The sequence below is a fragment of the Chiloscyllium plagiosum genome, unplaced genomic scaffold, assembly GCF_037043375.1.
Source record: "Chiloscyllium plagiosum isolate Xiang-an unplaced genomic scaffold, Cpla_swu_hap1 HiC_scaffold_19, whole genome shotgun sequence".
Lineage (NCBI taxonomy): Eukaryota > Metazoa > Chordata > Chondrichthyes > Orectolobiformes > Hemiscylliidae > Chiloscyllium > Chiloscyllium plagiosum.
In genome coordinates this window covers 13,260,570-13,332,399 of record NW_028270157.1, presented here as the reverse complement: position 1 = coordinate 13,332,399, position 71,830 = coordinate 13,260,570, and the positions used below count along the sequence as shown (strand labels likewise).

The following is a 71,830-nucleotide window of genomic DNA, read 5'->3' as shown; positions in this document are numbered from 1 at the left end:
TTGCTTTCAGAGTGGCTTCATCTGGTTGTAAGGAATAGGTCAAACTTACCAGAGTTCTATCAAGCCAAGAGACTTCTTATTTTGTGACAAACCAAGCCTTTTATTTTCTCTCACAATGTAATTTGCCAATATGTACACAACTGCAAAAACATGTTCAACTACTCCAGTCCTCTTGTTCCTTTTACAGCTGTTCCTCCAGGTGTCAATCCAAGATGAACCCATCTTGCCTCATCAAATATAAGCAGAGATTTTCAACAATCTTCACAGTTCTCATAATTTTGAATTCATAGTATTCCTACAGTGCAGAAAGAGGACATTCAGCTCATTGAGTTTGCACTGACCCTCTGAAGGGCATCCTGCCCTATCCTTCGCCACCCCATATTTCCCAGGTTAACCCACCTAGCTGCTCATCTCTGGACACGAAGGGCAATTTACAATGGGCAATCCACCTAATCTCCACTTCTTTGGGAGGAAACTGGAAGAAACTCATGCAAACACACGAGAACATGCAAACTCCACACAGACAGTGGGTGGAATGGAACCCAGTTCCCTAGTGCTATGAGACAGCAGCGTTAACAACGGAGCCACCATGCTACCCCAGCAGTCTAATGATAACCATAAAACTTTGTCAGAAAAACCCATCTGGTTCATTAATGTCCTTTAGGGAAGGAAACTGCTGTCCTTACCTGGTCTGACCTACTTGTGATTCCAGACCCACTGCAATGCAGTTGACTCTTAACTAACCGCTGGGCAATTAAGGATGGACAATAAAAGACTGGTCTAGCCAGTGGTGCCCACATCCCATGAATGAATAAAATAAATGACATAAGTTGAGGAGAAATTCATGTGGGAGGATAGCTCAATGAAGACTTACTCATGAACAAACACTCATATGTATCATCATGGTCCTTGAGTTCTTCTCTGTATGCCACTCTGTGAAAAGGCTATACATCAGCAAATAATAAGATCATGTATAAAGAATAGGGCAATAATTTTGTGTGATGTTTATCTTCATGTTGACTGGGTCAATCAAGTAGGGAAGGATAGCTATGACAACAAATTCATAGAGCTTCAGAGATAGTTTCCTTGAGCAATATGTCATTAACCCAACCAGGGAGTAGGCTATCTTGAATCTTTTATGAGGTAATGAGGCAAGTTTAATTAATTACCTCAGTGTAAAAGATTCCATAGAACTTAGTGATTGTAATGTAATAGAATTTAACACACCATTTGAGACTGAGAAACTTGGGTCAGAGACACCTGTGTTTAACTTAAATGAAGAGAATCACAATAAAATGAGGATAGAAGTAGCTAAAGTGTAACAGATTAGCAGGAATGACAGTAAGAAAACAGTGGTAAACATTTAATGAGGTCATTCATGGCCCTCAGCAAAAATACATCCCAGTAAGGAGGAAAGATTCTAATAGAGGGATAAATCATCAGTGGCTAACCAAGGAGGTTGAGGAGATATTACATTGAAAGAAAACACAGATAAGGAGGCCCAAGCACAGAGCTCTGTGGGACACCACTCAACACTGACCTCCAGGCAGAATACTTTCCATCTACAACCACTCTCTGCCTTCTGTCAGTCAACTAATGCTGAATCCAGATAGCCAAATCTCCCTGTATCCCATACTTCCTGACTTTATGAATGAGCCTACCACGGGGAACCTTATCAAATGCCTTGTTGAAGTCCATATACACCACATCCACTGCTCGACCTTCATCGACCTGTCTTGTCACCTCCTCAAAGAACTCAATAAGATTTGTGAGGCATGATCTGCACCTTACAAAGCTATGCTGACTGCCTTTAAACACACTATGCTTTGCCAAATAGTAATAAATCCCATCCCTCAGAATTCTTTCCAAAACTTTGCTGACCACAGACATAAGACTGACTGGTCTGTAATTGCCAGGGATTTCCCTATTATCCTTCTTGAAAAGAGGAACAACATTTGTCTTCTTCCAATCCTCTGGTATGACTCCCGTGGAGAGTGAGGAGGCAAATATCCTCGCCAGCGGCTTAGCAACCTCCTTTCTCGCTTCCCGGAGCAGCCTAGGATAAATCTGGTCTTTCACTGGGGACTTAACAATCTTAATGTTTTCCAAAGTTTCTAGCACATCAACTTCATCAATCTTGATCTGGTCAAGACTGTATCCCAGCTCCTCTAAGTTTTCATTTATAACAAGGTCCCTTTCCTTGGTGAAAACCAAAGCAAAAAACTCAGTCAGGGCTTCCCCTATCTGCTCAGACTCCACACACAAGGTCCCTCTGCTATCCCTGATCGGCCCTACCTTCTCCCTGATCATTCTCTTATTCCTCATGTATGAGTAAAACGCCTTTGGGTTCTCCCTAATCCTTCTTGCCAAGCCTTTTTCTGGCTTTCCTCAGTCAATTTCTGAGCTCCTTTCTAGCAAGCCTGTAATCCTCTAAAGCTGTGCTAGATCCTTGCTTCCTCCACCTTAAGTAAGCTGTCCTCTTCCTTTTGACGAGAACCTCATCATTCAAGGTTCCTTAATCTGACCCCTTCTTAACTGTCTCAGAGGAACAAATTCGTGCATCACTTGCAACAACTGCTCCTTAAATAGTCTCCACATGTCTGCTGTGCCCTTTCTCTGGAACAATTGCTCCCAGTCTGTACTTCCCAACTCCTGTCTGATAGCGTCATAATTTCCTTTTCCCCAATTAAATATCTTCCCTCTGTAACTGCTCTGTTCCCAATCCAAGGCTATGGTAAATGTGAGGCAGTTGTGATCACTGTCACCAAAGTGTTCTCCCACCGCGAGATCTGACACAGATCTGTAGGCTCAAAGGGCTGAATGGCCTACTCCTGCTCCTCTGTTCCTATCATCCCAGTTAGCTAAGGATGCCATACTTTATAAAAATCATATTAAGTGCCAGCATTCTACTTAAGAAGTTGTAGAATGTCAAATTGTTTACTATTTCATAACGTAATTCCCCTTGTACCGAAATTGGCAATGTAGGTTTGTCACTCCATTGCTGACTAAATGAAGATGAAAAAATGATTATCATACCAGTTGAAGAGAAGGTGTTTATTATACCAAACCATTGCAAATATCTTGAAGTAGAGTCTGAGAGGAATCATAACACTCATGACTAAGAGATTGTGGCAGAGTGGAGAAATTAGTTTGTATAAACAGAGAGCTGAGAAAACTAAGGGTGTCATGGTACATATGGACCATAGTATTTGATTGAAAGTGATGAGGCAATCTCCCAAGAAGTGTGGTTTAATATCAGTTCAAAATGGAATTGCTTCGAAGAAGCCTATTATAAGGAAAAGGCAATGTACAGTTACAGGCTTACTAGGTGGAGAAAATAGCTGAAACAAATTAATTAGAAAACAAAACTATTGACAGATGTGAAAGAAGTCATTTACTTTGGGCACAAAAAGAGGAAAAACAAATTGCTGATAGGTTGAGGAATTTACAAAAATTCATCAAGCTGTGCAGCAAGTGTCTGTTATCACCTGTGGATTTCCTTTGTGAAGGGCAAATGATGGCTATATCAGGTGGCATCTATACTTCAGTGGGTAGTACTACCTTCTTTGTGTCAGAAAATTGTAGGTTTGAGGCTCAATTATAGAATCCCTGCGGGGCAGAAATAGACCATTCGGCCCACCAAGTCTGCACCGACCCTCCAAAAAGCGTCCCTCCCAGACTTGGCACTCCCATCCTGTCCCTGTAACCCTGCATTAACCATGGCTGATCCACCTAAGCTGTGGACTTTGAGAGCAAACCAGAGCATCCAATGCAAACCCATGCAGACACAAGAAGAATGTGAAAACTCCACACAGACAGTCACCCAAGGCTGGACTTGAACTCTGAGCCCTGGCACTGTGGGTGATTGTATTTTTCCAGCCCCTAGGACACAGCTTTGGAGGATGGGTACAAGGGACTAACTTCTCAGATGATAAAGGACACTATGACACTATTTTGGAGAAGAGCAAGGGAGTCATCTCTGGCTGTAGTTTCTCCCTCGACCAACAACACAAAAGCAGATCATCTGATTATTATTGTATTGGCCTTGGTGAAAGCTTCATGCGTGCACATTCACTGTCATGTGCCTACTTTACAACAATGCCTACTGTACAAACGTACCTTACTTACTGTGCAGTATTTTAGGACATCCTGGGTTTATGAAAGTTGCCATATAAATCCAAGTCTTTGTTCCATTTAGAAACAGAAGTCCATGCGTGTAAAAATGTTGCAGTAAAATGGAAGTAAGCATTTTTAATCAGCCAGTTCAGGCATGTTATCTCTGGGCAGATCGGTTTGAACCAAGGCCTCCTGGCTCAGGGGCACTACTACTATTTCACATGAACTCTTAAAGGTCCATGAGTCTGATGAGATTGGAACACATGACCTTTGGATCTGGAGTCTGGCATGCTCATGTTGTGCCACAATGTAAGCAGGAAATAAATACCAAAGCAATTAAGTCATTAGATAGAAAATGTACAATTATGAGGAGGCTTACATTTCAAAAGTTTTAGATTTCCGATGATTGGTGGAACCTTAGTTCTTTGTTCTCAGGTTGTTACGGTCTTGAACAGACCATCAAATTTATATTACAGTCTGGCTTGGGACCTGAAATTTTAATTTTAAAAGTAAACAAATTGTGAGGTTCAGGCATTAAAAATTTAGCCACGATATTTGATAGTTTTGAATGAACAGTAATATACCTCACAATATAAAATTAGGACATAAAACACTTTAATATATATGTATATATACAAATGCACATACATACACACAACTTATTCTGTATGTTAGAATATGAGGTAACTATGGCTACAAAGCCTGACTGAATACTCCAATGTATACAGCATTAATACAGCACTTTCCTGGGGCATATAACTGGGAGATGTTCCAGCAATTTTAAATAGGGGTTATTTTTGCCATAGTTTATAGAGCTTGTTTAATCATACCCCTTAGATTAACTATCTCAAATTCAGTCAGTGGTCAGCGACAGGACAGTATGACCATGTTTGAGGGAGATAGAGGGATCCAGGAGGTAATGATGAAGGAGTCTGAGCCATTGAGCTTGTCTGACAGGTTTGAGATGCTTGTTCCCTGTGTCTTCATTGGTCAGTACCTTGTGTATAGGAGTTTGGATATCATGTTGCAGTTGTACAGGACATTGGTGAGGCCGCATTTGGTTTACTACATTCATTTCTGGTCTCCCTATTATAGGGAAGATGTTAAACTTGAAAGGGTTAAGCAAAGATTAACAAGGATGTTGCTGGAGTTGGAGGATTTGAGCTATAGGGAGAGGCAGAATAGGCTGGGGCTGTTTACCCTGGAGCACTGGAGGTTGAGGGGTGACCTTCTAGAAGTTTATAAAATCATGGGGGGCATGATAAGGTGAATAGCCAAGGCCTTTCAGAACTAGAGGGCATAGGTTTAAGATAAGAGGGGAAAGATTTAAAAAGGACCTGAGAGGTAACATTTTCGCCCACAGAGATGCCAGAGGAAGTGGTGATGGCTGGTACAATTACAACATTTAACAGGCGTCTGGATGGGTATATGAACAGGAAGAGTTTAGAGGGATATGGGTCAAATGCTGGCAAATGGGACGAGACCAGTTTAGGATATTTGGTCGGCTAAGACAAGTTGGACCGAAGGGTCTGTTTCCATGCTATATAATTGTACGACTTTATAAAAGTGGGGGCTGTAGGGAGAATAAACAAACTGAACATAGCACAAGGAGCCATTCAAGAGGAGGTAGAAAAGAGAAATGGATTTGTAATTGGCAATAGTATAGTTAGGGAATGGACACTATTCTCTGTGGCCAGGATCGAGAATCCCAAAGGCTGTGTTGACTGCCTAGTGCCTGGGTTCAAGATTTCTCATCTGGGCGGCAGATTAACTTGGAGTGGGGGAGGGGAATATCCCGTTGTTGTGGTTCACGAAGGTCCCAATGATGTAGGTAGAAAGAGGAAAGAGGTTCTGCTGAGGGAATATGAGCATCTAGGGGCTAAGTTAAAAAGTGGACTCAACAAGATAAGAATCTCTGGATTACTAGCTGAGCCATGAGCAAATTGGCACATGGTCAACTAGACTAAAGAGGTTAAAGGTGGGTCAAAGGTTGATGTGGGAGAAATGGATTCAGATTCATGGGACATTGGCACCAGTATTGGGGAAGGAGGGAGCTGTTCCAATGCAATGGGCTCCACCTGAAGCATGCTGGGACCAGAGTCCTGATGAATTGTATAATTTGGGCTGTGAATGGGGCTTTAAACTAAATATTGGAGATGTGGGTTCAGTTGTATGGAAAATTTTGGAAAAAAGTTGAAGGGGGAGGGGGTGAGGACTCAGCAGAGGTTATTAAAGTTTCCAGAACAAGTAATAGGACAGAGAGTGTTGAAAAGCTCAGGAATCAAATTTCAGACACAGCAGATAAACAGAAAACTATGAGAAGGGGAAGTCAATGCAAGACTGAGGGTATTGTACTTAACTGCATGCAGTATATGAACACAGATTGAAATTGTGGGCACAATGTTGTGGGAAGCACAGAGACATGACTGCAAGGGGATCAGGGCTCAGAACTGAATATTTAAGTATCAAAAGGACAGGTCGATGGGCAGAGGGGGCAGAGTTGCTTTGTTAGGAAGGAATGATCCGCCTGTATTGCTCACAAACAAAACTTTTCACTGTACTTAGGTACAGGTGACAATGAATCAAATCAAATTGAAATGCCCAACAATTTTGATTGAAGTTTTCAAGGCAGTGACTAAGTGTGAAGATGAGGGGAGTGCAGTTGATATAGGTTATATGGATAACAGCAAAGCCTTTGACAAGATCTCACGTAGCAATTTAATAATGAAGGTAAAAGCAAATGGGTTCAAAGTAACTTGGCAAAGTTGAATCCAAAATTGGCTTAGTGGCAGGAGGCAGAGGATGGTGGTAGCAGGCTGTTTGTGTGACTGAAGGCTGGTGTCGAGTGATGTACCACAGGGATCAATGCTGGGTTCATTATTGTTCATGATAAATATACAAGAAATTGTGGAGGGGGCTGATAGGAAGTTTGAAGGTGATACAGAGATTGGCCAGGTAGTTGACAGCAAAGAAGAAGCGTTAAGTTACACGAGGCTATGGATAGATTGGTCATTTGGGAAGATCAGTGGCAGATGGAATTTATAAATGTAGGGTGATGCTCTTTGGAAGAAGGAACAAGACAAGGGGGTACTCAATGAATAGCAGGGTACTAGGAAGCTCAGAGAAACAGGCATTTTGAGGTGTTTGTCCACAGATCCCTGAAGGCATCAGGACAGGTTACTAGGGCAGTTGAGAAGACATATAGGATACTTAGCTTTATCAGTCATAGTATAGATTATAAGAAATCAGACTTCTACAAAACTTTGGTTAGGCCAAAGTGTGTAGTTCTGGTCATCAGACTATAAGAAGCATGTGATTGCACTGGAGGGAGGGGAAACAAGTTTCATCAGGATTTTGCTTGGGATGGAGCAGTTTAGCTCTGAAGAGAGGCTGGATAATCTCAGGTTGCTTCCTTTGGACCAGATAAAATTGATGAGAGACCTGTAGAGGTGTACAAGGTTATGAGAATCACAGATAGGGTGAATGAAAAGCTGACATTCCCCTCAGTTGAAGGGTCAATAATACGGAGACATAAAGTTAAGGTGGAAGGCAGGAGGTTAGATGGGATTTGAAGAAAAATATTTTCACCCAGTATGTGGTGGCATCTAGAAGCACTGACTGGGTGAGTAGTTGAGCCAGGAAACTTCACAACCTTTAAAAAGTCCTTGGATGGACACTTGAAATTTCATAACATCAAAGAAAGGTTACTGTAGACTAGGGGTAACTTTTGTTGGTGTAGACTTGATGGGCTGAAGGACCTTTTCTGTACTGTATAATTCCATGATTCTCACTTCTGGGCCAGAAAGTCCAGGTTCATACCCATTAACTCTGCAGGTGTCTCATAACCTTCAAACTTCCTATCAGCCCCCTCCACAATTTCTGGTATATAATTTCATTGTAACTCCATCTACAAGTTCACTGACAATAGGAGCATTATTGGACAGATCTCAAACAATGACAAGACAGAATGCAGAAAAGAGATGGAGTGCTTGGTGGCGTGGTGTAAAGGTAATGATCTCTCCCTCAATGTCAGCAAAACAAAAGAGCTGGTCATTGACTTCAGGATGCAAGGTGGAGGACATGCCCTTGCCTACATCAATAGTTGGAGATGGTCAATAGTGTCACATTCCTAGGAGTGATGATCACCAACAATCTGTCCTGGTCCACCCATATTGATGCAACAGTCAAGAAAACACAACAATACTCCACTTCCTCAGGAAGCTAAGGAAATTCGGCATGTCCGTAAAAACTCTTCCAAAATTTTATAGATGCACCATAGATAGAATTCTATCCGGATGCATCATGGTTTGCTATGGCAATTGCTGTGCCCAGGACCATATGAAATTACAGAGAGTTGTGAAAACATAGCGCAATCCATTGCATAAGCCAGCCTTCCATCCATTGACTTCATCTATACTTCTCACTGCCTTGGGAAAGCGGCTAACATCATCAAAGACCTTTCCAACACAGTTATAATCTCTTCTAAACTCTTCTGTCGGGCAGAAAATACAAAAGCTTAAACATACATACCAACAGATTCAAGATCAGTTTCTTCCCTGCTGTTATTAGATTTCTGAATGAAACTCTCAAATTTTAAATTTAGTATTGATTTTGCCCTTTGTGTACTTTCTTTTAGCCGTGACACTATTCTTTGCTCTGTTGTTATTACCCTTAATGCACTTGGTATGGTATGATCTGCCTGTACTGCACACAAAGCAAAACTTTCACTCTACTGAGTTAGATGAGACAATAAGTCAAATTAAATCAATAACTATAAATAGAGGAGATACATTGATGGTTGATAACTAATGCAAAATAATATGTTGAATGATGCCATGTACATGAATTAAATAAACTCATGTTCCATATTATGTCCACGCAATTGTAAAATGGGGTGTTTTATACATGTCAAGGTTAACTCATCTATATCAATGTTTAATAATGTGTTTCTGAGATTTCCCAATGCAGATGATTAGTAACTGCATTATTAAAAATATCATGATATTGAGCTTATTTCTGTAGCTCTCGCCCTGTTACTTTGAGATTGAGATTAGAAAATCAAGGTTTTACAGTCTGCTAGTAACTCCAATTCATATTTAATGTTAAGGTTGTGTGTCATTTAACATCAAAATATCAAATAAAGCAGGAAAATGCAACATTTAGAGATCGTGGTTCAATCAGTTTGCTTCACCATCCTTGAAGTAAAAGGGGCAGATGACACGGGAAGTGTGATAAAACTCTGCTCATGGTGAATTTACCTTCCATGATTTTTGTCACAAATTATCGTGTTTAGGAAATCTGATAACACTGTGACATGATAATTGGGCAGGAGTGATGCTTGAAAAGCTCATTAAGAATCAAATGTGACATTATCATCAGAATTTACTGGTAGTTACAGCATTAATTTCATTTAGCAATGTTATTTAACACATCGTTTCATAGGTGTAGAACTGGAGGATTAATCATGAGTGGTCATTAATAGCTTAATGACTTTAATTTGTGAAATACTGAGAAATTGCAACTATCTTCACATCGCAGTGAAATATGGTTGTGAATTTAAGATGCTGAGTGTCCTTGCATGGTGCCATTGGCCTTATGTGAATCATAGAATTATACAGTATAGACAAGATATCTTTTTGGCTCTTCAAACTGTCAAATTAGCTTTTCCTATAAATGTTATGTGTGAGAAATGATGTGCCTCAGAACAGACCCAACATGTCAGGCAATTCCAATTGTTACTTCACTGAAGAAAACCAGTGCAAAATAGTTGGCCTTAAGCAATTTTAATGTATTTGCCATTGGGTGTGTGTTTGCTGCACTAAATTGCCCACTGTTTGTTTTGAGAAATCATGAAACTCTTGTGTGGGCATTGGCAAGGAGTGGAAAGTGGGATCCTCTCTCAAATAGATGCTGGGGATCTGAAGTAAAACCAGAAGTGCTGAAGAAACTTATTAGCTGTGGCAGCAGTGAATTAACGTGTGAAGTCCAATATCACTTTTTTGTGGCTCCAGCACTGATAGGACTCCACTAATTACAGATTGCCTTCCTGAAAATGCTTCCCTTATCCACATTCTGTCTTCTATTAGTTAGTCATCCTTTGTCTATATGAACCTACTACTTTCAACATCATGGGCTCTGATTAAGTAACCTGATGTGTGGGACCTTCTCAAATGCCTTCTGAAAACCCAAATATAATACATATTCTGCTTCCCCTTTAGCTATCCTGCTTGTTATGTCCTCAAAGAATTTTAGTAAGTTTGTCAGGCATGATGTTTGCTTCATGAGTCATGCTGACACTCCTTGATACTAATATGTATTTCTAAATGCTCTACTGTTTATAATAGACTCCAACATTTTCCCAATAACAGACATTAAGCTCACTGGCCTATAGTTAGATGTTTTTGTCTCCTTGCTTTTTTAAATAAAGGCATTTTTCCAATCCTCTGGGACATTTCTAGAATTTAAGAATTCTTGGAAGAATGCTACCTGTGCATCCACAATTTCTGTAGCTATTTCATTTAAGATCCCAGAATGTATCCCATCAGATCCTGGAGACCTTCAGCCCATTAGTTTCCCCAGTACATTTTTCCTCCAATGATAGTTATTGTGTTTATTTTCTGTCCTCCTTTTGCCCTTGAATATTTAATCAGTTATTAGTGTATTCTACTGTGAAGACAGATGCAAAATATTATACTCAAATCCCTGCCATTTCCTGGTTCCCCATGATTATTCCTCCAGACTTATTTTCCATTCACTTTGGCCTCTGTCTTCCTTTTTATACATTTAAAGAAGCTCTTGCTCCACATATTGATTTTACTTGCAGGTTTACCTTCAAAGTTTATCTTCTCTCTCTTTATTTTTAGTCATCTTTTGTTGTTTTTTCACAACTTTCCCAATCCTCTGGCTTACCCCTAATCTTTGTCACATTTTATGTTTTTCCTTTCAATTTGATGCTGTTCTTAATTTCCCGAGTTATCAATAGTCAACTTATTCCCTTCTGAGTAACCTACTTCCTCATCAGAATATGGCTTTGCTATGAACCATGAGCTATTTTCTTAAATGTCTGCCATACATTAAATTGACATGAAACAAACATGAGTAAGAAATTTATTTTGAAAAATCTCCCAGTTTTGAAACTTTATGAATCTTGATTTGCTTCAAAATACATTAGATTCTTTTTTTGGCAGGTGATATGGACAAGACACACCACATAAAAAGATATCGGGACAGCTGACTAAAAAGTTGGTTCAAGAGAGGAAAAGGATGTAAAGGGGCAGAGAAATATAGAGAAGAAGTTCTAGAATTTTTATAAACAAGGCAGCTGAAAAAGTGGAATGATGAAAATCAGAGATGCACAAGAGACTAGAACTGGAGAGTAGAGGATTAGCAGGATGGAAAAGTTTGTGAAGATAGGGAGAGGTGATGGTGTTTGTAGACTGGGTGGACAATAACACATTTTAGAATGGAAATAAAATTGAGGCGTTAACAGACTGGGTACTAGTGAAGGCCAGCAAGCGTTGAAGCCCACCTCTTTTTCGAAGATTTTTGTCACCACCCCCCATTTAACATCTCCACCTTTAGCATGAAATAAACTTTATTATCTGACTATACACCTGTGAACATCTTTGAGAGACACCTTATCAATAGCAAGGAGGACCTGTCACAGGAGGACCCAGTAAACGGTTTTGAAAAGAAAATTACTTCTGGACCAGGAGTAGGAATATTCCATGTTTAAGTTCCGTTGGACTTCCAATACCTTGTCTCACCTGCTGGACAGTGGGCAGGAGACTCTTTTTCTCTGACCACCAGCCATAGGCATATTTAAAGGACTTCGACTTTGATAATCAGCCCTTTTGGCCACGTTATGAACATAACTTCAATGTCCATCAAATCCCAGGTTTGGATTTGAACATGGACGATTGGTCTCAGAGGAACACTAAACACTGCACCATTAAAAGCTCCTATTAAAAATAATAGAAACAATAAAATTATAAATGTTAAAAATCATGAGGGGCATGGATAGGATAAATAGACAAAGTCTTTTCCCTGAGGTTGGGGCATCTAGAACTAGAGGACATAGGTTTAGGGTGAGAGGGGAAAGATTTAATGAAAGAGACCTAAGGGGCAACATTTTCATGCAGAGGGTGGTACGTGTATGGAATGAGCTGCCAGAGGAAGTGGCAGAGGCTGGTACAATTGCAACATTTAAAAGGCATCTGGATGGGTATATGAATAGGAAGGGTTTGGAGGGATATGGGCCGGGTACTGGCAGGTGGGACTAGATTGGGTTGGGCTATCTGGTTGGCATGGATGGGTTGGACCGAAGGGACTGTTTCCATGCTCTACACCTCTATAAGACTATGGCTGTAAGTACACTGTTTGTATTATTTTATTCATAACAAGACAAAACATATTTTGCAGCACATTTAGTAGTCTGTTATGGTATTACTTTATGAGCTATCACAGAATTGTTATGGTGTGGTAGGAGGCCATTCAGCCTCTTGGGTCTGCACTGTCTCACTGAACATTTTAATTTAATGCCAATATTCTGTCTTTCTCAGCAATTCTACACATTGTGTCTATTTAAGTAATCTTCTAATGCCCTTTTGCGCGCCTCAATTGAACTTGCCTCCAACACTTCCGGGCAGAGCATTCCAGACCCTAACTATTTTTGGTGCGGAAACAATTTTTCTCATTTTGCATTTGCTTCTTCTGCAAAGCATTTTGAACACTTAATTGGAGTAAATCCATAACATTTAAAAAAAACATAAAAATTCAGGCTTTGAGAGCACAGTTCTGAATACATTGCTAATTAAATCATGTTGAATCAACAAAGTACGTTGCCACAGCCAGGAACCTGATGGCAATTGGAAAATCTAATTGCCTAGAACTATAAAACCTCTGAATCCCAGATTGCTGAAGGTTCACAGTTGGAATGACCCCAGTCGTCTTGACAATGTTTCGCATTGCCAGTTTTTAAAATCGGCGCTGTTTAAGGCTAACAATGAGAGTTCAATGGTTGGGACGTGCTCCAAGGGAATGACTGAAATTTGCGGGTAGGTATTCTACATCGTTTCCCACAGCGAAGTCCCTTGTCTGGCTGTGGCAATCACAAAACCATGGCCACACTGCTGAGATTGTTTACGTATGACAAATACCTCACTGCAGCTGAGGACTTGTGTAACACAATGTGGATAAGACCGTTGCTTAATCTGCAAGAATTTCAACTAAATGTTCTATCCTCTCTGAAACCAGTTCAAGGAAACAATATAGCCCAATCAACTCTTTCAAGGAAACACTCACTTTTCCTTCAACCATCCCAGTTCCTCATTTTGTAATCTGGAAAACAAGGTTTGTGGACTGACATATCAACAGTACTTCACAGAGAAACAAGAAGACAAAATCAAATTGTAAGTTATGTTTGTTAACCTGTAAGTGGAGATACAGGAAGTTTTGGGGGTCGAATGGAGTACTCCTGCTCTTATGTTCTTATTTGATGCAAGTAATATTTCCATCAAATTTAGCTAGACTGTAATGTTTGGAAATATGTCGTCAGTGAAACCAACAATGTGCATTGATATAGCAGAAATAGGTCTATAAAACATCCAGGCACTTAGTGTTAATAAAATTTGTTAGCAAGATATATAAAAAGATTTTAGGGGAAGTGATTAAAGGTTTAGTCAAAGAGCTAGGCTTTTATGAGCATTTAAATGAAGTGAAAATGCTGGTGTTGGATAGGGGTAGAAAAAGTCAGGAGTCACACAACACCAGGTTATAGTCCAACAGGTGTTTTTGAAACCACAAGCTTTCGGAGGGCCGCTCCTTCATCAGTTGAAGTGGAGGGAGGCACGTGCTTCCCACAACTTCGCCTGACGAAGGGGCAGCACTCCGAAAGTTCATTTGCATTAAGAAAGTGAAGTGGACAGACACAGGGAAAGATTTTCAATGTTAAGGGCAGAAGGAGCTGATGTTCTGTGGCTGATAGTGGAGCAAACTGGCATGTGAAAGTGGCCAGATTTGGAACAGGCAGAGATCTTGGCAGGGTTACTGAGGTGGAAAAGATTTACAGAGAGTGGGGGTGGGGGGGAGTGAGCGAGAGAGAAAGCGAGAGAGAGTGAGTGGGTGTGTGTGTGTAGGGGAGGGGGGAGGGAGGACATGTCAGGATTTAAAAACAGAGGCAAATTTTAAAACCAACGAAAATGAACATTTCACAGTGCAAGCCAATGTTGGTCAGCAAACGCAAGGGTGAATGGGATTTATGGCAATTAAGAATGCAGGCAGCAGAGATATCGATGAATTGTTTTGTTTTCCTCAGATCGATTGGTTTGCCATATTTCTTCTTTAGATTAATATATTCATAACCTCATTGAGTCATACAGCACGGAAACGGAGCCTTCTGTCCAACCAGTCCACGCCTACCGTGATATCATACTAAACTTGTCCTACCTGCCTGTGCTTGGCCTATAATCCCTCCAAACGTTTCTTATTCATGTACTTATCTGAATGTCTTTTAAATATTGTAACTGTACCCACTTCCTCTGGAAGTTCATTCCACACACAAACCACTCTGTGTAAAAATAATTTGCCACCATATCTTTTTTTGAAAAATCTTTCTCCTCTCACCTTAAAAATATGCCCCTTAGACTTGAAATTGCCCAATTTAAGGAGAGGCCGCCTGCCATTTACCTTATGTAAACACCTCGTTATTTTATCAACATCCATAAGGTCCTACCTCAACCTCCTACACTCCAGTTAAAAAAAGTCCCAGCCTATCCAGCCTCTCCTTATAACTCAAACCCTCCATTCCCAGCAACATCCTGATAAATCTTTTCTGAACCCTCCTCAGCTTAATAATATCTTTCCTATAGCACGGCAACTCTGAGAGAAGAAAAGGAAACAAAAAATAATAGCTTTTCTTTAATTCTGGGAACTTTTATAAATAACACAAAACTTCTCAGGAGAGTTTTCTGCTTTTATAATTAACTTTCCTCTCACACTGTTGAAGCATAACACACAATAATTTAGTCATAAGGGCATTCTGGGGAGATCTTTTGATCTTGTACGGCAAGTTTTCAATAAGATACTTGAAGTAATGGGTGTTGATCAGCTCTTGTATTGTGTGAGCTGAGACCATGGTGATATTGTATGATTGTGTCAAATGTGTACCCTTTTGGTAATATCATTTTGCCTGCTTGTCTACTCCCAGGATCAAGATATAATTGGAGGTCAGCTCTTGTTCATACGTTGCATCAGGGCTCTCATCAAGTAGTGAACTTTAAGGTTGATGTAATTATACCCAGGCAGTTCTGGAGATAAAAATAATAAAAGGTGATAAAATTAATCACAGTCAATGGCAGATTTATGTGAACTTTTGTCTCCTTCAGTGAGCTGGTTTTGTGTATTTTTGCTAACACAACATCATAGGTAAGAGAAGAAGGAGACTATTTGGCCCGTCAACCCTGCTGCACCATTCGACAGAATATGGCTGGCCGCACTCGCTATCAACTCCACATCCCTGACTGTCCCCTATGATGCGTGGATCATCTGTAGTTCAATAATCTGTCCATTTCAATCTTGAATTACGTTTTAATTCATTCAAAGGACATGGGCATCACTGGCTATGCCCATATGTCAGTTGAGAGTCAGCCACTAAGTCTGGAATCACATCTAGGCCAGAATTGTGTAAGGGTGGCAGATTTCCTCCCCTGAAGGACATTAGTAGGTTTTTGCAACAATAGTCAGCATTAGGCCAGCTCTGTGATTTTAGTGAACTCAAGTTTCACTATGGTGGGATTTGAACCCACATCCCTAGAATTTATGCTTGGGGTTCTGGATTACCAGTCCACTGATATTACCACTACATCACTGCCCCCCATTCAATGTATTTGATGACTTAGTCTCCATAGCTGGTTGGAGATTCCTGAATCGGTGAAAAGATATTTCCCCACTCTGTCTAAATTGGGTTATACCTATTCTGAAACTATAACACTTAGGCCAGGATTTTCCTCCTCCAAGAATTGGCAGGGAAGTTGCTTGGGAAGGGCAAGTAATTGGACAGGTTGGCACTGACAAGACACTCACCACCTTCCTGCCACATCAGTGATTAAGCTCTGGCTGGGAAGGTCTATGGGCAAGTTTCCTGCCCTGTCACCAATTAAAGCCCTGGTCAATTAGTGACCACCCAGCTGGCTAATGGCCTGATTAAGTTTGTACCCCATCAGTGAAATGTGGTAACTGTAAGGTAGCCTCCTTGCTAATTTCCTCCAGTTTGGTAAATGTAACAGAAAAAAAATAAACTTAGTAAACAAAATGAATGTGGCAGCTAGATTAAATAGCCCCCCCAAAACTGGGGAAGGGTTGCAATTAAAATCTTTTCAAATCAACTTGTTCAGAAATGTTATTACACACCTGTGGAGACGGTGGGACTTGAACCTGCACCTCCATTGTTTAAAGGCAGGTGCGGATGCTGGAAATCTGAAACAAACACAGACAGTGCTGGAGAAGCTCAGCAGGTATGGCAGCATCTGTAGAAAGAGAAACCGAGTTAATGTTTTGAGTCCAGGATTAGTTTTCAGAACTGGGAGTTCAGTTTTGAAGAACACCAATGCTCACAAACCTCCAGTCAGAAAAGTAACCCTCCACCACAACCCTCTGTCTTCTACCTTTGAGCCAGTTCTGTATCCAGATGACTAGTTCTCCCTGTATTCCATGACATCTAATCTTGCTAACCAGTCGACAATGAGGAACCTGCCGAAAGCCCTAGTGAAGTCCATGGTAGTGTCCTGGCGAGTGTTGATGGACAAAGAGACCTTGGAGTGCAAGTTCATAGTTTCGTGAAAGTGGAATCACAGTTAGGTGGGATACGAAGTAGATGTTTGGTATGCTTTCCTTTATTGGTCAGAGCATTGAGTATAGTAATTGGGAGGTCATGTTGCAGCTGTACAGGACATTGGATAGGCCACTTTTGGAATATTGTGTGCAATTCTGGTCTCCCTCCTATCAGAAGGATGTTGTAAAACTTGAAAGGGTTCAGAAAAGATTTACGAGGATGTTGCCAGGGTTGGAGGGTTTGAGCTATAAGGAGAGGCTGAATAGGCTGGGGCTGTTTCTCTGGAGTGTCGGAGGCTGAGGAGTGACTTTATAGAGGTTTATAAAATCATGAGGGACATGGATACGGTTAATAGACAAGGCCTTTTCCCTGGGGTGGGAGAGTCCAGAACTAGAGAGAGTAGGTTTAGGGTGAGAGGGGTAAGATTTTAAAAAGACCTGTGCATGGAATGAGCTGCCAGAGGAGATGCTGGAGGCTGGTAAATTACACCATTTAAAAGGCATCTGGATGGGTATAGGAATGGGAAGGATTTAGAGGGATATGGGCCAAGTGCTGGTAAATGGGACTAGATTAATTTAGGATACCTGGTCGGCATGGACGAGTTGGGTTGAATGGTCTGTTTCTGTGCTGTGCATCTCCATGACTTTAAGAGTCATACTGAACTTGAAACATGATGCTACCAGATCCGCTGAATTTCTTTAGCATTCTCTGTGTTTGTCATTCAGTTGAATGATTGCCATGTACATATATCACTAATCATGCTGTTAATAGACTGCGCACACAGCAGGGAATTCAATATTATCACTTTAGAAATTAACGTCACTGCAGTGCATCCGAGCTGGAGTCTGGCAGTCCAGCAGGAAGCAAATCTGATTATTTCCTTCGTGAAGAATCCTGTGTCTAAGATTGCCTGAGGACAAGATATTTTCCTAATCAAGCTGTTTAAAGATGCTAGTTATTACACACCTCCGGAGTTGAACCCAGACCTCCTGGTCCAGAGGTAGGGATGCTACCACTTCACCACAAGAGCCCATTGACGAATGATTTCTTTTGTATATTTCGTAATCAACCTGCTCAGACATGTTACAATACATGCCTGGGGCCTGTGGACTTGAACCTGGGTTTCCCAGCTCAGAGATAGGGGCACTACCATGGTGCCATAAACGCCCTACAATCTTTTCAAATATGTCATGACAAACCCCTGGGGTAAGTGGGATTTGAACCTGAAATTTCCCTGGTGCACAGGTATGGACGGTACCATTGTGTCACAGGAGCCCCTGTATGCCTGAGGACAGTTGGAACTCAGGAAGAGCTGATGGTTGTAAGTTATTTAAACGTCCTTGGGTGCGAAGTGAATCTTGTGGCACAGTGGTAGTGTCCTTACCTGGAGGTCTGGGTTCAAGTTCTATCTGTTCCAGTAATGTGCAATAATATCACTGAATGGATTGATGAAAAACAAATCATTGGGAGAGAACTGAGTTTTTATATATTCTATATCTATCTGTCTGTCTGTCTGTCTGTCTGTCTATCTATCTATCTATCTATCTATCTATCTATCTATCTATCTATCTATCTATCTATCTATCTATCTATCTATCTATCTATCTATCTATCTATCTATATCTTGTGTTCATATAGGAAACAAATACGCAGCTTGTGGAAACTTTGTGACTCGCAAGTTGAAATAAAACACTGACCAGAAAATGTTTATGACTGGAACCTGTCTAACCAACCTTTTAACTTTGCTGTATAATATTGACCTGGCAGTCTGAAAGGAATGACACAATAGGGGAGAGAAAGAGTTTGTAAACATTATACTCAACACCTTGGTGGAAGGGATGGAAAGAAGGAGAGGTAGTCCCGTATCTGATCATGGAAGCCCTTTTAGGCATTCAAAACACAGTGGAGTTAGATAGACGTATAGGTCCAAGCAAGGAATCGAACTCTGAGGACGTGGATGCAGAGCTGCAAAAATTCAATAACCTCAAATCAATGATCAAGGTCAGTGAGAGTGTTAAGTGTTAAGCCTTTCACTACTGTCCTCCACCATATCTCAAGTCAATTATATCCCCGATCACTGACCTGTTAACAATCTCTCTCAGACAGTACATTGATTTAACATTCATATCCCTCATCCCTTAAGTACATTTAAGTCATCATTGAACAAGCATATGGGCGAACATGGAATAGTGTAGGTTGGATGGGCTTCAGATTGGTATGACAGGTTGGCGCAACATCGAGGGCCGAAGGGTCTGTACTGCGCTGTAATGTTCTATGTTCTATATGTTCTATGTTCTATATCTCACCCCTCACACGCTTCATGCTACTCTAAGCCTCGACCCCATACCTTTCAGCTTGCATGCCCGGCCAGCTATTCAACTATGATAGGCACATCATCACAACAGATTGCCCAACACTCACTGCCACTCTTACCCACCTCCTACAGGACAAGGTGGAGCTCAGTTAGAGCTTTGTGGTCAAATGGACTGCATTACAGTCAACAATGGAGGGGAAGTATGCAGTGGGGCTGTTGGTGAATGGGAAATTGGGGTTGCATTCAACTGGATCTTCCTCAGATGAATTGCCTGGGGAGATAGAAAACAGGCTTGTTTACCTCATCCTTTTTTCTATCTCCTCCTTCCCTCCCTGCATCCAAAACAATAGGCTCCCACTCAACTCAGATTCCCTCCATTATCCTTCTGTGCCTTGCTCCTTCCTCTACCTTCTTCCTTTGATCCCATTAGATGATGCTGTAATAACATAAAGGTATAAACTCACAGAAAAGGCCAGAAAGTTCGGGCATGATTGGGTTATCATAGGATGATACACCTCAGAGAAGGTAATCTGGCACATCACGTCCCTGATAGGCCTTTGAAAGAATTATGTCTCAACTTTTTCATATCACCTCTGAAGTGTTTCCCCTTTAAGAATTTTTCCAATTCCATTTTTAAATAAAATGTTGAATCTGCATACATCACCCATACAGTTTGGGCATTCCAACATTCTGCAACAAAAACTCGAAAGAAATCTGACCCCTCCCTAAAAAACAAAATGTCTCCTCACTCCACCTCTGGATCAAAGGCTCAGGCATTGAAAGTAGGGCTGAAGGTAATTTTATATATGTTTTTTAAATTCATTTGTAGGATATAGGTATCACTGGCAAGATCAGCATTTATTGTCCACCCTTAATTGCCCAGAGGTAGTTAATAGTCATATGTAGGCTGAACCGGGTAACAATAGCAGTTTCCTTCTCCAAAGGACATCAGTGAACCAACTGGGTGTTTTCCCCAATAATAGTTTCATAGTCATTATTAGATTCTTAATTCCAGATTTTAACTGAGTTCAGATTTCACCACCTGCCATGGCAGGATTTGAACTTGGGTCCTGGGAACCTGAGTTACTGGACTGGTCTGGCAATGATGCCACTAGACTATCCCCTCCCCATGATTATGTGATTGTGATGACTCCTAAATATTGTATGCTCAGGATAATCTTTCGACAAAGGCTCATGTTCGGTGATTTTCCGCAAACATTAAGTTACTAGAATATTGAATACCTTACTACAAAGTACTACAGGTATGGATATGGTAAAAGAATTAATAAAATGAGTTGAACAAATGCTTATAAAGGAACAATAAGAAATGGATGCCAGAACGGGCAGTTTCTCATACCCAATTATTTTGTCTTTATAAATATCAAGTTCCTCTTAACTTGTTATTTTCCCTGTCTCGGTTGCTAGGGTAGAATTGAGCTATGGCACTGGCACAAGTGGGTTTCTTTATTAACATAAATTCTATGTCTCTAACTGAGATCATATGACATAGCAAAGATCCCATGACCTCCTCAACCCTGAAATCCTAACCCCTCGATTTTGAGGTCAGCTTGCCTTGGGCTAGGCGCTGCTTTTGCGAAATGAATCATCTCAGGAGTCGTATTTTTATCTCAGCTGATCCAATTCTCTCAGAGTCCTCCGAAATGTCCCGGAGGCTAGAAATTGAAACATTTTCACTCCCCAGTTAAACAAATATTGAATATTCATCAAATCTACCGACTTGAAATTACAAAATGAAAATAGGATAAATAAATATATGAGACAAGAGGCGATTCAATTTAGTTACACAGAGATACACGCTTACAAGCAAAGATGCCTCCTCAAGAATAAGATATTGATTGCTGACATGTTCCAATACAGCTAAGCTAGTCACTACTAAAAACAATTGCTGTTTAATTTTGTTAATTATTAAAATTGTTCATCCCTAAAAATGTCTCAGAAGAGTGAAAGGTTTGGGATCTAGAACCTGCAACATAGAACAGTACAGCACAGGAACAGGCCCTTCAGCTCTCAACGTTGTGCCAAGCATGACATCAGATTAAACTAATCCCTTCTGCCTGCCCTTGGTCCATATCTCTCCATCCTTGCATATTCATGTGCTTACTTAAACAGCCCTTAAACACTCCCTTCATGTCTGCCTCCATCACCACATTTGAATCATGTTATAAACACTTAGCACTCTCTGTGTAAAAATCTTGCCCTCACATCTCCTTTGAACTTGCCCCCTCTCATCTTAAATGCATGCCCCCTAGTTTTAGACATTTCAACTCTGGGAAAAATATTCTGACTGTCAACCCTATCTATGCATCTCATAATTTTATAGACTTCTATCAAGTCTCTCCTCAGCTTCCACCACTCCAGAGAAAACAGTTTTTCTAGCTTCTCCTTATAGTCCATATCCTCTAATCCAGGCAGCATCCTGGTAAATGATTTCTGCACTCTTTCCAAAGTCTCCACATCCTTCCTGTAATGTGGTAAACAGAATTGAACACAATCTGTTTACTCTTTAATCGAATGTGGATATCACTGGTGAGGCCAGCGTTTATTGCCCATCCCTAATTGCTCTTGAGTGGGTTTCCAGGTTATTTCAAATGGAAGTTAGGTGACAGGTGGATTGTTGTGTCTTTGGAGTCATACATAGTTCAGTCCAGGTAATGACAGCAGATTTCCTTCCTAAAAGGACATTAGGAAATCAGATTGGATTTTGCAACAATCAGTGATAGTTGTCATGTGGTCTCCAACTCACTCTGTATTCCAGATTTACTCAGTGAATATAAATTCCACCAACTGCTGTGGTGAGATTAATCCCCCCAGAGCATTAATGTAGGCCTCTGACATTCCCACTTTCCCACTATCGCTCTGCAAACTGTAGTGGCATAAAAGGGAAACAGAATCCCTTTGTTGTCAAAGAGGTATGTTTGGACAATTTTTTTAAAGGAAAATCATGAATCATGATGCATCATGGGTGGCACAGTGGTTAGCACTGCTGCCTCACAGCGCTAGAGACCCAGGTTCAATTCCTACCTCAGGTCTGTGTGGCGTTTGCACATTCTTCCCTGTGTCTGCGTGGGTTTCCTCCCACAGTCCAAAGATGTGCAGGTCAGGTGAATTGGCCATACTAAATTGCCCGTAGTGTTATGTAAGGGGTAAATGTAGGGGTATGGGTGGGTTGCGCTTTGGCGGGGTGGTGTGGACTTGTTGGGCCGAAGGGCCTGTTTCCACAATGTAAGTAATCTAATCTAAAAAAAAAGATCAAAAGGACAGAGCTTTCTTAATGTAGAATCCCAGAACAGCATATACCAGTTAGTACAGTCTGTTGATGTAACATCTATGTACATTGATAAATGGGTTAACAACTCAACCGAAACACAACACCTCTGGCAGTGTACAGTTCCTTTGCACAGAATCAATGGATGAGCTTTCAGCTGTCCAAGACTCAAGCTCCATAATTCACTTTCCTTTAAAAAAATTGTCCAAACATACCTCTTTGACAAAACGTTTGGTGATCTAGCTCCAATATCTCCTTATGTGACTTAGTATTGCACTCTGTTTTATAATGTTCCTGTGAGGCCTCTTGGATGTATTCAAGGCGCTATGTAAATGTGTAAGTTGTTGCTGTCTCCATCAACAACTAGGGAGATGAATGCTGGTGTGAGCAATGAAAACGTGTCATGTTTCCAAAACAAGGGCACTCTTTCAAGCTTGGAGTTGATGTGCATTAATGGTGCCAGGGCAGAGAGACCATTACTCTGCACTGAACCATGCTCTAACTGACGTGGAAATGATTCAATGCTGTTACTGTATGACCATAAGAAATAGGAACAGGAATAGGTCGTTCAAACCCTCAAGCTTACTCCACCATTCAATAGGATCATGGCTGATCTAACGTTCTTCACATCCACTTTTCTGTCCTTTCCTTGATTCCCCAACTGATCAAGCATTTAAGGCATGGGCCCTTTAATATATTCATTCTCCAACAATCGCAGCAATCCTTCATCTCAAGGATGACAAAAATTCATTAAACAAACAGAAAAAGCACAGACTGTAACCTCTGCCATTCAAAATGGAAATATTGGTTTAGGTAAACATAGCTGTCAGACCTCTATTATATACTACTGCACCAATCTATGAAAAGAAATGTAAATGATCAAACACAATTTGGAAACCAGAGCATGGATAGGCTTCAGACCTCACGCTGATAATCTGACCGTTGTTTATCAGAATTGTTTGCTCCTTGAGCCAAGACCAGCTAAACATGCAGATACCATATATTTTTAAACTGATTCTTTGTGCTCCTTCTGTAGGTTATATATGGCACTCAATATTCCCTCTACACTGCATAGCTGTGTGCATGGAGTCACTCCAATGTTCTGCTCATGGTGATCTGTGTCAGCACGCCAATGGTGGCACTGGCATCCAGTTTTGGAAGTTACTGCTGTATAAAGGACCTTGGAGACCCATGTGTCAGGGAGCCCTGGTATTACTCTACACATTTGTTGCGACACATGTATGGTGGCAGCTGTGACTCAGTTGGTAACCCTCTTCCCTCTCAGTCAGGGAAGTTGTGGGTTGAAGTCCCACTCCATGTCTAGAGCAGGCAGATCAAATCTGATGCTGCAGTATGATACTGTGAGAGTGCCACACTGCCAGAGATGTTGTCTTTGGATGAAGTATTGATCAATGGCCCTGAATGCCCTCTCTTGTGGATGCAAAACATTTACACAGACCTATTTCAATAAAGAACATAGAAGTTATTCCCAATGTATTGATCAATACTGATACTTCACTCAACGTTGCAAAGAAACGAATAGCTTTTTGCAGGAGCTTGGAGGAAAATTGGAGGTTGTCTTTTCTACTTTACAACAGTGATGACATTTCAAAATCACTTCATTGGCTATAAAGCAATCTTAAGTATCGCGTGTCATGAAAGATAATTACAGGTCTCTTAGATTAGACTAAAAGTTGCCCTTTTACCTCTAGAGGAGTCCTCCAGATGAACTTATGAGCCAGATACCTTTCCAGCTGAAGTCGAGTGCAGCAAATCCACAATGGCAGAAATGGAGAGCATCATCTCTCAGATTCAGCAGAAAGTGTCACTTTCTGTGGCTTACATTCAGTGACTTTGACACTCTGGGGGGAGGTGAGGAGATCAGTTCCATAGGAACAGGTCTGTTAGAGGAGGTGGGGGTGAGATTCTATGGAGGGTTGGAGTGGGACAGTTGGTTTGGCTTCCCGTGTTTATTGGGATTGAGTCAGGAGAGATTTGATTGTCTGTAGGGTTCAATTGAGGGGAGAAGGGGGGGTCAGTTTTATTGTCAGTTGGAAATCAGAGCAAGTTTTAATTCCCTTAGCCTTTTCCTGGCAAACTATTCAGGTAAGTGAGTTGATGCCCTGAAAGTCTCCAACTCTAACTCAGAGTTCGGGAATTTTCAGAGGATTCCAGGTGACTGCCCATCAGGAGTTTGAAGTTCCCAGGTAATTCCTGCCTCCACTGATGATTGTACAATTGTAAGATCTGGGCCATTATGAATGGAAGCCTTTCTTTATTTTTATTCTGTGCAGTTGTTCCCAGCTGCAAACCAATTCCAAGATATTTCATTTGACAAGGAATGGGTAATGGTCAGGAAGAAGGTGGACATTTTGGAGATCACTCCTCCCTCACAAACAATAGCCTACACCCTCAGGACACCCTCCCATGCAAATGCAGAATGTGTAACACTTATCCATTTACTTCTTCCCTCCCCACTATTAACGACCCCAGACATGTCATCGTGTTCCCTGGCTGACATCTCTATCTCGGGCTTGCTGCAGTGCTCCAGTGAAGCTCAGCATAAGCTGCAAGTACGGCATCTCATTTTCCATTTGGGAACTCTGCAGTCTTTAGGACTCAATATGGAGTTCAATAGTCTTAGGGCCTGAGCACCTTCTCCCATGCCCTTACCCCAACCCCCACACACTAGACTTTGTCATCACATGGGCTGCTACCACATGCAGCCCATTTAGCCGCTAATGGTCCCCATTAACAATTATTGATTCTTCCAATTTTCATCCAAGCTCCTGCAAAAAGCTATTCGTTTTTTTGCAATGTTGAGTGAAGTATCAGTATTGATCAGTACATTGGGAATAACTTCTATGTTCTTTATTGAAATAGGTCTGTGTAAATGTTTTACATCCACAAGAGAGGGCATTCAGGGCCATTGATCATATTCCTTTGTCTGCTCAACTGTTTTTCTCTCTCTCTGGGCTCCATCTCCACCTGTTGTTTCCTTCTGCCCCCTCCCTCCACCCTACCTTTAGCATATGTACCAATCTTTTCCCAGCTCTATCAATTCTGAAGAAGGGTCACTGGACACCAAACGTTAAGTCTGCTTTCTCTCCACAGATGCTGCCAGACCTGCCGAGTTTTTCCAGCAATTTCTGTTTCTGATTTCTAGCATCCACAGTCCTTTGATTGTTTTAAAACATGTTTATGCATTTAGCAGCATGCTTTCTACTCCTAGCAATCTAAGAGAACAAATTATACTACAGCTGTAAATTCTTCAAACTTATTATTATGTTTGGAATTAAAAATTCTCCCAGAATCACAAATTCTCGGGCACACCATTTGGTCCCCTGCACTGTGCAAACCCTTTAGTCCAATCTGTCCACTACTTTATAGCCTTGTATATTCTTCAGTTCAACACAGGAATCAAATTCCATTTTACATTTTGCTTCGAAAACCACACTGAGCAAAGCATTCCACATTGCTGTGACACCCTGTGTGAAAACCTTCTGACTGACTTTCCCTTGTGACATTGTAGTGGAAATCCTGACGACTAGCCCTTTCGCTGCCAGTTTACCAATCAACTTGAAAAATAAAAGTTAAACCCAAAATAAATCTGCATCATCGGAAATGCATCAAGAGCAAAACTGCATTGACAACGGCATATAATCCCCATTATTCTTAACTGTGATGAAATCTTGAAGTTTACATATTGTTTTAAGAAAATACAGAGACACCAAATTGCATCAAGAAATCTTTTTGTGAAGCCAGCAAACTTGTATACCTAGTCTGTGTTGAAAATGTGTTCCTGGAAAAGCGCAGCAGGTCAGGCAGCATCCAAGGAGCAGGAGAATCGACGTTTCGAGCATGAGCCCTTCTTCAGGAATGAGGAGAGTGTGCCAAGCAGGCTAAGATAAAAGGTAGGGAGGAGGGACTTGGGGGAGGGGCATTGGAAATGCGATAGGTGGAAGGAGGTTAAGGTGAGGGTGATAGGCCGGAGAGGGGGTGGGGGCGGAGAGGTCAGGAAGAAAATTGCAGGTTAGGAAGGTGGTGCTGAGTTCGAGGGTTGGGACTGAGACAAGGTGGGGGGAGGGGAAATGAGGAAACTGGAGAAATCTGAGTTCATCCCTTGTGGTTGGAGGGTTCCTAGGCGGAAGATGAGGCGCTCTTCCTCCAGCCGTCGTGTTGCTATGGTCTGGTGATGGAGGAGTCCAAGGTCTTTGGACTCCTCCATCACCAGGCCATAACAACACGACGGCTGGAGGAAGAGCGCCTCATCTTCCGCCTAGGAACCCTCCAACCACAAGGGATGAACTCAGATTTCACCAGTTTCCTCATTTCCACCCCCCCAACTTGTCTCAGTCCCAACCCTCGAACTCAGCACCACCTTCCTAACCTGCAATCTTCTTCCTGACCTCTCCGCCCCCACCCCCTCTCCGACCTATCACCCTCACCTTAACCTCCTTCCACCTATCGCATTTCCAACGCCCCTCCCCCAAGTCCCTCCTCCCTACCTTTTATCTTAGCCTGCTTGGCACACTCTCCTCATTCCTGAAGAAGGGCTCATGCTCGAAACGTCGATTCTCCTGCTCCTTGGATGCTGCCTGACTTGCTGCGCTTTTCCAGCAACACATTTTCAGCTCTGATCTCCAGCATCTGCAGTCCTCACTTTCTCCTACCTAGTCTGTGTCCCTTGTCACACTGAATGGCACCCTTAAAAATATTATGGCAGACTTTGTTGTACAGTTAATCCATGCATTTGGAAGGTGTAATAAGGACAAGATGGCTCAGTACCACAGTTCACATGTCACAGTAAGAAGTCAAATCAAAAATATATTTCTACTAATCTTGACCTAAATGATCCTTCCAAGGTGCACTGTGAAGCTAAGTTTGACTCTTAGCTGCATAAGGAGATATTAGATCAGATGACCAAAGTCTTGGTCACAGAGATAGGTTTAGGTAACATGTTAGAGGTGAAAATGAGGGAGAGGGGTGAATAAGGTGGGTAGGGTCAGCCAGAACTTTGGGCCAACTGACCGAAAGCACAGCCACTAATGCTAAGGCAATCAAAATTAGGGATGTATCAGATATTAGGATTAGAGTTCAAATACCTCAAAGGGTTGAGGGTATGCAGAATTTTACAGAGGTAAGGAAGGTTAAGGCTATGGAGGGGTTTGAAAACAAGGGTGAGAAATTTAATGGCAATGCTTCTTTTGTCCCTTGGCAGGATGTTTGTGTTGCTGTTTAGTCCAGCATTTGTTCCCCATCCCTATTGTCCTTGAAAAGGTGTGGTGAGCTGCTGTCTTGAACTGTTGGAGTCTGTATGGTGTAGGTACATTCACTGTGCTGTTAACAAGGGAGTTACAGGATTTTGACTACCTGAGAGTGTGATTCTAGGCACTAGAGGTCATGGGTTTGGAAAGTACTGTCAAAGGAACCTTGATGATTCGCTGTTGCATTTTGTAGACAGTACACATTGCTGCCACTGGACATACATGGCGGAGAGAGAGTACACCACTGTGCCACCGTGCCGCCCATGTGCCACCATGCTGCCCATGTGCCACCGTGCCGCGTGGGCAGCACGGTGGCACGTGGGCGGCACGGTGGCACAGTGGTTAGCACTGCTGCCTCACAGCGCCAGAGACCTGTGTTCAATTCCCACCTCAGGCGACTGACTGTGTGGGGTTTGCACGTTCTCCCCATGTCTGCGTGGGTTTCCTCCGGGTGCTCTGGTTTCCTCCCATAGTCCAAAGATGTGCAGGTCAGGTGAATTGGCCATGCTAAATTGCCCGTAGTGTTAGGTAAGGGGTAAATGTAGGGGTATGGGTGGGTTGTGCTTCGGCGGGTCGGTGTGGACTTGTTGGGCCGAAGGGCCTGTTTCCACACTGTAATGTAATCTAATCTAATCTACATTGAAGGTGTTAGATGGGATGCTAGTCAAGTGAGCTGATTTGTCCCGAATGGTTTCCAGCTTCTTGAGGGTTGTTGTAGTTTCACTCACCTGGACAGATGGGAAAGTAATCTATCAAACTTTTGGAATTACACATAACGTCCACATGACAGTAATTTACATTAAGTGACAATCATTGGGATATCATGGAGTGGAACTCATTAAGTTTCCATGTAAATTCAATTATTTTAATCCATCCATTGTCATGAAGTCTTCACTTGCTTTTTACAGAGCCTTCTTAACATATTCTTTGTATTTTCTAAGTATGGCTGAATTCTTTTCACTTTTCCTAGCCCACATTCCTGTCACAACACTCCTTACCAACTTCTGAATGAAGTTCTGCCTTTCTTCTGATTCCTTGTTACTGCTCGCTCTCTGTTGGTAAATGCATTTCAGCTGCTCTTTGTCTGTGCCTCCTTAAAGTGATAAACTTACTTGCTTCAGTTTGTTTCTCTTTCTTATGCATGATCTGGATTTCTTCTCTGTCTAATGAGGGTTAGATCAGACCACAGCAATTGTGTGTTATGATTCTAGATGGTATGTGCTGGCATCATTTGGTATTTTCCACATCTATCAGTAAGTGATATTGGATAAGGGTTGTTTGAGGTAGTTTTCTGCTGTCAATCCTTCTTTGTCTTTGGCAATATTCACGATAGTGGAAACATCACCACAGAAATTCTACAGAAGGGATTCTGCTTCTATGTCTTGTAGCAAGACAGTTCCATTGCATGATAGCAATCAGTAACACCTACATTTGGTTAGGTATAATGACTCGGAACTTAAAAAGCTAATACAGTTACTTCTGCTTTCTTTGAAAGCTTGAGTGGAACACCTTGTCTTCAATGTGACATCAATAGAATGGGTACAGCCACTGCAGTATGAAAAATGATTCCTTTAGAACCATTACCTTATACAACAATTGGCCACTTGTATTTAAATATTTCATATGCATTTTTAATATGTCAATGAAAATTAGTACATGCACAAAAGTAGTACAGAATACTGTTTATATCAATTTGTTTTCAGTATTCATTCATGGGACGTCAACATTGCTGGCTAGGACATAATTTATTGCACATCCCTAAGTGCCCAGATAATAGTTAAGAGTCAACAACATTACTGTGGGTCTGGAATCACATGTAGACCAAGCTACATAAGCACAAAAGATTTCCTTCCCTAAATGACATCAGTAAACCAACTGAGTTTTCCATTGCAGTGGTTTTGTGGTCATCATTAGACTCTTACTTGCAGACTTTTATTCAAACTCCACCATCTGCTATAGTGGGATTCACACCCAGGACCCTAAAGCATGACTTGGGTGTACGGATAAATAATATCGCTCGGCCATCACGTTCCCTGTATACAAAGCACAACAAATGATGATTGATAAAAACTTCAGTTCGTAGCCGTGCAAACTTGTAACTTGAATGCAGCAATATCTGACCAATCATTCAATTTGCTGAAATGCATTTCACTTGCGACTAAAGTTTTTAATACAATGTGACCTTAAAATGAGTCAGAAATTAAATGGATCTTGAGAAACTCGGAGTGTGTTTTGAATCATTGGGGTGGATAGATTACTGTAAACAAAGTTGACATTTATCTTAAAATGTGATTTCCAACATACATATTTAATCAGGCAACCACAGTGGCATCTTGAATTTCAGTGCCATTTTTCTGAGGTCTTCAGCAGCTCCACATTAAAGGTTAAAGGTTACTTCTCTGTTTCTTGCATTAGCCAGTTACATGCAACTAAAGCAGCTTAATAATCCTCTATTCATGGACAGTCAGTTATGTGGAACATTGTCTCAGAAGATTGTCAAAAGGTGGACGAATAGAATGCAAGTCCAGCATTTAGGTGAAAAAGAAACTCTAACTAAAAAGCTTTCAAATGTACTTATTTAATTCTTTTGTTGATTTATTACATGAGTTCCTAAATTGTTTTGTTCTACCTATTTTGTCCCTCGAGCTACCTCTTACAATTAATAATTTCCATTTGCTTGCACATACAGTACAAGTTCTTTTAGCTAGAGAAATCATTTTTACCAATACAGGTAATCTTCAAGGTGCTTAACATACCAGTGAACCTCATGAAGGTCAGCTAAAATAGAAACACTGCCTTTATTTCAATATAATAGAGTAGGACTCCTCTCCAATCAAGTAGGGGGACAACCCTTAAAAATTCATCAATATATATAAGGTGATACATAGACAGAGAATCATACAGCACAGAAACACACCCTTCTGTCCAACTAAAAATTGGTGGTATAGTGGACAGTGAAGAAGTTTTTTTAAGATTACAAAGGGATCCTGATCAAATGGGTCAATGGGCTGAAAAATCGCAGATGGACTTCAATCTGGATCAATCTGAGGTGTTGCATTTTGGTGCAACAAAGAAGGGTAGGGCTTGTACAATAAATGGTAGGACCTTGGGTAATGTTGTAGAACAGAGAGACTTCTGTTCTGATGAAGTTTGCATCACATATAGACAAGGTGGCCTTCATTGTTCAGCCCTTTGAATATAGGAGTTGGGAAGTCATACTGAGTTTGTACTGGACATTGGTGAGGTCTCTTCTGAATACTGTGTCCAGTTCTAGTCACCCAGTTACAGGAAAGATTAAATTGGAGAGGGTTCAGAAGAGACTTACCTGGATGTTGTCAGGTATAGAAGGTTTGAGTTATAAAGAAAGGCTAGAGAGGCTGGACTTTTCTCACTGAAGTAAAGGAGGCTGAGAGGTGACCTTTTAGAAGTTTATAAAATAATCAGGAGCATAGACAGAATTAGTAGTAGTTATCTTTTTCCTAGGATGGGGGATTTCAAGACTAGAGGTCACATTTTTAAGGTTAGCGGAGAGAGATTTAAAAAAGACACGAGGGGCAAATGTTTTACACAGAGGCTGGTTCATATGTGGAATAAGCTTCCCGAGAAAGTGGTGGATGTTGGTACAATTATAATGTTTAAAAGATACTTGAATAAGTACATGAACAGGAAAGGGTTGGAGGGATATGGGGGCCAGGAGCAGGCAGGTAGAACAAGTTTAGTTTGGGATTGTGGTCAGCACTCACTAATTGAAGGATTGTAATCAATCTAACATATTCCCATTGAACAAAGACAGAAATTACTGAAAAATATCAGCATCAGTGGTGAGAGAAAAAGAGTTAATATTTTGAATCTTGAATGAATCTTCTTCACAACACGCTGATGTTTTTTGTACTGAAAGACTGCTCCTGCTTAGAGAGCTGTCCCTCAGTGGGTAACATTCTCATGCTGGAGTCATAAAACCATGAGTTCAAGTTACACTCCAGTGGCTTGAGCACCAACTTTAGGGTGGCTTTCACAGTGCAGTATGGAGGAGGTGCTGCATTGTAGATTTTGGCTGAAGTTTTCAAGCCCCTTTCACATTTTCTAGCAAATTCATGAAGACTCCTAGGACAACACCTTTCAAATCCACGATCATTACCATTTAGAAGTTCAATGACTGCAGACACATCGGGAACACCACTGCCTTCAAGTTCCCCTCAAAGTTACCCACCATGCTAACTTGAAAAGTTATCACTGTTCCTTCATTGTCACTGGGTCAAAATCCTGGAACTCCCTCTCTAACATCACTGTGGGTCTGCCTACACCAAAAGGATGGTAGTGGTTCCAGGAGACTCTCACCACCACCTTCTCAAGGGCAACTAGAGATGGGCAATATATTGCTGACCCAGCCAGCGATGCATACATCCCCTGAATAGATTTTAAAAACACGAAAGATCTCACAATGATAGCCCCACCAGTAGCTGATCTTCAATTAACAACTAAAGTAAATTATCTGGTCATTGTTGTTTGTAACTTGCTGTTTGCAAATTGGTTGTTTCCTTTCTTACCTTACACCATTATGTGCACTTCAAAATGATCCATGTTCTATAAAGCCTGTCCTGAGGTTGTGTAGAATGCTGCATAGAGTGAGATCTTGCTTGTTTTTAACTTTTGCAGCCTCTCCTACAGAGAAACACACATGACCCCTTGGGTTATATATAAACATATGGGAACAGGATTTTGTTCTGGGCTTCTGCTTTTCTCCAACTTCCAGAGAGTCTAATAACATGTTGGAACAGAAGTAGACCGTTCAACCCATTGGAGTCTGCTCTGCCATTCATGCTGTTCTCATAATCTTCAACTCCACTTTCCTGCCTTTTCCCCATTTGTTCTCTTACTGATTAGAAATCTGTTTATCCCCGCCCTTAATGTAATTAACGACCCAGCCCTGACAACCCTCTGTGTTAAAAATTTCCCCAGGCCCTGGACTCTCCCACAAAGGGAATAACCTCTCCTTATCTCTTAGCTCAAACCCTCTAAGAATTTTAAACATTTTAAAAAGGTTGCCTCTCGTTCTTCTAAACTCCAAAGAGGCCCAACCTACTCCATCACTCCTCAGAAGACAGTCCCTCCATACCTGTGATCAACTTAGTCGACCATCTCTATCCCCATGATAACGATAAGGTTCCCCTGGTCCTCACTTTCCACCCCACAGCCTCCGCATCCAAAAGACCATAAGCCGACATTCCTATCACCTCCAGCAGGTTGCCAACCCCAGATGCACATTCTCCTCCCATCCTTTGTCAGTCCTCTGCGACACTCCCCCTCCATTCCTTGCACCTCTCCACACAGCCACTGCCCCTTCTCATGCAGAAGGTGCAACACTCCCCCATTTACCTACTCCCTCCTCACTATCTGAAGCCCCAGGCACACTTTCCAAGCAAATCAGAAATTTACCTGCACTTTTTTCAGTCAAGGCTGCTATATTCGCTGCTCTCAATGTGGTCTCCTGTCCACTGGGGAGACGAAACACAGGCTAGGTGACCATTTTGCAGAGCACCTACATTCTGTCCATTAAAAAAAAGACCTGAGATTCCTGTTGTCCGACACTTTAACACCCTGGCCAACATCTCTGTCTCAGGCTTTCTGCAGTGCCCCAATGAAGTTCAATCAGAGGAACACTTCATTTTCCATTTGGGGATTGTGCAGCCTTCAGGACTCAATATCAAGTTCAATACTTTTAGAGCCTGAACACCTCCTTCCATGTCTATTATCCACCCCCATACCCCATGCCATCTTGACATGGATTGCTTTCAGCACAGTCAGCTCATTGTCACCTACTCACAGTCCACAAGCTCATCTATCTAGCTTCGCTTCTTCCCTGGCTTGCTATCAACAACTCCTTTGTCTGCCTAACTTTATTCTTCCCTTTTTCTAAGCTCTGTCTCCACCTATCTGCTTACTCCCCCCAACTCAGGCACCCTCCCCAACTGCCCACCTCCTGCTATCAGCATTGACCTTCCTTTTTCCAGTTCCTATTAGATCTGAAGAAGGGTCACCGGACTTGAAAAGTTAACTCTGTTTAGTTCTTTGCAGATGCTGCCAGACCTGCTGAGTTTCTCCAGCAATTTCTTTTTTTCTTGGATTCTTCCTTGTGGTGTTTTGGAAAACTGTGTTCTTAGCAGAAATGATTTTCTTGCTACCTGCCACCAAGATGCCTGTGTGAGTTCTCTGGGTACCCCAAGGTGGAGTGGAACCTCGCAGAAAGACACACGCAGCTAAAAGTGTCAGCTTTTTCTGGAATTTCCACTAATCTCTCAAGTTCCAAATGGAGACTGAGAGAATCCACGTGGAAGTTCAAGGCCAAATGTTTTATAATCCTTCAATAATAAAAGAATGACTAGGGTAGGAATAGGTCCAGTCAAGGATAGTAGTGGGAAGTTGCGTGTGGAGGCTGAAGAGATTGGGGAGACACTGAATGAATACTTTTCGTCAGTATTCAATCAGGAACAGGACATTGTTGCCGATGTGAATACTGAGTCACAATTAAATAGAATGAATGACTTTGAGGTATGTAGGGAAGAGGTGTTGGAAATTCTGGAAAGGGTGAAAATAGGTAAGTCTCCTGGGCCTGATGGCATTTATCCTAGGATTCTCTGGGAAGCAAGGGAGGAGATTGCAGAGCCATTGGCCTTGATTTTTATGTCCTCGTTGTCTACAGGAATAGTGCCAGAAGACTGGAGGCTAGCAAATGTGGTTCCCTTGTTCAAGAAGGGGAGTAGGGATAACCCTAGTAACTATAGGCCGGTGAGTCTCACTTCTGTTGTGGGCAAAGTCTTAGGGATAGGATTGTAAGGGATAGGATTTATGAACATCTGGATAGGAATAATGTGATCAAGGATAGTCAGCATGGTTTTTGAAGGGCAGGTCATGCCTCACAAACCTTATTGAATTCTTTGAGAAGGTGACTAAGGAGGTGGACGAGGGGAAAGCGGTAGATGTGGTGTATATGGATTTTAGTAAGGCGTTTGATAAGGTTCCCCATGGTAGGCTACTTCAAAAAATACGGAGGTATGGCATTGAGGGTGAGTTGGAGGTTTGGATTAGGAATTGGCTGGCTGGAAGAAGACAGAGGGTAGTAGTTGATGGTAAAGGTTCATCTTGGAATGCCGTTATTAGCGGTGATCCGCAAGGATCTGCTTTGGGACCATTGCTGTTTGTCATTTTTTTAAATGACCTGGAGGAGGGGCTAGAAGGTTGGGTGAGCAAGTTTGTGGATGATACGAAAGTCGGAGGAGTTGTTGACAGTGAGGAAGGACGTGGCAGGTTACAGCGGGATATAGATAAGTTGCAGAACTGGGCAGAAAGGTGGCAAATGGAGTTCAATGTAGCTAAGTGTGAGGTGATTCACTTTGGTAAGAGTAACAAAAAGATGGGGTACTGGGCTAATGGTCGGATACTTGGTAGTGTGGATGAGCAGAGGGATCTTGGTGTCCATGTACACAGATCTCTGAAAGTTGCCACCCAGGTAAATAGTGCGGTGAAGAAGGCATATGGCGTACTGGCTTTTATTGGTAGAGGAATTGAGTTCCGGAGTCCTGAGGTCATGTTGCAGTTGTATAAGACTCTGGTGGGGCCGTATCTGGAGTATTGTGTGCAGTTTTGGTCGCCATACTATAGGAAGGATGTGGAGGCACTGGAACGGATGCAGAGGAGGTTTACCAGGATGTTGCCTGGTATGGTAGGAAGATCGTATGAGGAAAGGCTGAGGCACTTGGGGTTGTTTTCATTGGAGAAAAGAAGGTTTAGGGGTGACTTGATAGAGGTGTATAAGATGATTAGGGGTTTAGATAGGGTTCACCGTGAGAACCTTTTTGCACGTATGGAGTCAGCTATTACGAGGGGACATAGCTTTAAATTAAGGGGTGGTAGGTATAGGACAGATGTTAGGGGTAGGTTCTTTACTCAGCGAGTCATGAGTTCATGGAATGCCCTGCCAGTAGCAGTGGTGGACTCTCCCTCATTATGGGCATTTAAGCGGGCATTGGATAGGCATATGGAGGATAGTGGGCTAGTGTAGATTAGGTGGGCTTTGATCGGCACAACATCGAGGGCCAAAGGGCCTGTACTGCGCTGTATTCTTCTATGTTCTATGTTCTATGTTCTATAACTTTGAAACACAACTCACTGGGAACTGGAATTTCTTCTCTTTGATATGAAAGATGGTCTTGCAGAATTGGTTACCCACATCCCATTTCCAAGAAAGTACCTACTTTGATAAGCATGAAAGCAATACTGATGACTTAATTGTGAGATAACCATTGAGATTAGCGTGAGTTTGAGAGATTTCCACAAGTGAACGCAGTTTTAAAGGATCAAACGAGTCACATTCTTAATTAGTTATTTCAAAGCTTTAGGAAAATTACAGGAATGAAATGATTTTATATTGAGCTGCATCATTATCTTTATTTGCAGATGTTCTACCAAGGATGTGTAAATGTTATCCAGAAAGTGTCTCACTGGGTTGGCTGTCTCTCTGTGTTATACAAACAGTCAGAGGGTTGACATTAAACAGATGTTCGGGTCAAATAATAGAGATTTGGTGCCACTGGAGAGACGAGCAATAGGTGGTGAATAAATCAGTAAGTGCTGGCAAGAAACCTCACATGTCTGACAGCACAGCTATTCCTATTTATCGCCTTCTGGAGTTGGCATTAGCACAATACAGGTAACCAAGGGGGAGCAAGTCAACTGAAAAGGTTCTCTCCAAAAGGGGCAGGAAATGCAGGAGGTTAGTTGGCTCATTTAAATTCAAATATTTATTAAGAAGTATATAGCACAGATAAGCTGCTGTTTAGGCCTGGGAAAACCTAGCAGTAAGACTTCTGGAGTGCCAACAATGTAGGACATATGGGAGTGAAGGTATGATTCTAACATGATACTCAATGCGTTTATCCTGCTTCAGTTGCAATGATAATGTCCTTACCTCCTATCTGCTCTGGGGATGACTAATACCACATCTAGATGGGCCCATTATAATTGTTTTCAATCTTTTATTAGTATACCGGCAGCACAGACTTATAGATTTGGAAAGAATCTAGAGATAAAAATGGAAAACGCTGGAGATCTGTCAAGTCAAGCAGCATCATCAAAGTCATCATGACCTGAAGTATTAGCTTGGCTTCTCCCACCGATGCTGTCCGAACTGCTGAGTAATTTCAGAAAACTCTGTCCATGTTTTAAGATTTCCAGCACCTGCTTTTTTGCTGTAATGAGTCTTAGAATGCGGGATAGAAAATTAGATGGGCCCAATTATAATGGGCCCATCTAGATGTGATGTTTCGAGGAAATGGAATTGAAGTTGCAATCTGACAGTGGTGGTTGATGATAGCATTGTGTGTGTGTGTGTGATAATAAATATACTGAGGTACAGGAAACTGATGAAAAATCTTGCTGCAATTGCAAATGTAGAGACAGAATGCTGCAGAGAGAAATGGTTACAAGGGGGTCTTGGAAGCATTAGGGTGGAAGTGGACAGGAGGAAAAGTACCATGGCTCCACAAGTTACTAGGAGACCATTAAAGACAGCACTTGGAAGGTAGCAGGAGCAGCAAGACAGAGAAGTCAATTGCTGGAGCCTGACCCAAGGTCCAGATAGCAGTACAATAAGACATCTAACAAACGAGACTATTGATTAGGATATCATAGGCAAGCTGGAATTTTAATCCTTTTAGCTACATTTTGGGGAAAAACACATCTTAAATTCAATCACACCAAATGACCCTACAAGGAAACTCTCAAAAGTTGCCCATTCAACTCTCTCAACATGCTAACTTCAGAAAATGTGCTGCCTCATGACCATGGTAACAATATAGAAATAGGTTTGTGCTCTTAACATTACCTCCTCTCAATCAGCGTCATGATCCATCCTTAGTTCTATACCATTTGTCTTTTTGATTTTTATGTGATGTGCTAACGTGGACCATAAGATCTATTTCTCTCATTGCCCTACCCCTGCCAGCACACATACCATGAGCCGAATGGCCTTCCTCCAGGCTGTAAATTTCTATTAACCTACTAGTTTTTCCACTCTCTCTCTGGTAGCTGTATGGGATTTTAATGAAACAACTAGTAGCAATTCTTTAAATTTAATTTCAAAACTATGGGAGGAAAACAAGCTTCTATTAAGAATGTGTTTTTTACGTATTTAGAAACGTATAAAAACAAAGATCAATTAGTTGTTCATGTATGTCTTAAAATGCCATGGGTGGATTTCCACACTAAGCCCTAACCAAGGCCTTCTCTTCCCCTTTAACTCACTACTAAATCCCACCTCTGGTTATGTCACTAAACTGGGACTCCATAAGCCCAGCCTTATTCTCTGTGAGAACACACAATTTTAACCCACCACAATAGCAGTTGGTGGAATTCAACAAATGAATATAAAGGTAGTAACAATGCCCACATACTAATATCACTTACTGTGTCTTTTAGGGAAGGAAATCTGCCATCTTTACAATAAAACAAAGAACTGCAGATGCTGGCAATCTGAAGTAGAAACAGAAAGTGCTGGAGAAACTCAACATAGCATCTGTGGAGAGAGAGAGAGAAACAGCGTTAATGTTTCATGTCTAGGGACTCTTTATTAGAATCTCCCTTCCCTTCGTGGTCTGACCCACAAGTGACTTCAGACTCGCAGCAATGTGGTTGACTCTTAACTGCTCTCTGAAATGGACTCAATTAAAAGGCAATTAGAGAGGTAAGCAACAAAAGCTGGTAATGTTCAAGCATGTCTGGTGAAGGAGTATGGGAAAGACAACCCATTGATCTTGTTTTAATCCACAAATTCTTGTACCTGCATGATTGTAATAAGGACATATCCGGACACTTGAGAGAGTTGTATTACAAATCCAAAGCCAAGTGCTTGTACAAAGTTTGATCCAGTCAAATAATAATAAAACAAAGAACCTCAGTTGCTGCAGACCTGAAACAAAAACAGAAGTCGCTGTAGAAGCTCAGCACATCTGGCAGCATCTACTGAGAGAAAGCTGAGTGAATGTTTCAAGTCCAGTTCTGAAGAAGGGTCACTGGATTTGAAACGTTAACTCTGCTTTCTCCCTGTAGATTCCGTGCTGTAACATCTCTATGACTCTATGTTGCCCGACCTGCTGGGCTTCTCCAGCAACTTATGTTTTTGGATTCAATCAGGAATGGGCTACATAAGTCGAAAATGTTTCATTATCTCTTGCACTGAGGGCTTTCACTGTTTGTACAGGATGTATCTGTACTGTGCAGCAATTAATACAAATCATCATTTGGGAGCCATATGGTTTTTGAACTCTGAGAGGTTATCACACGGGTAAGCACATACCAATGGTCTGACTGTGTGCCATGTTCATTACTGGTGCAGATGCGGTAGCAATCCTTCTCATAGTTTGCTAATCTCGTTGTGATTCTTTTGAGTACTGACTACGCCAGAGTGCTTTTATCACAAAACATTCCAAGGCTTTTAAATGGCCGGAGTGAATGATCACCCCCATAGAACTAAAACTCAATAAATAAGAAAATAAAATACTGTGAGTTCAAGAAATGGAAATACTCAGCATGTATCTGCGGAGAGAGAGAGAGAGAGAGAGAGAGAGAGACAGTGTTAACAGGCAGAGTGTTACTAGCAGGAACAATGGTGAGTGGTGGGGCAGGCCAGCATTGAAAATCTTGAGGTGAGTGGGGGCCATTTTGCAAAGACCCACTTGGAGGCCATTTTATGAAGCCAACAGATTCATGGAAGTGATCCACGCTAGACTGAATCTCCAACTCCCCTCCCCCCAATCCCTAAAAGAAGCAGGAGTCATGGGCATGTGGGGGTAGTGGAACACTTGAATTTTAATTTTTAAATGTTAATTTTTACACAATTGTAAATACATGGTTTCAAAGATGATTTGCTATTGGATGTCAACCTGAGAGCAAATATTCTAAGGTCTCATTAATTTTGGAAGCACTACATTTTCTGCCAGCTCTTGTACCAGATTTATTTGCAAAGTATTGAATCTGCCCCTCAATTCATTGCCCTGTTGTTACATTTTATTATGACATACTTCTGGTACATATGAGACTTGAAACGGGCTTTCCAGCCCAGAGGTAGGTACACTACCACTGAGCCACAAGGTATTTTCTAATCATCTGGTTCAGAGAGGTTACCACACACCTCTGGAGCAGGTGGCACTTGAACTCAGATCTGCTGGATCAGAGGTAGGGACATTACCACTGCACCACAACAGCCTCTCTCTTAGCCTCTAGATATTTTTAATCATCTAGTTCAGATATAATCTAACACACATCTGGAGCAGGTGGGGCTTGAACCCAGGCCCTCTGGCTCAGAGACAGGCACATACCTTTGTGCCACAAAAATCCCATCTTTCTTATTGTCTCAACCGTAACACCAGATAATTGATGAGTGACGACAGTCAACTAACCCACCTGGGCTCATCTAACCCGAAAGATTCAAAAGTGGCTCCGTTACAGCATAAAATAATTTTTGAAATGGTTCCAGGAATGTTGCTTCCTCTACTTTTCCTGGAGCCCATTCCATTTTGTAATCTGTCTGTGAACAAAATATTCTAAACAAAATGACCTCCTTCTACTCAGTGACATAACAAACAGGACACGAGTCTTGCTGTATCCAAGAGCAATGCCAATAAACTGGTGAGGTTGTGCTAACAATTCCAGGAGAACAGAAGAAAAATCCTAGAACTGACAAGAACCTTTTAATTAATTATTAGATTTTTTTTGTTTCTTTGGAAGAATCAAAACTTGATTTTTGAAGTATCACAGGGTGAGGCCATTTGAAAAGAGCTCGTAACATTCGATAATCTAATGTTCAATTCCTGGCATGGTAGGATTGACTTATGAAGAGAGACTTGATTGGTTAGGATTATATTCACTGGAGGTTAGAAGATTGAAGGGGGAATCTCATAGAAACCTCTAAAATTCTAACAGGATAAACACAGGAAGGATGTTTTTGATGACCTGAGTGTCCGGAACCAGGGGGTCACATTTTAAGGATCCGAAGTAAGCCTTTTAGGATTGAGATGAGGAGAAATTTCTTTAACCAGAGAGTTGTGAGCCTGTGGGATTCTCTACAACAGAAAGTAGTTGAGGCCAAGACATTTAATTTTTGTCAAGGAGTTAGACATAGCTGTTAAGGCTAGAGGGATCAAAGGGTACATGGGAAAAGTGGGAACAGGGTATGAGTTGGATGATCGACCATGATCATGTTAAATATTGGAGAGGCTCAAAGGACCAAATGGCATCTAGTTTCCTATGTTTCTAAACAACAACATCTGTGAGCCCTCGCCTGTGAACAAACCCCCTCTCCCATTCCCATCTATCTCTCACTCATCTTTGGTCTGGTGTTCTCTCAGCATTGCTGGGTCCCTGGTAGGGGCAGTGTTGTTCAGAACAGTTATTCCAATAGATGCTGATAGTTGTCAGCCCCTGATTGGCCAGCAGCTGTTGGTGGGTGGGACCTCTGCTGTTGAGCATCTCAATTACAGGGAAGGCCTGAAAATTATTTTCAAAGTGAACGGTACTTAGAGTAGTTAAAATTAACTTGACAAATAGGTGTTGGAAATTAATCAGTTAGCTGTATTAAAATGTATAAATCCTAATTTAGATTATTAATGCCTCCTTTTTTATTACACTGTGGCAGACTGCTTTTTTTTGCTTTAATTTTCTTTCTTTTGTATCATTTAGTTTAATTTAGCTTTTGCCATTTGATCCTCAAATAACTTTAAAATGTGTGTACAAATAAATGGCCAAGAGGCCCACATGGTGTATTTGGAAGTATAGTAAGCTCATTGTGAAGAAATAGTTAAGATCTTCCAAGATATATTGGTTTCTGTATGGGCTTCACAAATAGTTCAAGTCACCTTTAACTGAAGTGAAATTGACATGAACTTCAGATTATTTCCCTATCATCATGATCTTTTATTGATATCATCTGAAGTATGAGAAGACTTTACTCTTCCTAACCCTCAAGCATCCTAACCAAGAAGATGTTTGATTGCCTGTCATTTTTTTTTTGTCAATTATCTGCTAATCCATGAAGTAAATATTAATTCTTTAAACAACTAAAATTCTGATAGAATGTCAATGGATTGCCAGTCATGGTGAGATGGTTGCTTTCCATCTTTCCTGTGTAGATTTACGCTCGTGGGAATGCCAATATAATTAATAGTAGTAAAGTATAATCATGTCCCCCTTTTTGTTTGTTGTTAACATCCCTTCTCTATAATTAAATGTTGATGCTCCTTTTAAACTTGTAGGCTTGTGTCTGAAGTCCTGATGAAGGGCTTTTGCCCGAAATGTCGATTTTCCTGCTCCTCAGATGCTGCCTGACCGGCTGTGCTTTTCCAGCACCACTCTAATCTAGACTCTGATTTCCAGCATCTGCAGTCCTCACTTTTGCCTTGTGTCTGAAGGTGGCATTTGTGCCAAAACAAAGTACTACTGCTGATAGGTACATTTTTATTTCACTTTCACATTGTTTTGGAGAAAGAATGTTATGAAATTGGCTGATGTGCAGTCTCAAGTAAGGGTTTTTTAAACATAGAACCCTTTGTGTGTGATTGTTTCTGTCCTTTGCACCAGGATTATTTTCTTTGGTTGAGACTGCCCTTCATCTCCTTTGTTTTCCTAAAAAATCAGATCAACAATAATCTCTTAAATTATTTTTCTACAGAGAGAGAAAGGTAGAGTATTCACTGATTTGGCACAGGTCTATAGCAACGTATTGGGATTAAAGGCAGACAAGTTCTCAGAGTCTGATAACCTACATCCCAAGGTCTTAAAGGAAATGGAAGCAGAGATAATGGATGAATTGGTTAGAATATTCTAAAACTCCCTGAATTCTGAAAGGTTCCAGCGGATTGGAAAAAATGCTAATATATGCCTTTATTCAGAAATAGAGGGAGGCAGAAACTTGGAAGCTATTAGATTACTTAGTTCAATATCTGTCATTGTGAAATTGTTGCAGTCGCCTACTGAGGACGTAGCAATGGGACATTTGGAAAGTTAAAATGCCATCTGTCAAAATCAGCATGGTTTTATGAAAGGTAAATCATTTTTGAATCATTTGCTCGGTTCCTTGAAGGTGTAACAAGAAAAATGGATAATCGGAGTTCTGTAGATGCAGTACATCAGGATTTCTGCACAAAAGGTTAATGCACAAGGTAAGATCACTCAGGGTTAGGGTAATATATTAGTTTGGATAGAGGAGTAGCTAACCAACAGAAAGCAGAGTTAGGTTAAGTGGGTCTTTTTCTAGTTGGCAAGACATAACTCGGTGGCATCCCTGAACACCAACTATTTACAATCTATATTAACAACTTCGACTTGGTGATAGAATGAACTTAAGCTTTCATCTCCTTGAAAATCAAGAATTTATCTACCTCTGCCTTAAATATTTTTAAATATTTTACATCTATTGTTTTTTGAGGAAGGGAATTCCAAAGACTCTGTCTTAAATGCGTGATCTCTTACTTTTAAACTTGACCCCCTAGTTCTAGATTCTCCCTCAAGAGGAAACATTCTTTCCACATCTACTTGGTCGATACACTCAGGGTCTTATATCTTTTAATTAAAGCTATCTCTAGCTCTTCTAGGCATTGGAGGATACAGCCTAGTTTGTCTAGCCCTTCCTCATATATCTGCTCAATCCAGGTATTAGAATAGGAAAAAGTAAGGTCTGCAGATGCTGGAGATCAGAGCTGGAAATGTGTTGCTGCGCTTTTCCAGCAACACATTTCCAGCCCAGGTATTAGAATAGTAAAGCTTCTCTGAACGTCTTCCAACTCATTAATATACTCTGCAAGTACAGTGATTAGTACTGTACACAGTAACTTAGATGTGGTCTCACTAATACCTTGTGTAACTGAAACATAACCTCTTTGTTCTTGCATTCAATTTCCCTCGACATAAAACAATATTCTATTAGCTTATTGTATCTGCATTCATGCAATAAGGCACACAGATCTTTCTGCACCTCAGCTCTGCAACCTCTCACTATTCAAATAATATGCTTCTTTTCATTCTTTCTGCCAGTTGCAACGTATGACTTTAAAAAAAAAAGCATTCAGGGAATGTGGGCTTCACTGGTTGGGCCAGCATTTTTTGCCTGTCCCTAGTTACCCTTGAGAAGATGGGGGTGAGCTGTTTTCTTTAACTGCAGCAGTCAATTTGTTTTAGATAGATGCTCAATGTTGGTGGGGAGGAAGTGCTAGGACTTGGACCCAGTGCCACTGAAGGAATAGCAATCAACACTTGCAAGTGTTGGTGTTCCCATGTATCTGCTAGCAGTGTCTTTCTAGATAGTAGAGGTTATGGATTTGAAAGATGCTGTTGAAGGAGCCTGAGTGCATCTTGTAAATTGTTCACACTTTGCCAATGCATTGGTGGTGGACAGAATAATTGCTTGGGGATATGGTGCCAATCAAGCAGGCTGCTTAATCTTGTAATATTATAAATCAAAAGATATACCTGAAAAAAATCTAATGAACTTTCCAACTGTAAGATTAACTGGTGAAAATAATTGCTTTCTCTGGTTTCAATTATTGCAGTCTCTTGAAAACTTTGATCTTCACCAACTAGCCTTCTAAATTCCTCGGAATATAACCTCACTTATGCGATCCTTTGAAGTGTAGTTATCAATATGGCAAATCTGTGTTGTGCTATCTTCAGGGTCAATATATCTTGCAGCAACTTTGAATACAGCAATAGGTTTATAGAGATTTGTGGGCATGAAAATCTGTAACGTTTTATAATATTAGATACAGGGAATGTGTGAGCCACAATGCTGTAAGTCTTCCACAGCAGCATTACTGTTTGAGAAACTGTGTCCTCTTGCTGTTGGAGAGGAAATAAGAAACAACATTTCAGTTTCCAGAGCCATCCATGTTCATGAGTCACACTCATTCATGATGAAGATAGATGAAAGACAGATGGTAGGACGCTGATATTAGGCTGTTCAATTTATAGTCAATTCTCTTTTTGAATAAACCAAATCATGCTAAAATAATATTATAATCTTAAAAACCTCTGGTTTCATTTTTCCTTTGCAAAAGAGTGAGAGAAATGCCTATTTTTCTATGTCATTGTGAAATAAAACCACAGAAATGCACCACTGTGGTGCATGCAGCTTAATGAACAGAAATGAAATCCATTGCAGAGTCGTGATATCTTTAATGCAGTCAAGCCATGAATCAGCCACTAATTAGCAAAAATGGTCCATTTCTTTGGGCTTTCTCAGAAGTAATATGTTCATGAAATAATGATGGTAAATCGTGACACCTTTGCATGATACCTTAACCGTGGAAATATTGTGGCTGTGTTCATAAAAGTATTGCAGCATAGCATTTATATACCAAAGTAATGTTCATAAATAATATGTAATAAATGAAATGTTAAAGGTAAAGTCACCATGGGGCTGCTCTGTCAGTAGAGAGCGAGATGACTGGTAGTAAGATTGAGAAGGAGGGTTATTTATTCTAACTGCAGCTGGTAGGGGAAATGCTGTTGGGGTCCCTCTGAATTTTATTAAGAATATTACTAAGCTGGAGAGGGTTCAGAAGAGATTTATGAGGATGTTGCTGGGAATGTAGGATTTGAGTTATAACAGAGGATGGATAGGCTGGGTCTTTTTTTTACTGGAGTGTAGGAGGTTGAGGAGTGACCTCATAAAAGTTTATAAAATAATGAGGGGTATGGATAAAGTGAATGGCAGGTGTCTTTTCCCTAGGGTGGGGAATTTCAAGACGAGGGGGCATATTTTTAAGGTGAGAGGAAAAAGATTTAAAAGACACAAGGGACAATTATTTTTACACCGAGAGTGGCTTGTGTATGGAATGAGCTTCAAGAGGAAGTGATAGATGCGAGCCTAGCTACAATATTTAAAAGGTATTTAGATAAGTACAAGAATAAGAAATAGTTGGAGGGATATTGGCCACATGCAGGTGGGACTTAGTTTGGAATTATGGTCAGCATGGACTGTTTGAACCGAAGGGTCTGCTTCTGTGCTGTATGACTCCATGACTCTTTGCACTGCAAACCAGCCGTGCAGCCAACTGAGTTAACCTACCTCCTCTTAGGGGTCCAATGGAGAGAAACAACTGATGTTGGTATAATAGTAAAGCACTATAATGTAAACCACTGCTATAGCTGTTCCCAATAGAATTGCAACTTTTGGAAGCTCTTGGTGAACAAATCAAAATTTCCACACCAATATGTTGCGTGTTTATACATCTGGATTATATATTTGGCGTTTGAATTGTAAATGATGGATGTTAATAACCACAATGCCATCTCAAAGTCATTGGAAAAAAAACTGCAGGCAAGTGTCCAAATTGCTACACAAGGGGAGACCTATTAAACTGATAGTGGCAGTGCTAGCATCACTGTGAATGCCAACTTCAGTGTCACTGGCAGTGACAGCTCTTAACTTGGAATTGTCTTTCTTAGAGTTGTTTCTCTATCCTTTCACCGTAACATTCTTCATTTAAAAATGTCCAGCCAATACCTTGTAAACAATATATTCTCTGCACTAATTGGCCACTTGTGGTAAAACAGTCTTGGAGCTGTTTCCCACTGGGATGGAATACATATGTCAACATTTCTGCGCTAATCTGGGAAGGATGAATACTGCATTTCCAGCATTTGCCCAGTACTGTATAACAGATCCTAGAGTGCACCTCGACAATAACATCAAGTTACATTTAAGCTGAAGTTTTATTGTTCCAAAGTGCCCTGAGGCACTCACCAGGTCTTTATCTAGTGAAGATTAACATCGAGCCAAATGAGACTTCAATCAGACGAGGAAAATGTTTAGTCAAGGAGCTGAGTTTTTTGGGCTACCACAAAGAAAGACAGAGAGAAGAAAAGACAAAGAGATTTAGGGAGGGTTTTCCAGAGTTAAAGTTTAAACGGCTGAAGAGCTGGTGGTCAATTGGAGCAGAGGGGACTGTAGGCTTCAGGAACAGAAGAACATGCAGAGATATCTGCTCACCAAAACAGAAAATCAAAGGGAGAAATTTAATTTTATCTCTCCTGGCAATTCTGTGGCTGCCTTGATCCTATCTGTCATCACAGAAGAATATGGAAGTTTGTTATTATTCTGTTGTTAATCACATTGTTGGAAATGACAACGATCAACCGCGAGCTGGAAATTAGTCTACATCCAGTATTAATGGTGGTCATGTTACACAGCCAATTAAGTCCCTTGTGGTTACATCAATGAATTGTTTTTAAAAATTGCCTTCATAAATTGCTGTAATTTTGTGGTTCAATTGCAAAGCTGAAATTGCTCAACATGTACTACTTCTGGACAATGGTCCTTTAAGTTACTTTCCTATTTCAGACTCTTTTACAATGTCACTAGTACAAATTGAAAATGGAAAAGAGATCTTTAAAATGAAAACAGATATCCTGAACTGTAAAAATGCACATTGAGATGCTCAATATTTTTGTCCTGCAGTCGTGTTTGTACAACCAAAATTCTGCTTGTCCTATTACCCATCAGCCTTTGCTTCCTGACCCACATCGGCTCCCATGTTGCTACACTTCAAAATTCTCACAGCAGTCATAGAGTGATAGAGTTGTACAGCACAGAAACAGATCCTTCGGTCCATCTGGTCCATGCTGACCAGATGTCCTAAATTAATGTAGTACTATTTTCTAGCATTGGGCCCATGTCCCTCTAAACCCTTCCTATTCATATACCCATCCAGATTCCTTTTAAATGTTGTTATTATATCAGCCTTTACCACTTCCTCTGGCAGCTCATTCCATATACGCACCGCGTATGAAAAGCTGCCCCTTAGGTCCCTTTTATATCTTTCCCCTGTCACCCTAAACTTATGCCCTCTGGTTTGGACTCCCCTACCCTGGGAAAAAGACCTTGGCTATTCACCCTAACCATGCTCCTCATGATTTTGTAAACCTCTGTAAGATCACCCCTCAGCCCCCGATGCTCTAGGGAAAATAGCCTCAGCTGGTTCAGCCTCTCTTAGTAGCTCAAACCCTCCCTGGCAACATGCCTCTAAATCTTTTCTGAACTCTTTCAAGTTTCACAACATCTTTCCTATAGCAGGCAGACCAGAACTGAACACTGTATTCCAAAAGTGGCCTAACCAATGATCTTTAAATCCCTCCTTGGCCTCTCCCCTCCCCACTGCTGTAGCCTCCCCCTGCCCTACAAGCATTCAAGATCTCTGTGCTCCTCCAATTCAGGACTCTTTTGCACCCCCAATTTTCATTGTTCTGCTAATGGCTTCAAGTGCATTCACTTCTTAAGCACTAGAATTTTTTCTTCAAGCCTCTCCTCCCTATGCCTGTTCACTGCTAGAAGATGGGCTTTATAACGTATCTGTGTAACTAAGGTTTGGGCCACCTGTTCTTCTATCTCATAATGTGGCTTGGTGATAAAATTTGGTTCATAGTGCTCTTGTGAAATATTGCACAAGAGATCCCCAATTTACGAACAGCTGAGTTGTGAGCACTGATATTTAGGAACATGATTCCATACAGAGGTGTAATTTTAAAGATTTGACGTACAAAGATTTCCTATACTTACAAACCATAATTTTACATTGCCTGGCACTGCATTCCAACTTGGGTAGAAGTTGACTTGTGAATGGACTCAAGAATAGAACCCTTATGCAAGCCGGGGAGTGCTTACAGAATATCATATTACATTAAAGACACAAGTTGTTGTTATTTTAAATCAGATGTTAATTCATTTGTTTTGAATGATTTAGAACTTACACAAAAATAACGGACATGGTGTAGAGAATAAATTATTGGTTGTAATGTGAAGACAAACTATTTCAATTTCTACTTTTATCACTTCAGGCTACTGTTGAGAAATTATTCTTTGTATATTCACTGATAAGCACTTAACATGCTCCTTTGACATTAGGCTGGTCTTTCTGCAATTCATCCATTTAATATGGATTTCCAACTCCATTACAATCCACGACTGTAGTCACTGGGGTTGAGAAGAATGAAGGGGGATCTGATAGAAACTTACAAAATCTATCAGGACTAGACAGAGTAAACACAGGGAAGATACGTCCCATGTCAGGGGAATTCAGAACCAGGATTCACAATCTAATGATAATGTAGTGAAGCTGCTTCTTGAACAAGGTTATGCTGTCCTTGGCTTTTTTTTTCAGAGAAGTTGTAAACAACACAGACTCTGAAACGTCTGGGGTTTGAAGGGTTTTAGGGCCAATTTGACAATAGCTAACAGATACTGCCTCAGGCAGAACGATTTCAAGTTTAAAACAAACCCTTGTACAATGAAGGGGGAGTGGTCAGTTCTCCCTGCTCGGCTTTTCTCTGGTTTGGTTTGGTTTTTAGCAGTGGTGTGGAAAAAGCTGTTGGACCCAAAGAAGCATGTCCAGACTGGTATCTTCTCTCTGACTTCTACCCTGTAAGGACCTGAGTTTGATTTTACCCTTTTGTGCCAAGGGGTGTTTATGAGAATTGTTGCAATTATTTGGAACAGCATCATTAAGTTGGGATAATCTGTTGGGTTTTCGGAGAGGCTAAGCTATTCTGTATTCTGTTTTCTCTTGTTTGTGTTTTATTCAGTAATCTTGTAGATAAGTTCTATTTTGTTTAAAATGAAGTGGTTTGGCCAGTGGCATTTTTCCAGGAATACCCACTCTACACCTGCTTAAAACAATGCACAGAGTTAGGGTCTGGGCTACCTTCTTGAAATGTTTTGAGGGGGTCTGGCCTGGTCCATAACAATAAGGTATAGACCATTTAGGACTGAGGTGAGCATTAATTTCTTCAGCCAAAGAGTGGTGAAATTCTCTGTCACAGAAAGTAATGAGGCCAAAATGTTGAATATTTTCAATACAGAGTTGGATATAGGCCTGAGGGCTAAAGGGATCAAAGGGTATAGGGAGAATTTTGAGAACAGGGGACTGAGTTGAATGATCAGCCACGATCATATTGAATGGCAGAGCAGGCTCAAAGGGCCGAATGACCTACTCCTGCTCCCATTTTTGATGTTTCTATATTTCTGTAAATGGAGAATAATCGATGTAGGAAGTGTGATAGTAGATATGTTGGGACGAAGATATATTAGAAATGAAGCTGTGGGAAGTTGGGAAAACCTGAACTTATATGAGGACTCTGGGTCGACACTCAATGGAGTTTAAAAGGATGGGGGGATCTAATAGAAACTTACAGAATGCTGAATGGCCTGGAGACAGTGGATGTTGGGAAGATGCTTCCATTGTTAGGAGAGACAAGAGCACCCAAGGGCACAGCCTTACAGTAAAGGGAAGACCCTTTAGTACGAAGATAAGGAGAAACGTCTTCAGCCAGAAAGTGGTAAATCTGTGGAATTCATTGCCACAGAAGGTTGTGGAGGCTAGGTCATTGAATATATTTAAGACAGAGATAGATAAGTTCTTGATTGTCACGGGGATCAAGGGTTACAGAAAGAAAACAGGAGAATGGGCTTGAGAAACTTGTCAGCCATGATTGAATGGAGGAGCAGACTTGATGGGCTAAATGGCCAAATTTCTGCTCCTATGCCTTATAGTCTTAGGGCCTTATAACTTGTTTGGCAAAAGTAAAGAAACTGGGAGAACGGGACAAAGTCCTTTCAGGAAATGCAAGTGTGAAGAAGTGTAGTCAAGTTAGTTAAGGTTGTCAAGGAGTTTGCAGTGGACACTGGTCAATAACCTCCCCTGAAATGGTGACGTGAAAACAGGAGTTCATAAAAATAAGATTGTCATGAATAAATCCAATGAGGAATTCAGGGGAATGGTGAGAATGTGGAGCTTTCTAATGCATAGTCTGGCTGGGGGTGGCAAGCATGGAGTCATCCACAGAGAAGCTAGACAACCATGTAACAGACACAGGAATATATGGAATGGTTAATAGGGTTTGATGGAGTGCAATGGATGAGACTAATGTGGAGTGGAAACATCAGCATGGGCCAATTGGGCTGACTGACCGGTTTCTGGGCTGGAAGGTGAACGTTGAAGATAACAATATCACAAGAAGAAAGGGAAGAGTTAGAGATGGAACACAAGAATCTGTGCCTGGATCTTTACTGCTACTGGTAGCTCAGAATGCCAAGACAAAAATATGACTTATAATGTGTGATTCATGTGATTGTCAACGAGCGTCTGTTTATTTTCCTGAAATCTGATCTCAAACTTTGTGACAGTACTAACAGACATGATGAAGTATGAACCTCAATGATGGGGCCATCTTATAGTTTTTCACAGGTTATCTCAAGAACTTAAAATAAATTTTGGTCTGTTTCATAATGGGGTACGTACTTAATGACGAATATTCCATCATCATCTGCTCATATTACTGGTTGAATAACTATCGCATTAAACAATAAGTTTCAGATTTGAAACATGTGAATGATATTGATATTGGGAATGTCGAGTGAATTTTGTTACACCCTTGTGAACCTTTTTTACCACTCCTGCTCTCATCTGTTCTCCATTATAAAATGATCTGCTCTAAGTGTATATATATTTTATAACGGCAACAATAACATCACATATGGTATAAATTAGGGCAGCGTATTGAGAAACAGCACAGGATACCTCCACAGAGCCAATGGACGACCAAAAGATGAGCCAAGAAATCACGTTTTGAACATTGTCTGCCAGATTGGTTACTTGCAGTTACCATATATGGTTTGTCCTAGTTTTAAACAAATACTTATCCTTATTAACACATGACGAAAAATGGAAAAATATGCTGTTCGCATCATGTTTAAAGAACTGCAGTTCAGAAAAGAACTCATAGATCGCATGCGCCTCTCCACCACCTAAAAGGCTCAAGCCAGATGTGTGATGGATTACTCTCCACTTGCCAGAATTTTGCAGCTCCAACACCCTTCAAAATATTTGGCACCTTGCAGGAGCAAACAGCCTGTATGATTGGCAGCTCACTCTTTTACCTTAAAATCCATTCTCTCCTTCAGTGCCTCACTATGGCTGGGGTGTGTATGATCTACAGGATGCACCAAGCCATTTTTGAAAAGTAGCTCCCAAAACGTGACTTCCTCCACTTGGAAGGACAAGAGCGCTTAGAAGTCCCCTTCCAGCTCATAAACCATTTGACTTGGATGAATATCGTTGTCCATTTGCAGTTGCTGATTCAGTCACTCAGTAAAATGTTTTGTTCATTTTAGAAAGAAATGTTTTAATTAAAGCACTGGATTTTAAGAATTCTTCTGGCAGAACCACTATAAGAACCTAAATGGATGTATTATTTTAAGTGTGTTTGCTTTCTACAATGTTTGGCCTACAGTTTATATCAAAATGAAAACAAACCAAAGGTGACACAACCTCAAAACAGTGGGCAGCTCAAACACATATCCTCAGCATAGGCCTTACAAATAAAATCAAGACGTTAGACTGTTAGTGCAGCCAGATGTTGACTTTCATTGTTTAAGCAGCAGGTACATCCATCCAGCATTCAACCCTTCAAAATAGCAGCGTGAATGACACATTTTTAATGCTGCTAAAACACAACAACAAGTGTGAAATAACTGCCCAGTATTTGTTTAAAACTAGGCAGCCACCTCGTAATTAGTCGCCTGAACGGAGGAGATTCTAATCTTCTAGTTATATACTGTTTTCTTTTTTAAAGTACTGATCCAAGGAGATTCTAATCTCCTCTTTATTTTCTCTTTTCTTCTCTCTTTACCCCTACACTACTGCCCAACTACAGTAGAGCTTATATTTTCTCCTTTTACAACCCCAGGGTGTTGGTGGACACCGCGTGCTCCCTCCCCAAGGACACCCGGGCTCTAACGTAACCGCGGAAGAGGGGCAGGCAGTCGGCCCTAACGACCCCCTCCACGGCCCGCTGCCTGGACCTGTTGATGGCTCTCCTCTTTATATATTTTTTTTTCTTTTTTTTTCTTGAACAGCTACCAAACCTTTTTTTTTAATTTAACCCCCACACTACCACCTAACTGTGGTAGTGCTTATTTTATCCCCAGCACCCATGGTGTGTGTGTGCAGGTGTGAGACATAGTGAAAAACACAACGTGCACGAATCTTTATTCAATTTCCACCACCAGGAGGATAGGAAAACACCCGGGTGGCCAGTGACAAGCACTGCCCTTCACATCAAAGGGTAGTGCTGTGTGATCAAAAACAGTGAAGGGGAGGGTAGGCACTAAATCAAAATGGAGTTGGAGGGAGAAATGATGCACTCCACTCCCTGCGGCGCCCACCTCTCCCTGAACAACTCCAGGGTGTTGGTGGACACCGCGTGCTCCTCCTCCAAGGACACCTGGGCTCTAAAGTAACCGCGGAAGAGGGGCAGGCAGCACACCTGTTTTTTTTTACCCCCACACTACCACCTAAGTGCAGTAGTGTTTATTTTTTTCCCTAGCACCCATGGTGTGTGACACAGTGAAAGACACAAAGTGCACGAATTTTTTATTCAAATTCCACCACCAGGAAGATAGGAAAACATCTCCTCTTTATATTTTTCTTTTTTTTTCACCCCACATCCCCGAGAGAAAGGGGGAGGACTCCCGCATAGAGAGCCCTCCACTGGGGATTCCCACCGCCCAGTGGCAAATGGGCACGCCAAGGCGTGAGCGGACGGTGGATGAGGGAGAAGAGGTGGACGGTGTGCAGCAGCAGTCTATTTTTTTTTGTTTATATTTTTTTTTCTTTTTCTTTAATTTTTAAATTTAACCCCCACACTACCACCTAAGTGCGGTAGTGCTTATTTTTTTCCCCCATCTCCTCTTTATATATATTTTTTTTTTACACACTAAGAATAGCTAATTTATTTAATATCTGTAGCATAGTATAAGAAACACAACTACATTTGACTGTCAACAAAATCAATCTTAACGTTTAGTTACAGCATAGCCACAGATAAAGTTTGACATTCACCTTCACCATGAAGCTCATAAAATCTAAATCAGTCAATGAAATAGGAATAAGTTATTTTTAATACAATACTTTTTAAATTAACAGCAGAAGTAAGTAAGTGATCTCCTCTTTATATTTTTTATTTTATTAAACAACACAGTTTACAACAAACAGTTACATTTACAGCTGCATACAAGAGACAGCAATTTTACAAGGGAGAGGAGCAGCAAAGCCAGGCCCCAAACCCTACCGTTCAAACAGTTTACAGGGACACGAGGACAAACCTCAAATCCCAGTTTCACATAAAGATATAAAGAGACAACAGCAATGACAGTTGTACATTACACAGTACTATTACATTCAAAAGAGCAGACAATACAGACTCAGCAAGCCCCCGCCCCTCCCACCTTCCGACCACTAAGGAAGCCCGCCTCTACCCACCTTCCGGTTCTCGGTCCACCCCATGCCCCTTCCAGTTCTCGGTCCGCCCTGACACACCTTTCGACCACCTCTAGGACAGCCCGCCCCGGGAACCCGCCAGGGGTGACAGTGGTCAGGACGGCCTACCCACCTTCTCCTCTTTAATTTTTTTTTTTTTTAAATTTAACCCCCACACTACCACCTAAGTGCGGTAGTGCTTATTTTATCCCCAGCACCCATGGTGTGTGTGTGCAGGTGTGAGACACAGTGGAAGACACAAAGTGCACCAATCTTTATTCAATTTCCACCACCAGGAAGATAGGAAAACACCCGGGTGGCCAGTGTCTCCTCTTTATATATTTTTTTTTTCACCGCGTGCTCCTTCTCCAAGGACACCCGGGACCTAACGTAAGCTGTGCTTGCGGTTTATTTTTCTTTCTTTTTTTCAATTCTTTTTTTTAAATTTTTTTTTAATTTTTTAAATTTTTTTATTTTAACCCCCACACTACCACCTAAGTGCGGTAGTGCTTATTTTATCCCCAGAACCCATGGTGTGTGTGTGCAGGTGTGAGACACAGTGGAAGACACAAAGTGCACCAATCTTTATTCAATTTCCACCACCAGGAAGATAGGAAAACACCCAGGTGGCCAGTGTCTCCTCTTTATATATATATTTTTTAAAAATAATTTAACCCCCACACTACCACCTAAGTGCGGTAGTGCTTATTTTTTTCCCAGCACCCATGGTGTGTGTGTGTGTGCAGGTGTGAGACACAATGAAAGACACAAAGTGCACGAATCTTTATTCAACTCCTCTGTTAATTTTTTTTCTTTTCTTTTTCTTTTCTTTTCTTTTTTTTCTTTTTTTATTTTAACCCCCACACTACCACCTAAGTGCGGTAGTGCTTATTTTATCCCCAGCACCCATGGTGTGTGTGTGCAGGTGTGAGACACAGTGAAAGACACAAAGTGCACCAATCTTTATTCAAATTCCACCACCAGGAAGACCGAAAAACACCCGGGTGGCCAGTGTCTCCTCTTTATATTTTTTTTTTTTTTTGGAGCCTTGGTGGATTTCTGTTGTGTATCTTGCAGATGGTACATACTGCTGCTACTGAGTGTTGATGGGGAAGTGAGTGTGTGTTTGTGAATGTGGTCTCCATTTAGTAGGCTGCTCTACATGGTCTTAAGCTTCAAGTGTTGGAGATGCACTCATTCAAGCAAATGGGGAGTATTCTATGACACCTCTTGCTAATACCTTATGGATTGTGGACAAGCTTGGGGGAATTGAGTTACTTGTTTCAAGATCCATAGTCTCTGACCTGCTTTTCAGCCACACTATTTATTTTTTTTTATTTTTTTTTCCTTTTTTTTCTTTTAATGCTCTGTTTTTTTTAAACCCCCACACTACCACCTAAATGTGGTAGTGCTTATTTTATCCCCAGCACCCATGGTGTGTGTGTGCAGGTGTGAGACACAGTGAAAGACACAAAGTGCACCAATCTTTATTCAAATTCCACCACCAGGAAGACAGAAAAACACCCGGGTGGCCAGTGTCTCCTCTTTATACTTTTTTTTTTTGTTCTTCTTTTTTTCTTTTTTTTTTAGTGCGGTGGTGCTTATTTTATCCCCAGCACCCATGGTGTGTGTGTGCAGGTGTGAGACACAGTGAAAGACACAAAGTGCACCAATCTTTATTCAATTTCCACCACCAGGAAGATAGGAAAACACCCGGGTGGCCAGTGACAAACACTGCCCTTTCTCCTCTTTATATTTTTTTTTTTTTTTGTTGGAGGGAGAAATGATGCACTCCACTCCCTGCGGCGATAACTCCTGTTCTTTTTTTTTTTTTCTTCTTTTTTTTTCTTTTAACCCCCACACTACCACCTAAGTGCGGTAGTGCTTATTTTTTCCCCAGCACCCATGGTGTGTGTGTGCAGGTGTGAGACACAGTGGAAGACACAAAGTGCACAAATCTTTATTCAATTTCCACCACCAGGAAGATAGGAAAACACCTGGGTGGCCAGTGACAAACACTGCCCTTTCTCCTCTTTATATATATATATATTTTTTTTCTTTTTCTTTTTTTTCTTTTTGTGTGTGTGTGCAGGTGGGAGACACAGTGGAAGACACAAAGTGCACAAATCTTTATTCAATTTCCACCACCAGGAAGATAGGAAAACACCCGGGTGGCCAGTGACAAACACTGCCCTTTCTCCTCTTTATATATTTTTTTTTTTCCTTTTTTTTTCTTTTTTCTTTTTTTTTTATTTTAACCCCCACACTACCACCTAAGTGCGGTAGTGCTTATTTTTTCCCCAGCACCCATGGTGTGTGTGTGCAGGTGTGAGACACAGTGGAAGACACAAAGTGCACAAATCTTTATTCAATTTCCACCACCAGGAAGATAGGAAAACACCCGGGTGGCCAGTGACAAACACTGCCCTTTCTCCTCTTTATATTTTTTTTTCTTCTTTTTTTTCTTTTTTCTTCTTTTGTGAGACACAGTGAAAGACACAAAGTGCACCAATCTTTATTCAATTTCCACCACCAGGAAGATAGGAAAACACCCGGGTGGCCAGTGACAAACACTGCCCTTTCTCCTCTTTATACCTTTTTTTTTTTTTTTTTTTTTTTTTTTTTACAGACCCAGCAAGCCCCCGCCCCTCCCACCTTTCCCCCATTTATCCATTTTTCTTTTTTTTCTTTTTTTTTTTATTTTTTTTTTTCTCTTTTTTTTTTTTAACCCCCACACTACCGCCTAAGTGCGGTAGTGCTTATTTTATCCCCAGCACCCATGGTGTGTGTGTGCAGGTGTGAGACACAGTGAAAGACACAAAGTGCACCAATCTTTATTCAATTTCCACAACCAGGAAGATAGGAAAACACCCGGGTGGCCAGTGACAAACACTGCCCTTTCTCCTCTTTATAATAGTCAGCCAGGGCTTCCCTGATTGGTCCAGGTTAAAAACCCCAATCAATGACCTCATAGTCAACGAGACCAACCTGGTTCCAATCACTATAAAGTGGAAATTTTCAGTCACTTTATTCATCTGCTGGAGATTGTGCGTAGGAAATAGCAAGAAGATAAAAGCCAAGTAAGACGCTTAATGCACATATTTTGTGTTGAACACCATTTAATTTGGAAATGATCAGCCAGAAATTATTATTTACTCAGAGATGGTAGAGTTGTCCCAAGACATTATGTGTGCTGTATAAACAGAAATGCACGCATCATTCAATTGATTAACAGTGATCTCTCATTCGCAGTTACCTGAAAAGAGCAGTACCACTGGACAATGAATACATTTGACAACAGAGGGTTTTTTTTTACCAGTTTGGCTGCCTGTGCATGACACAACTCTGATCCTGAAGGAGAAATGGGATCTTAATTGATCTTAGATTTTGGAACCCAGCCTGGAAATATGACGTTTGAAATGTTTGTTTTGCAGAATTAAACAAACTCTCCCAGTTCAGAAAATTAAAAGAAAAAAAGATTTTTAACTGCCAGAATAAATATACTTGTTCTCTGTACAGCCATTCTGCCTTATTCCACTCTTTTCCTAAATACTTAAAGAATGTGGGCATGATTTGTGATCATTTCAATAATTTAGAGTTATAAATATACTTCCACTTTTAACACTGTTACACTTACTGCTGGTTGTATTATATATCAACACAAACTCAAGGGCATTTGATTGTATGGCTTTCACTGCAATAAACAGAGAAAAGTGGGATTTTTGTGTGAATCGTGCAATTTTCCATGTTCAACACAGAAATAATACTTCATTGACTTCTCCCTGAAGCTTTACACCGATGTTAAAAGGGATTAGAAAGTGCCAGAGTGTTGAAGGGTTTGTCCATGAAGTGTTAGCTGTATTTTGGTTATCAAACTGCACTGTCAAAGGTGTGGTCCTTCAGGAGAATTCTAAACTAGAGTTGCACCTGGACTCTCAGATGTAGAAGATGCCATGGAACCAGCCTCCTAAGCAACCATTATCCCTCGATCAATATCACCAGAAGAAACAAGGTTAACTGACCATTATCATATCGCTGTTTATGGGAGCTTTCTGTGCACAAATCAACTGCTGCAGTTCCTACAAGACAACTGAGACTGCACTTCAAACACTATTTAGTTTCAGTAAATCAGTTTCAGTTTTGATCTCCAAGATGGCGGTGGAGTAGCAGAGCAGTGGCTCAGAGCCCATCGTCAGCTTAGAGTTTATTTCTTCCGACACAGTCTTTTTTTCCTTACTTTAATCGACCTATCTTCTGTGGAGAAATTGAGCCAGCGTGGGGGACAGCGAGAGTGCACGGGGAAGGGGGACAGAATGAGGCCAATGTAGAGGAGAATGAGCCCAGTGCAGCAGCAATGGAGGTACCCTGGCAGTGAGAGCAGGCAGCCCAATGTCTCTCAGCATCTGGGGTGGCATCAAACATGGGGAGACTGATCACTGCATGGGGAGATCGATTACAACACGGCGAGAATGATCACAACACGGGGAGGTTGATTACAACACAGGGAGATCGATCACAACACGGGGAGGTCGATTACAACACAGGGAGATCGATCACAACACGGCGAGAATGATCACAACACGGGAAGATCGATCACAACATGGGGAGACTGATCACAACACAGGGAGACTGATCACAACGCGGGGAGTTCGATCACAACATGGGGAGGCTGATCACAACATGGGGAGACTGATCACAACATGGGGAGACTGATCACAACACGGGGAGATCGATCACAACACGGGAAGATCGATCACAACACAGGGAGACTGATCACAACACGGGGAGACTGATCACAACGCGGGGAGTTCGATCACAACACGGGGAGGCCGATCACAACACGGGGAGACTGATCACAACACGGGGAGATCGATCACAACACGGGGAGAATGATCACAACACGGGGAGACTGATCACAACACGGGGAGATCGATCACAACACGGGGAGAATGATCACAACACGGGGAGACTGATCACAACACGGGGAGATTGATCACAACACGGGGAGATCAATCGCAACACGGGGAGACTGATCACAACACGGGGAGATTGATCACAACATGAGGAGACTGATCACAACACGGGGAGATCGATCGCAACATGGGGAGGCTGATCACAACACGGGGAGACTGATCACAACACAGGGAGATCGATCGCAACACGGGGAGATCGATCACAACACGGGGAGGCTGATCACAAGACGGGGAAATTGATCAAAACACGGAGAGACTGATCATAACACAAGGAGATCGATCATAACACGGGGAGACCGATCACAACATGGGGAGACTGATCATAACACGCGGAGACCGATCACAACACAGGGAGATCGATCACAACACGGGGAGACCGATCACAACACGGGGAGATTATATCACAACACAGGGAGACTGATCACAACACGGGGCGATTGATCACAACACGGGGAGAACGATCATAACACAGGGAGATTGATCACAACATGGGGAGACTGATCACAACAAGGGGAGATTGATCACAACACAGGAAGATTGATCATAACACGGGGAGAGCAATCATAACACGGGGAGACTGATCACAACACGGGGAGATCGATCATAACATGGGGAGATTGATCACAACACGGGGAGATCAATCACAACATGGGGAGGCTGATCACAACATGGAGAGATTGATCACAACACGGGGAGATCGATCGCAATATGGGGAGACTGATCACAACACGGGGAGGCAGATCACAACACGAGGAGATTGATCACAACACGGGGAGACTGATCACAACACGGGGAGGCTGATCACAACACGGGGAGGCTGATCACAACACGGGGAGATAGATCGCAACATGGGGAGACTGATCACAACACGGGGAGGCTGATCACAACACGGGGTGATTGATCACAACACGAGGAGACTGTTCACAACACGGGGAGACTGATCACAACACGGGGAGACTGATCACAACACGGGGAGACTGATCACAACACGGGGAGAATGATCATAACATGGGGAGATCGATCACAGCACGGGAAGACTGAACACAAACAGGGGGAGATCGATCACAACATGGGGAGATCGATCATAACACGGGGAGATCGATCATAACACGGCGAAAATGATCACAACACGGGAAGATCGATCACAACACGGGAAGATCGATCACAACACAGGGAGACTGATCACAACACGGGGAGACTGATCACAACGCGGGGAGTTCGATCACAACACGGGGAGGCTGATCACAACATGGGGAGACTGATCACAACATGGGGAGACTGATCACAACACGGGGAGATCAATCATAACACGGGGAGATCAATTATAACACGGGGAGACTGATCACAACACGGGGAGACTGATCACAACACGGGGAGATCGATCACAACACGGGGAGACTGATCACAATACGGGGAGACTGATCACAACACGGGGAGATCGATCACAACACGGGGAGAATGATCACAACACGGGGAGACTGATCACAACACGGGGAGGTCGATCACAACACGGGGAGACTGATCACAACACGGGGAGATTGATCACAACACGGGGAGATCAATCGCAACACGGGGAGACTGATCACAACACGGGGAGATTGATCACAACATGAGGAGACTGATCACAACACGGGGAGATCGATCGCAACATGGGGAGGCTGATCACAACACGGGGAGACTGATCACAACACAGGGAGATCGATCGCAACACGGGGAGATCGATCACAACACGGGGAGGCTGATCACAAGACGGGGAAATTGATCAAAACACGGAGAGACTGATCATAACACGAGGAGATCGATCATAACACGGGGAGACCGATCACAACATGGGGAGACTGATCATAACACGCAGAGACTGATCACAACACAGGGAGATCGATCACAACACGGAGAGAGCGATCATAACACGGGGAGACCGATCACAACACGGGGAGATTATATCACAACACAGGGAGACTGATCACAACACGGGGAGACTGATCACAACACGGGGCGATTGATCACAACACGGGGAGAACGATCATAACACAGGGAGATTGATCACAACATGGGGAGACTGATCACAACAAGGGGAGATTGATCACAACACAGGAAGATTGATTACAAAACAGGAGATTGATCATAACACGGGGAGAGCAATCATAACACGGGGAGACTGATCACAACACGGGGAGATCGATCATAACATGGGGAGATTGATCACAACACGGGGAGATCAATCACAACACGGGGAGGCTGATCACAACATGGGGAGATTGACCACAACACGGGGAGATCGATCGCAATATGGGGAGACTGATCACAACACGGGGAGGCAGATCACAACACGAGGAGATTGATCACAACACGGGGAGACTGATCACAACACGGGGAGGCTGATCACAACACGGGGAGGCTGATCACAACACGGGGAGATAGATCGCAACATGGGGAGACTGATCACAACACGGGGAGGCTGATCACAACACGGGGTGATTGATCACAACACGAGGAGACTGTTCACAACACGGGGAGAGTGATCATAACACGGGGAGACAGATCACAACACGGGGAGACTGATCACTACACGGGGAGATCGATCATAACACGGGGAGAGCGATCATAACACGGGGAGACCGATCACAACACAGGGAGACTGATCACAACATGGGGAGATTGATCACAACACAGGGAGACTGATCACAATACGGGGAGAATGATCATAACATGGGGAGATCGATCACAGCACGGGAAGACTGAACACAAACAGGGGGAGATCGATCATAACACGGGGTGATCGATCACAGCATGGGGAGATCGATCATAACATGGGGAGAGCGATCATAACACGGGGAGACCGATCACAACCCGGGGAGACTGATCACAACACAGGGAGATTGATCACAACACAGGGAGACTGATCACAATACGGGGAGATCGATCATAACATGGGGAGACTGATCATAACACGGGGAGAATGATCAAAACATGGGGAGATCGATCACAGCACGGGAAGACTGAACACAAACAGGGGGAGATCGATCACAACATGGGGAGAATGATCACAACACGGTGAGAATGAGCATAACACGGGGAGACTGATCACAACACGGGGATATCGATCACAACACGGGGAGATTGATCATAACACGGGGAGATCGATCACAACACGGGGAGATCAATCACAACATGGGGAGACTGATCACAACACGGGGAGGCTGATCACAACACATGGCGATCTATCACAACGTGGGTAGACTGATCACAACACGGGGAGAGCGATCATAACGTGGGGAGATTGATCACAACACGGGGAGATCAATCACAACATGGGGAGACTGATCACAACACGGGGAGGCTGATCACAACACAGGGCGATCGATCACAACGCGGGGAGGCTGATCACAACACGGGGAGGCTGATCACAACACGGGGAGAGCGATCATAACGTGGGGAGATTGATCACAACACGGGGAGATCAATCACAACATGGGGAGACTGATCACAACACGGGGAGGCTGATCACAACACAGGGCGATCGATCACAACACGGGGAGACTGATCACAACACGGGGAGATCGATCGCAACACCGGGAGATCAATCACAACATGTGGTGATCGATCACAACACGGGCAGAGCGATCATAACACGGGGAGATCAATCACAACACGGGGAGATCAATCACAACACGGAGAGATCAATCAAAACACGGGGAGATCGATCACAACACGGGGAGACTGATCACAACACGGGGAGATCGATCACAACACGGGGAGATCAATCACAACACGGGGAGATCAATCAAAACACGGGAGGTCGATCACAACACGGGGAGACTGATCACAACACGGGGAGACTGATCACAACACGGGGAGATCGATCATAACACGGGGAGATCGATCACAACACGGGGAGATCAATCACAACACGGAGAGATCAATCAAAACACGGGGAGATCGATCACAACACGGGGAGACTGATCACAACACGGGGAGATCGATCACAACACGGGGAGATCAATCACAACACGGGGAGATCAATCAAAACACGGGAGGTCGATCACAACACGGGGAGACTGATCACAACACGGGGAGACTGATCACAACACGGGGAGATCGATCACAACACGGGGAGATCAATCACAACACGGAGAGATCAATCAAAACACGGGGAGGTCGATCACAACACGGGGAGACTGATCACAACACAGGGAGGCTGATCACAACACGGGGAGACTGATCAAAACACGGGGAAATCGATCGCAACACGGGGAGGCTGATCACAACACGGGGAGACTGATCACAACACGGGGAGATCAATCGCAACACGGGGAGACTGATCACAACACGGGGAGACTGATCACAACACGGGGAGATCAATCGCAACACGGGGAGACTGATCACAACACGGGGAGACTGATCACAACACGGGGAGGCTGATCACAACACGGAGAGACCGATCACAACACGGGGAGACTGATCATAACACAGGAAGATCAATCACAACACGGGGAGACTGATCACAACACGGCGAGGTCGATCACAACACGGGGAGATCGATCACAACACGGGGAGATCGACCGCAACACGGGGAGATCGATCACAACACGGGGAGATCGATCACAACACGGGGAGGCTGATCACAACACGGGGAGATCGATCGTAACATGGGGAAATCGAGCCATCGTTGCGTATGCAAGCCACTAAGTAAGCACTTAGGAATGATTGTAATGTTGAACATTTAACTATATTGCCTTATTTTTCTACATTGTACCTCAGAATCTGTACCTAGGTAATTCTATACCTAAGGTGGCACCGGGAATGGCAACTTTGTACACTTTTAACTGTACTCCTGTATACCTGTACTTGAGTACATGTGACAATAAAATCTAATTCTAATTCTAAATATAGTTTAATGGCTGGTAGGTGCGCTGAGAAATACTGATGTCATAAAAAGGGCTGTACTAATACAGGTCTCCAATTTACAAATATCCAACTTACAAATGCTCACACTTATGAATAAGATCTCCTGTCAATATTAATTTTAAAGATCTGACATGCAAACATTTTTTCATTTATGAACAGTTATTTTAATATTGTATTGTGTTCTTACCTGTACAAATGTCAAAAGAATGTATTCAAGAACACAACACATTCGTAACCTGGGAAACGGCCTGTAGAAGGTTTGTCTTTGGTGGCGAGTTGAGTGATTGTTGCTGTTAACTGAGCACTACTGCACTGGCAAGAACACTGAGGGCAGCTGGATTAAAAATTACAGCTAGTTCAACCGCAGCTATGAGCCGCATACAGAGTTTGGCAGCTGTTTCTTTTCACTAGGTGAATGCACAAATGCTATGCAAAATTGAAAGGGATTTATTTTTAATCTTTGATGCATCAAATTGTTGAGTGTATAATCTTCTAGAGTACGTGTTTATCCGTTCAAGGGTTGTGGGCAGTGTTGGTTAGATTGGCTTTTTTGCCCATCCCTAATTGCCCAAAGGACTGTCAGGAATCAACCACATTTTTGTGCGTCTGGAGTCCATAATTGCTTGGGACACCTCTCCACCTGCATCACCAGTAATAGCAGTGCTACCCATTTTCATCTCCCCTAATTCCATTACAAACTTCCCCAAATTAGGGCAGAGAGGGTCAACATGGATGGTATGTTGCCTGACATTCAGATCCTCATCCTCAACCTTACAAGCAGAGGATCTGGATTCTGTTTGGCCTGAACAGGACTTTGATCAGTGCGTCAGAGGCTGCTGTTCACTCACTGTGCTGGGAATCCCAGAGCGAAGGCTATCCCCCTTGACCTGACTGAGGCTTTGCTGACTCTATGATAAGGTCCCTGGCTTTGTGTCAGTGCTAAATGACATGACAAGAAAACAATATTGGCGTCACTGGCTGAGTAGAAAAAGTGCAAAAACGCAAGGCACTGCAAGCTACGGAGGCTGTGAGCATCCAGGTAGGTTCAGAGACAGCGAGTACTGTGACAGTGAGTGAAGAGCCTGGAGGTATAGCCTGGTCCAGTCCCTGAGCTGGTTGTGTGTCCCTGAGCACAGCATCGCCTTGTTGCAGCGTTACAATGAGAGTTACCAGGGCAGCCCAAGGTGAAGCATTATGTGTAGAAGAGTACTGAAATTGGATTGGAGATGTGGTTCTTAGGGGCTGGCACATCAGATGCCAATGTCTACGGATGTGGGGTGCATGTGGCTGGTGTCCACAGAGCGTGCCCTGAGATATTGGTGTCCAGGGTCCAACATGAAGATCATTCAGAGCAAGTGGTGAGCTGAATCCACCAGGAACTCACTCTGGTTTCCTGTCAAGTCTTTCTGATGTCAAGTTTGTTTGGCTAGTTTGGTGAGAAGGGAGCCTGAATGTCAATTGAGTGAGTTGGGCTGTTAACAAGGCTTTTAACAAGCAATAATGATGGTCAATCAGCCATTCGCTACCACCGGTGAGAAACCCGTCTCATTGCTCATGGGTTGCTCCTGACATTGAGATGTGCCTTGCTGCACTTGTCTACCTCATATCTCACCAGTCCATGTCATTCAGCCTTGATAAAATTCTGCCATATTTCTTATCAGTGGTAAGTGATTTAGCAGTTAACTTAAGTATGGCCAATGTGGGTTGAGTTTGATCATCTGAGAGAGGCATCAGGCAACAATTCTCCAAATGTTTTCTCTCCATTATTGACTTAGGGGCTTTTCCTTTGAATTTTCTCATTAATCACAAAATTATAGAATCCCTACAGTGTGGAAGCAGGCCATTCAGCACATTGAGTCCACATTGAACCTCCGAACACCATCCCACCCAGACCTAACCCCCCCCCCCCCCCCCCCCCCCTCCGCCCCCCTACCCTATCACCCTGCATTTCTCATGGCTAACCTACCTAGCCAGCACATCCCTGGGCATTATAGACAATTTCACAGAGCCAATCCACCTAACCTGCACATCTTTGGACAGAGAAGAGAAACTGGAGTATCTGGAAGAAACCCACGCAGACACAGGAAGAATGTGCAAACTCCATACAGACAGGTGGAATTGAACCCAGCTTTCTGGCACTGTGAGGCAACAGGGCTAACCACTGATCCACCGTGCCGTCTTAACTATAACTAGTGGAGTGGTATGAGAATGTGGAATCAATGGATAAGAAGTTGAGCAGACGATGTATATGAGGTATGTGCCCCCATGGTTGAATAGCCAGCCCACGCCCTCCTGACAAGAAGCTGTCTTCCAGGAATGCCAAATGTGAAACTTCTGGGTCTTGCACATTACTAACAAATGGTGATCTCTTGGGATCTGACAGCTAGATCCAAATGGCAGAAACATTAATGCAAGGTGAACTTAAATTCCTCCTCTTTAATTTTGAATAACGGATAATACAGAATCTTTTTTTCCAGAATTGAAATATCCAACACTAGGGGGACATACATTTAAAGTGAAAGGGAAAAGTTCAAAGGAGATGTGAGGGGCAGCTGTCTTTGACACAGAGAGTGGTAGGAGTCTGGAACATACTGCCGGGGTAATGGTGGAGGCAGATACAATAGAAGCATTTAAGGAACTTTTGGATAAGAAGATGAATAGGATAGGAATGGAGGGATATGGACCGTTGGCTAGCAGAAGAGATTAGTTTAATTTGGCATCATGTTCAGCACAACATCGTAGGCCGAAGGGCCTGTTCCTGTGCTATACTGTTCTATGTTCTACAGTTTGATCCGTCCATCTCACTAATTCTCCTTGAATTAATACTTTCCATGTCCAGCTGCATTTGAAGACAACCTATAACAGTTATAACATTGTATATTTTATCTCTCAGACCAATGGAGAGATAATAATAGTTTCAAAGCATACCACAGATTTATTCATGAGAGTTTTAAAATATGTCTGCACTCAGCTTCTGAGGTGTTCGTTTATTTTGCTCTGAATTCTCACCCAGGCTTAACCAATCAAGCACAGTCAACATCGATCAGTTAGCAAGCTCACATAATTAAACACTGAATAACCAAACAATTGAATTCTACAGGGTTAAAGCCTCATCTGGAGTAAATAGTGATTATATTTCTAAAATACTTTGTTAGTTGTGAAGACCTTTGGGCATCCTGCCGTTGCGTAACAAGTTTGAACAATTAAAATTGTTCCCCTTCTGAGCCCTAGAGATCGATAGGCTTTGCATCAATAATTATTATATTGTTAATTACTTACCTATCTTTCCATGTTGAGCGTAATGGGCAATTCATGGGAAATCAATCAAGTTCTTTAAAATAACAAAAGGCTGAGGGTGTAATACTGCTTAAAACATGGAGAGTCATAAACATGCTTATGAGATTTCCAGATCACAGTTCATCTCTTTATCACTGTAACCTGTTAGCCAGCCTGTTTCATTGACATGCTGTTAATTTTCTAGCACATTTCAGTCCATTATGAAGGCAAATGTGACTGGGCTGGATATTTCAGTTGTTAGAGGGCTGGAGCAGCAGCGAGGGCTAGTGAGTATCTTATAGCTTAGAGCAGTGTTGAATCACTCCTACTTAAAGGAACAAATAAAATGCCTTTAAAACCCAGTAGGCTGTATTTACTTAAAGAATGTGTGATTTAACCTTTAACAGAGACATTGTTCAAATATTAACAAACATCTATTAAATTTACCAGTGCTGATAAAAGTACAATTACTTGATATATATGATTAGAAATGCAAAAGTTAGTTAGGTCCCTTTGCTTCAATTTGCTTCTAAACAGTTGAATATCTACAGGCCCTTAATTACAAAAGTGAAAAGCTAGAGGCCAGTTTGGCTAACCCCTGAAAAGTAGTGGGATTGTAATTCCCTAATGCCACTTCTACATAATACGTCAACATTCTGCTCACTGCATGCAGCCAGAAATAACCATTCAGCTTGCTGGCTGCAGGAATCAACTGGGTGCTCACGATTGCAATTTTCTAGCATCAGCTAAAGCAGACCTATAGAGCCACCTTCCATCTCACTTGCACATCTTAAAGGGAAGACACATTGTAAGTCATTCAGGGGGTGCATGTGACCCAATAAATTATTAAGAGTGGCAGAATCTGGGCGAAATAGAGGTGAAAGGTTTTCTGACACAGCACCGGTGGAGAGATTAGAGAGAGGGAGTGATGTCCTATAATCAAAGGGGATCTAGAATCTGTCCAGTGTGATTCATTACTTGTGCAGGTCAATGCATCATCACAAAGATCCTGACAGTCCAATAAGAAGCTCAATGACCTCACATGAAGGGCTAAGGTCAGTGAATCATTTTCAAATGCCATATCTGTGTATAGGTCGTTCTACTATAACGCATTAATGCAAATTTGCTATAACGCGGTTAACAAATTGGAGACATGGTTTCTATAGCACAAACTTTTAAAGCATATATTGGTTCTAATGCAATTCTGGCCCCATTAGTTCAAATGGTGCTGCTATTACATAATTTTCTTATAAATTGCATGAGAACGGAACTACTGTGTTATAGCAGAACTGACTGTACTTCTCACTAACATGTGAGACTGCTCAGTACAGCACATCCCCACGGCTCACCAACAAACTATCTTGATCCATTAGGTCTCATATCTAAAATTAATTTGTTGAACTTGAACCTCAGACATTCAGCAAAGCTGCAAACTGCACATCCAAATCCCACAGCTTGTACATACTGCCAGCTATTTAAAGTATATTATCTAAACTGACACATTTTCCCTTTTTCTTTTCAAACAAGATAGCGCAGAACAGTAAAGTGATGGAAGTGGCTGTCAACAACACTGTCAAGCGGTGCTTGCTCAGTAATGACTGTTATGGAGAGACTTCCAGGAGTTTGACACAGGCAGTAAGTATCAGTGAGCTGAGTTATCAGTTTAATTTAAGGGTCTCAGGGAGAGACATTGACCGAAGAAAATAGCATCAAGTGAATGAGCAGAAAGTTGCCGAAAGGAAATAGATTCCAGCTGGACCTGCTAAGCAACAAACTTGAGAATGGAGGTAGAGGAGACCCTGCACTAAGGTTTGAGTGTGTCTAAGTATATTGCTTGGATAAAAGGAAAGATTTTTTTGTTCATGTTTATAATGAGATTGCTCCAATACCTCCTGTGTAGTGTAATACCATTTATGTTTCACTTTTGTGTAATATCGTTCTACATTCTATTGTTAAAAGTACATTGGCAGCTTCTTGTCATGTTTGATCACCTGGATAAACAAAAAAGGAAATGAAACTTATGGTCAATCAAGATAAGTTTTACTCTGACTTATCCATAATTATAGTCAACTGAGATCTCCAGGTAGCTGGCATGGACTCAATGGGCTGACTGGCCTCTACTTGTGATGTAATTGACTTGATATCTCTGAATGGCAGCTGTCAAGTAATGGATTTAGTTATGGGTATTGAAGGTTTTTGGTAAATATATTTCTGTTCCAGTAAGAACAATCTTGGATTTGGAAAATGTCCTTTGTAGGCCTAAGTCTAAACCATTTAGTGCAACCTTGTGTGAATTTTTAGAATTCTAACTGCAATTTTCCACTTTGCTGCTGATTTAATGCCGACCAGAGGTGAATATCATTGTCATTGCTTGTCACTTTTCAATTATTAATATGAACGAAGAGTGAAGTGACACAGTGCAGTCAGCTTTTGAGAATAATGGTCAGAACTCGCAGGTAGAGAGATTTATCACATGTGGTATTTCCCAATATACAGTGTTGTGAGTAAATCCACACAAGCTACTCTTAATTCGGCTATTTATTAAGAAATCTCACCGACAATTAAGTACTGAAACAATGATTTAAACTTTACTGCATGTAGCAACCTAAATAACCCCCTTCAAGTAGGTAAATTAAATGTCACAACTCGAGTTGGCTATAACCTGATTAATGGTTGAATTTAGCGATGATTCTAACCAACAGTGTCTATCTGTGGAAGTGTCCAGGGTTCAATCCTTGTGCAGTGCTGTTCTTTGGAGTTTACCTACTGAAGGGTTCTGGTGTTGGATTCTGGTGTTTTTTTTATTCTTCAAGTCCATGATGTGATATTATTGATACTTTAGAGTCTTTCATCCAAAATATTGATTACTGTAAACCATCAAGGCTGCAGCTTGCTTTCTTATCAGGAGTATCTTCTTTGATCACTGTGACATTGACCATTGACTATCTGTTTGACAGCTTTCCTGTGATTAACTGCTTAATTCTTCTGCGTGGTAATTGGTATAAATCAGTCAGTTACGAAGCAGATGGCAGAACAGTTTTGTTTATGTAACTTCGACTCCTTCTTCTCCCAGTCATGACAAAGATGGTTAAGAGCGTCAAGATCCTCGGAGTGGCGATCATCAACAGGGTGGCATGGTGGCTCAGTGGTTAGCAATGCTGTCTCATAGCACCAAGGACCCTGGTTCAGTTCCACACTTGGACGGCTGTCTGTGTAGAGTTTGCAAATTCTCCCTGTCTTAGTGTGTTTCTGCCAGGTGCTCTGGTTTCCTCCAAGAGTCCAAAGATGTGCAGGCTAGGTGGATTGGTCATAGTGTTGAGGGATGTGTGTGTTAGATGCGTTAATCATGGGAAATGTAGAGCTACAGGGAAGGGTTGGCATAGGATGCTCTTCAGAGAGTTGGTGTGAATGATTTGTTTCCACACTGTAGAGATTCTATTCTATTCTAACAATCTGTCCTCGTCTACCCATGTTGATACAACAGTGAAGAAAGAACAATGCCTTCACTTCGTCAGGAGGCTAATAAAATTCAGCAAGTCCATACGGACTCTTACCAATTTTTATAGATGCACCATAGAAAGCGTTCTATCCGGATGCATCATGGTTTGGTAGGGCAACTGCTCTGTTCAGGACTGTAAGAAACTACAGAGTTGTGAACCCACCCAGTCCAGCACACAAGCCAACCTTCCATCCATTGACTCCATCTATACTTCACTCTGCCTCGGGAAAGTAGCCACCATCATCAAAGATCCCTCCCAACAAGGTTATAATCTCTTTCAACTTCTTCCGTCAGGCAGGAGATACAAATGCTTAAACACATATCACAACAGGTTTAAGAACAGCTACTTTCCTACAGTTACTAGACTTCTGAATTGACCTGTCAAATTTTAAATTTAGTATTGATCTTGTTCTTTGTGTACCTTTTCTGCAGTGGTAACATTGTTCTGTTCTCTATTACCCTGATGCACTTTGTATGGAATGATCTGCCTGTCCTGCACACAAAACAAAACCTTTCAGTGTACCAGGCACATGGAAATAATAAAACAAATCAAATCAAATAATTGCTTTCAATTCCTGTATAGGTTTGTCTTTGTTCCTTAATAGTTTATTCCAGGAAGAGTTATTGTTGCTTCATTCTGTGTGTAAGAATTTATTTTTGTTGATACTTTCATGAACAGTCATTCAAGTTCTGAAATCAATAGTATCACAGCCCCTCCTCTTTGTTCATTATTCTTAATATGATGAACAAACATGAATACAATTGATTATTTTCCACCATCTCAGTTTATATCCAAGCTGAGTTGCTATGCTATGTACAATTTCATTTCACCATTTCATTATGTGGTACAGATATATGCAAACCAATAACCAATAAATGAGTTACAGATTAATGATCAGTAATTAAATCACCAGATTAGTAAGCATGCCAATGAAGCCAATAAAGTATTTCTCTAAGGAAAACCGAAAGAACTGCAGATGCTGTAAATCAGAAACAGAAACAGAA

At 41.8% G+C, this 71,830-nt stretch overlaps 1 long non-coding RNA gene across 1 annotated transcript; it reads left to right on the top strand.

Moving 5' to 3' along the window:
- The first annotated feature begins 13,317 nt into the window (after nucleotides 1-13,317).
- LOC148146719 (uncharacterized) lies at nucleotides 13,318-57,879 on the top strand. The gene is made up of 3 exons (XR_015760512.1): nucleotides 13,318-13,526; nucleotides 38,286-38,550; nucleotides 57,422-57,879. It is a non-coding gene; the product is annotated as an uncharacterized LOC148146719 (long non-coding RNA).
- Nucleotides 57,880-71,830: the final 13,951 nt, after the last annotated feature.